Genomic DNA, 53,933 nt, shown 5'->3' on the forward strand with positions numbered 1-53,933 from the left:
TACTATCGCCCATGTCCACGGACGTGTAAAGACTCCGTCTTTCATCTGTCATAGCCCAGGGAAACGCTGCCACCCACCCCCTGGCCACAGGCTGTGGCCTGGCCGTATTTAGATCCTCAAGTCCTTAGCAAGGGCCTAGTCTTGGAACCTCTTTCTCATGCTGTGGTATTATATACGGTGTATTACGGTAGTGTCCAGAAGCCCCACCATGCAGGGCGCTGCACACACAGCCCCCAGCCCAGTGAAAATGGACTGGTCACTTTCACTTTCTGGCTCTCCAGGCCTAGCAAACCCCTGCAGTGGCATTGCAAAGCCCCGGCAAAAGCAGCATCATTCTGCAAACCCCACAGACAGAGCAATCAATCTGGACGCGCTGCCACCGCCCTCACGATTCTCGTTTAAAACAAAATCAGGAAAATGAGGGGTTTTTTGTTTTAAAGTAAGATTAGGACCCAAACTCTGCCCAGTCCCTTTAAATTCTGAGTTGCTCTTGGAGTCAAAAGCAGTGCTGGGGGGTGGGGGTAGGTTAGCTTTGGGGGCGCAGGGAAACACTAACAAGCTTTGAACTGGTGAATGGAAAATGAAGAAGCAAGTATAAGAAACTGTTTCTTTCAGTGCTGCCCCAGTTCCTGTTTCATCTCTTTGCTAAACTCACAGGGCCAGATCCTCACACAGTGTAAAGCAGCATAGACCACAGATGTGACTGGAGCTATGTTGATTTACCCCAGCTGGGATCTGGCTCACTGACTCCCACCGAGTGACAGCCCATTGGCCCCAGCTAGGATCTGGCCCGCTGACTCCCATGTGCTCATTTACATCTGCTGGCGACCTGGCCCTTAGAGCTGAATAAAGAAACGAAAATAGGATAAACAACACAGGGTAGAGCCTCATTTGGTGTAAATCAGCAGAACTCCACTGACTTCAAGGGAGCTACAACAACTTGCATCAGCTGAGGATATGGCTGAAATGTCAGCGTTTGAGACATTATGTAATTTGCTTCCCACCAAACACATGAACAGAGAAATGATTAAACAGAAACAGGCACTCCACTGCCCATGAAATTAGGCATACGCAGATTCAGCCTCCTGGCCTCCAACTGCATGGCTGGGAATGAACCTTCAGGGGTCACAAAGAACAGAAGAAAGGGAATATAGAGAGATATTTTATTACCCAATCAAAAAAATAAATTCCATATTTTGTTTAGCAAATATCATAATTTCTTAGTGACAAGAGATGCAGACTCAAAAATGAAACAAAACAAAATCCCCTCCCAAAAGGGTGTAACTCAGAACAATGAAAAAAAAATATACAAGAAATGACAATCCCCAAATAATCACAAACATATACAAATTAAATCTGGTGCAAAATAAATATTAGTCATTTGCTACCTGGCGTGGCCCATCTACAGTATTTGGATCTCCCCCATTGGCCCCATCAGCGATGCAAAGCCAGCGACGCTGGGGAGTCCAGTGTGGGGGTTATTGCTGATTGGCTAGGGAGAAGGAAAGCCAAAGGAATCAGGAGAGCTCAGGGGAGAGACAACCAGCACTGAGGTACTAAAATTCTCTGCAGAGGATGTGTGTGAGATTCTCTCCCACCCTACCCCTTGTGCAGCCACTCACACTGGTGCACAAGAGAGTATAAAACGTGCCCAAATCCGAACGCAATGCCTTTGTGCCTGTACGCAGGGCAGGGCAGAATCAGGCCCCCGGACTATGGAACGGCCACAACATTCAAGGGCCGTTGGAGACAAGTGGGGACAAGATCTGATCTGGATCGGCACATGCCCTCACTCTGTTCTGCACTCTGGTGCCAGCAGCGCAGTTTGTGAACCCAGTCCCCTGGGCTAGATGGAGGCATTGTTTCATGGAGACTGTAGTATCCTGGATAAAAGCTGAACAGGAGTCATGAAAGCTACTGAGAGAACATCAATTGGGCCTTTAAATGGAATCAATTTGCTCCTTGAAACAGGTCTAGTCTCTGATAACCAAGGACACGAGGGGCTCGATTCTACTCTCACAACAGCACAGATTAGGAGTCAGTCCTCTGAAGTCAGTGGAGAGAACAGTTACCAAACGAATCAACCCACTGAAGTTACAGACACGCATGCAGCTCCGATTCAGGAAAACATGGACAGATGTGCTTAACGTTAACCGTGTGCTTTACTTCCGGTGACTCCGAAGGGGCTTAAGCACATGCTTAGGTGCTGTCCTGAATATAGGGGATGCTTTCCTGGATTGGAGCCAAGCTGATGAGAAACATGACCATGGCTGAAGTATCATCCCTTCTGAGGTCACTTCCTGGTCTCCAACAGAACAGGAAATGACATGTACCAGAAGAGAAGCCGCCTGTTTTCATTCATTTAATCAGCACATAACTCCCTAGTCAAAGAACTGCTGCCCAGAGGCCTCAGAAGAGACAGGTGAAATTAACATGGGTGTTTCCATACACAAATTCACAAGTGATCGGAGAAAGAGGCTTCAGAAGACAAAACCTTTTTTCCAACCAGACTTTGTAGAGAAATATTTCTTCTTAAAAAAAAAAATAGACTTTTAAAATCTCTCGAATCTCTCCTCATAGGAAAGGATATTAAAAAAAATTCAAAAAATAAAGCCCCCCACAAATAAATTACATAAAGTCAGCCCCAGTGGGCAGCATTTGGAAACCACTGTGCTTTTGTCTGGAATAAAAAACCTCCCACACAATCAGAACATTAAAAACCAGACAAAAGCGCCGGCAAGTGAAAGATTTGTACCCAGTCAAGGAAGAAATTCCAAGGGACAACGATGCACTCAAAAAATCCCTGTGCAAGCTCTGGTATTTCTATGGCAATAGATGGCTCAGACTCCTACAAGGAGGGAGCCAGACTTCTCCGGAAGGGTGACTGGAGATGCATAATGTGTATCTGCCCCTGAATTTCAATGGGAAGGACACTGTTAGAATTAAATGCAAGGTAAGGAAGTAAAAGCCGACACTGCAGATGGGAGAATTGGGAAATCCTGGCAAAAAGTCCAATCACTGGAGTTTTCCTTTCAAAATGCTGAGCAGCGTGCTAGGTCGGCCCCAATCCTGTAACCCAGTCCAGGTAGGTGGCTCATTCTGCCCATGCAGCACCTCTGTTACTTTACGAGGGTCTGCCCTGACTGGATCCAATTGCACAAGGATGCCTTAATATCCGTTCCCTTCCCAGCTTCTCTAACCTGGCCAGATTCATTTCCCCTGGGATCCCCCCTCCCCACTCCAATCCCATTTATCTGCAATAGAGTCCGCCCCACAGGGCTCAGGCCTGTTATTCTGTATGAGTCAATGGGACCGGACTCTCAGTGAAATCTGAGGAGCAGCTTGGGGGCTCTGGTCACTAGCTCTGGTCACAGACTGTGAGCACATCCATGGACCCATTTGGGAGGGTGCAATCAAAACACTGGCACCTGCTTCCAGACCAGCTGAGAAATGGCATGCAGCGGCCAGCATTTGAGAAAGCCCTGTTTTAAAATCCAACAGCTCTTGCAGCGCTGTGTAGTGCTGGAGCAAGAAGAAACGCTACATGTTCTGGTGCCGCTTTGCTCTACGTCCCCATATAATTTAGGAGAGTTTCATCAGTTCCAAAGATGGGGAAACTCAGGCACAGGAAGGGGAAGGGACTTGCCCAAGGTTACACAGCTGGGCAGTCGCAGAGCTGGAATTAACATCTACGGCTCCTGAGGCCCAGTCCTGTGCCCCAGACATGACGCCACTCTGACGGCCGCAGGACCTTTTTCTACACAAGGGGTCCCATCCCTGGAATATTGTGCTGAGAAGAGCCACAGCAAATCGGTCAGCGGCAGAATTCAGCGACTCTATCGACGGAGCACGCCTGGGAAGGACTCAGCTTCCCACTGCTGCCTGGCACCTTGGTTGCAGGGAGTCAAACGAAAACTGCATCGAGATGGTACAGTAGGTAAAGGGAGCCATGCTCCACTGCCTGTGGATCTCCCCAGCCAATGGGCCCAAGCGAGATGCACATTACAACAGCTGTTGCCAACAGCCTGGGCTAGAGTGATGGCAAATTCCCCTGGATAGCCAGTGACAGAGCAGCTCAGCATGAGCAGAGCCAGAGTGCAGTTAAACCCACACACAGCACAGTGCCTGGGCCTGATCCTTCACCTCTCTGCACCTCATGATGTCACCTGCTCAAAGGGCAGAAGGTGACCAATCCTGAATTCTCCGCTCAAGCTGTAGGGAACTTCCTGCACCCCTCGATCCTAGGCGTATATGGGCACACAAGGAGCACAGCAAGGGAAGGCCAGACTCTCCCGGTCTAGCCATACCGTAGCAAAGCAGATTTTAATAGCAGCCTAGACGACCCCAATGAGACAGTGTCTCTTTTGTGGCTGTCGTCGTAGTGACACAGGAGGCGATCTCCCAGCTGCAGGCAGAGCATCACGACTGAGAAAATTCAGGCTGCCTTGGAAACCAGTGGAAACCAAGACCAATTGAACCGTTGTTTTACAGAGTGCTTGTACCCTGAGGAGTGACTATGTCAAAATGGCTTGTTTTCCCGCGAAAAACCAGCTCCCTGTACCAATCCATTATCAGAGCTGCTCATCTTATTGTCCCAAACACCCTTCATCCTGGAGCACGCAAAGGGGGGATTTTGGGGGAACTCTGGAGCTGTGTCTATGTACTGAATGGCTTTCCTTCACATTTAGATGGTCGTTATCATGAATAGGGATGAAAGACATTTGGAGGACCAAAGGTCTCTCTGTAATTAGCCTGGAAAACTGGAAAAGGTGGACCAGGAAGCTGAGCAGGCTCCGTTACAATTCAAAGGAAGATTTTTCCACCTGCCAGAGCTGCACACTCTGCCTGGGATTGGAGAGTCAAACTGGAGTTCATCTGCCCCCAGCTGGAAGATTCGACATGAACAGAACGGGGACTAGACACTTCCCGGGGCTGAAGGGGGAGTTTTTTCCAGGTCAGGATGACTGCAACTTTAAAGGTTAGAAGCAGGAAAGCCATGTTTTCCATGCAAAAACAACTTCAGAAACTTTGCAGAAAATTTCAGATGTCTCTCTAGAGACTTCTCTGAGGATCTGCAAATGGGATTTTTCTGACATCCCTCCATCTCCCAGGATGATTCCTGTGGAACAGACTCTCTAGTTCTGCTTAGACCCTGAAGAGCTTCCATCATGAACAAAACATACCCAACACTATTCCCAGATCCCAAACAAGGGCTCCAGATCTGAACTCGACTGTGGAAGCCAGCCAGCCAGCATATGCTTTGCAATACCCTTTTAAAACATCAGCATGCAATATATCAGTGTACAAGATTTGTTCTCTGTGCACCATTAACTCCGAACAGAATAAATCCAACAGTATGAAGAGCTGCTTCCTGAACACAAGTAGGCTCCCAACAGCACATTTTGGGGTAAGGTACATTTGCCCTGTGAAGAGCTCAGAAGCAGGAATACTGTATCACTGATGGTGGGGACAACCAATCCTGATTCTTCTAACCCTGAGCAGGTGGTGTCAGAACATTATCACCACCAATGTCATTAAGGACACCAGCAGAAAAGTTCTCTGGTGCCTATCAGCAGCGGTCCTTGTGGGCACTAACTTCTAAAGTACATGTAAAGCCTCGGTATGAGAAAGACAAATGGGTCAGGTGAGTTCCTCCTGCGAGGTGAACAATTCCATAAACATCTCAGCAGCTGGAGTGCTTATTTTATCAAACACCGCAGCACTGACAACCAGGGCACCAGCTCTAGTGTACTAGGTGTTCATTCTGCTGTCCGCCCTGGAGTGGCCTAAACGCAGATCTGATCTGGAGACTGAGCCAAAGCAGGAATCATTAAATACCGCTCAGACGAAGTCACTTTGAGGAGCGGAAGAGCAGATTTAGTTACTTCCTATAACTCATTAAATAGCCGAATATTTATGGTTAATTTAAGCAACTGGAAATAAATGAACCCAACCGTTTCTTTAAAATTTGCCTTAAAACCACACAGATCTGTCCAGCTTCCCCCCCTCCCAGCTCCATAAGGCTGCTGAGAATCGTTACAAATTAACAATTACATTTAATTTCTGCTGATGCCCAGATGTAGTGATTGCCCCCACGAGCACCCTGCTCTTCCCCTTTCAGTGTAAGCCAGCCAGAGCCAGGGGCTGAGCGTCTCTGCACAGCTCTGCTCACTGCACTGCTGATGGGGGCTGCCTGGACTCCAGGGCGGATTGCCTGGATCTTTGGTTGAAAATAGAGAGCGGACGTGGCCCAACAGCCAGTTCAAACAGGAGGCCCTGAGCCCGAAAGGCTGTCCTGGCACCAGGCTGTGGGCAGGGACAGAGGGACCTAGGACTCTGGCATCCCGTCCCATCCCTCCAGCGGAGCGGTTATGCCTTAGTGGGAAGACCTGGATCCACTGAGTCTGTGCACCCTGCCCCTTGGTGTGTCAATGGGGAGTGCGAACCAGGCAGCTACAGCAGCTCCCTCATAGCGAGCCTCCCACACAACCCCTGCACCCCGGAGAGGCCAGAGGCCACAAGGGCTAGGTCAGGCCTCCCCCTCCCCCACACCATGGTCCCCCTCAAGCAGCTGCCCCCCCACGCCACAGCCCCCCATCAACTGCCCCTCCCCTCCACAAAACAGCCCTTCCCCATCAACTGTCCCTCCCCCCTGCCACGGTCCCCCTCAGCCAACTCCCCTACAACCACCTCACTCCGCCGAGGAGCATCCCTGGAGCTGGTTTGCTCCCTGACAGGTTCCCTGCCCAGCCCTCTCTCCCCAGCGGTGCCCTCAAGCCAGGGCTCCCAGCTAGCCCAGGCAGCAGCCACGGGGACACAGACAGGTGTGGGGGCCAGTTACCTGAGCCTGTGGGAACGGACAAGCTAAACTGCTCTCACAAGGACACAGGCTGCCCCGCTGCTCTGTTACTCCCGTGTCAATCGGGCTCAGCTAGTGAGTCGACAGAGTCAATCTGGATTTACACTGGCGCAAATGAGAGCTGAGTCTCTCTTGGCCAGGCAGGTGGAGAAGCCCAGGTGTCTGCCCCAACGGCGTGCAGCCGGCCACTCTAGGAGCCCGAACTGACCTCAGGTGTGTGCGCAGAGTACCCCACTGATGCAGCAAACCCCACGCAGGCGAGAGCAGAATCCAGCCAGGCATGGACAAAACCAGCAGGCCCCTCACAAGCCATATCGGCTGGAAGGGGCTTTTCACTGACCCCCCCATTGGCCTGGCTGCTCCACTCCCACCCAGCCCCATTCACAGCAGCGCTCAAAACCCTACCCGCACCATGGCCGCTGAAGTGATGCGGAATCCCAGCCACCACCACCGCTCCGCTCAGCAGTGCCCGCATCCAGCGCTTGGCATGAGAAGTGCGCCTGGACCCTCGACCCCCAGCTGAATCCTGAGTACGTGCTGGGCTCCATCTTGGAGACACACCAAATGACATGGATACACGAAGAGCTCTGCAAGGCCAGTGCCCAGGCTGGATGGGTTCCAACCACCCTGATTGTAACTGGCTTCAGTGCTGGCTGCTCCGAACTTCCAACCACCCGGCAACAAAAAAAAGAAACCGATGAGACACCAAGGCTTCCTGAGCTGGGCCAGTGACTCCCACATCCGGCAGCTGCTGCCCAGGCTGATCGCTGTCCTGTCCCCAGGCTGCATGGCCAGGACTGCTTTGCTGCTGGACTGAGGGTGGGAACAGGGCCATGCTGGGAGGGAGTGCGAGGGGCCATGCTGAGGCGCCAAGCGGGTGAGCGTAGCTGTTCTTGGCAGGGGCACTCCCAGCACGGCCTGGGGTTTGAGACCTTGTCCCTTTGTTTCCATCTTTATTCATTTAAATAAAAGCCAGTTTAGAAACAGCAGGCAATGGGCTCCCTTCATAAATCCTCTGTGAAGTGAGCCTCCCTGCCCCTAGCCCACGCCTGGCCCAGGCCGAGGTAAAGTCGGTCCCTGGGATCCAACAACTCCAGGGCCCATTTTCAGGGAAGGGGTGGGGGATTCCCTTTTGCATCCTGGTGTGGCCATGGTGCCACGAACCCACATCCTCACCAACGCTGGCAGCACGCGATGCCCTGAGTGATCAAAGCATCTCATAGAGGGGGGGATCTCTAGACAGAGCTATTTGGACGGGGAGGAAGGCTCCCCACCCCAAAGGGTGCGAAGTGTCCTGGCGGGGACGCTGGCGGGTGCCCTGGTGCCAGGCTCAGATGGAGTTCTCCTGGGGACTGTGGCTGCTCCTGAGGTTCAGGCAGTTCCTCTCGTTCAGGAGGCTGGTGGTCTCGTCAGCCACCGAGGACTCCGCCTTTTCCGTCAAGCTGGTGTCCATTTTGGGGGCACCGCTGTCTGGAGACTGAGGGCAGCTGTCCAGGCGCGAGGCCATCAGGCCATTCTGGTACTGCTGGCGCGTTATCTGCAGCAGGGGGAGAGGAGCAAATGTGGTCAGCCAGCGAGACGAACTTGGCTGGCCCAGCTGAGCTCCAGAGCGTGGCCTGTGGTTATCGGCATCTTAAATATAGAAGATCGTCACCAACTACAGATCCCAGCATGCCATGCTCCAGCCTGACCAGCCCACCTTGACCTGAGACTACAGATCCCAGCATGCAATGCTCCATCCTGACTCTCCCATCCTGACCTGAGACTACAGACCCCAACATGCAATGCTCCACTGCACCCTCTCACACCTGAGACTACAGATCCCAGCATGCCCTGGCCATCTCTCTTCCCCCGCCCCGGGCATGATAACACAGTGCACTCCCTTCATAAGAATCACATCCATGCTGGACAATTTGATTCTTATAAGCACTTGACTCTTACAAGCAGAATTGCAAAGAATGGATGAAATCGGCCATTATGTTTTAAACAACTGGCTTTTTTTTCCCCCCAGTTGAGAAAGGTCTCATTTCCCATCACTGAATTCTTTAGACTTTCAACATATTCACCGTGGAACAAAACCACACCAACTTTCTAACTGAGTGAGACGCTGTTATTACCCAATCATTTAGCTGGTGCTTTTGTTCAAGGCAATCACTGTATTACGACTGTGCAGCATGTTACAACTGCAGCTGGTGTAAACTAGAGGAGCTATACACTTGTTACAGAGCCAAAGATACACATCTTAAAAATCTCTCAAACTGCAACAACCCTAACATATGGAAGCGCAGTGTGACCGCACAACTATTCATGTAAAACACTCGAACGGACTGGTTAACAGTACTGGCTCACATTCAGATTCATTTCGGGGTGTCACCGTCCGTCACCGGATTGGAGTGTCTGGCCCTGGGAATGTACAATTTAGTGGCACAATCACTGTTTGATTACAAACTTGTCTTGTGTTCCCTGATCATGGCATCATCCATCCCCTTGTTAACCTCCTTTTCAGGCAATGCAGGAGGTTAAAATCACTGCAGCCCCTAGACCGCAGGCCATTTGTCTACGTTTTTGTTGCATCCAGAGTCCACCTCAGCATCATTTTCGGGTTTCACTTCCAATCGGTCTCTGATCTCCGTGGCAACATCCTTATCAGAAGTCGGCTGCGTTACACTCACCAATGGCTAGCCACTCTTCAAATTCGGGGAGTTAACCAACTACTTCTGCCATGGGTGCTGTGACCAGACCTCCTTTTTCTCAGAAATTCTGGATTGCTGAAGCATCGACGTCAGACCAGGCCTTTGTGAGCACTAGAGTGGAACCTAAAAGACTGAGCTTCCTGGCCATTTCCACAGCAGCAGCTTTCTTGTTCTCATCATCAATGTGGTGCAACACCGTGCAAACCATTTGCTTGCGATACACCTTGGCAGTTCTGATACTTCCCAGGCCACATGGCTGAAGGATAGAAGTTGTGTTCCTTGGGAGGAATTCACAGCGGATATGCCTCAGTGCTATATCTTTCCTCACCTGGATTGGGCAGACGTCCACAAGTAGCAAAATCTCTCTCCTTTCCTGGCCCAACTTTTGATCCCACTCACCCATCATCCAGGCAGGTGTACTGGCAGCGGAGCGGACTGGAATACGTCTCACACCTGGGTTTTGACTTTTCCCAAGGATGAAAAGATCCTTTTCCCTACCAGCCACGGAACAGGCGAACCAAGCAGTAATCGTGTCTTTAGATGACTTTTCTCCTTTTTTATTGTCTGATTTAAAGGTAAAAGTGCCACCAGGCAGGACTCCAAAGTCAATCCCACTTTCATTTGCTTTCCAAATGTTTTCTTCCATGAGGTCACATCTCATTTTGATCCACTTGTTTTCTAACCATTCTTTGCACGACCTAACGTTTGTGGCTTTGACTTCTCCACGCACTGTCTAAAACCAACCCCCTCTCATTTCTTAAAGCGCTCACACCCGCCACACTTCGAAGTGGTAACGCCCAGGGTCACCGCCTGTTCTTCTGCCTTCCACTTCACCAATAGCCCACCTAGGGGGCATTTTTCTCTCTGGCATCTTTGATCCACTTTATAAGCGCCACCTTGACCACAGGTGCCTTGCCTGACCACAGTCTTTTTTTGTTTCCTTCGTTTTGTATGATGCTCTCCCTGTGTCTGAGAAGCTTAGACAATGTAGGTTGTAGAATGCCCAATTTCTGAGGTGCGTCTTTCTGGCCGGCCTTGGGAAGACTAGGGTAGGACTCGGGAAGGTGGCATTTTTCATCTGCAGAAAGCATTTTTCTTTTTCCTGCCATGTTGACTCTCACATAAACGACACGACTTGTTTATTCTACCCAGGGATTTTCCTTTACACAGGCTATGTGCCCAGCAATGCGAGATGTGATCAAATTCAAAACAGCTATGCTGGCTTATTACATGTCGTAGCACTTGACTATGGGATTACATGCAGTCAGTCTGACCCGGAATGAGTCTTATCAGTGGATTGCTTGAGTCTTACAAGTGGAGTACTTCAGCATGATTAGAGAAAGGAGCTTGTTCCATTTTTTTTTAATCACTATATGCAGTTGGTTCTTGTACTGGTAATTCTCATAAAGGGAGTGCACTGTAACTGGCCTGTACAAAACATGTTTCATCGGGGGGGACCCAAGCGCTTTCCAGAACACCTCATGTGTGGCCACACGCCAGCCCTGGGCTGCAGCCACCTCTGGGGTGGGCTGGGAAGCTGCTAACCGGCACACAGCAATGCTACATCCAGCATCCAGCAAATGCTAGAGGGAGGTTCAAAGAGGCCCAGTGTAGAAAAGCCGAACAGGAATTGGGCAATGCCCTGAAATCTGCACGACTGCAAACACTCAGGGCCTTGAGTTTATGTCTGATCTGACAGCAGCACAGCGCCCCCTAGTGCTGCACTGAGGACAGCGCTCCCTACCGAGCCCCCACCTCCCCTGCAACTCAGCACAGCCGGCCTCACCTTGACGAACTGCAGGTCCATGAGGGCACGGACACTGAAGTCAGAGACGTACTGGGGGCTGGTGCACACGTTGAGCTGGTTGCTGCTGCCGCTGATGGGGGAGGAGATGGAGTCCGAGCGCTCAGGGTTGCTGAGCGACGCCGAGCGGTTCAGGCTGCTCATGTGGGACGGGGAGCGCAGCTCTGCAGAGACATGGGCAGGGTTAGCTGAAGACCCCTCTCCTGCCTCGCCCTGACCACTCCCACTAGGCTCACCTCCCTCACTTGCCCTGGGCCCAACTCTAAGCCCCTTTGCTCCAGGGCCATGTGCTGATTCCTGGCCAGCACCTGCCATCCAGTGAGGTAAGCCAGCCCCGGGCAGTCCCAAAGGTCCCCCCACCACTCAGTCCCTGGCCCACGGATGCCCTGCAGAGTGAGGTCAGCTCCACCCTGCTCTCACTCAGACCTCTGCTGGGAGCGGGACTGAGACCCCCCAGCTCGCTGCACATGGACCACTGGAAGCCAGGATTGGGGCCAGCCAAGCCCCAGGCATGTGACCGAGGCGCCGATCGAAACATCCCCCACTGTCCCAGACACTGGAACCCCCTGGAACTCAAGCACAAATCTGACCCGGGGTCCGGCCACCTTGGACAGACACCCACCTGGCCCCTGCACTAGCTCCCCCAGCGAAGCGAGGAGTCAGGGCCCCAAGAGGGTGAAAGCTTCAGAGCTCTCCCCTTCTCCAGCTCCGCCCTAATCCCACTCTTTGGGAACCAGCCTCTGCTGGAGCCCCAGCCTCCCCCTCCCCATTGCCCGAGGCAGGGGGCCCTGGCTGCAGGTGCTGTGGGATCACGGGGAGGGAATCCCCGGTGTGGGAAGGCTGTAGGTTATCTGCTTCTCTCAGGGACCCCAAAGGAGGGGACGGGAGCATGGTGACGTGCCAGCCTCCAACCCACATTCTCTTTTGGGTGGCCCCAGACAGGGCTGGGTACTAGAGACCCACCAAGCCCATACTGCGCTTGGCAGCAGCACTCAGCTGTGTGCCGGGGGAGGGTTCGAGGGCATCGCGCTTACCAGCGCCCAGGCAAAACCAGCTTCCTCACCCTGCAGCCCTGAGGGGAACAGGGTGTGGGCACCATCCACAGACTGGGGTGGAACGTGTGTCCCCAAGCCAGGCCCAGGCAGGACTTTGGGTGGCCTGGGAGTCAGTCACTGCTTGGGCCCAATCTGGCAGATGCTCCAGCACCTCCCCACTTGCCCCCTTTCAGCCCCTAGAGAGCCTGGCAGAGTCGAAGTGGGGTTAGAGCAGCGGTTGTGGAGGATGTGCCTGGGCCTGGCAGGTCTCTCATTTAGTGGGCTGTCTGGAGAATGGCCCAGGAGCCGGTCCAGGGGTGGAAGCACTGCAGGGGAGGCAGTGCCAGCCAACTGCGGAGGAGAGCTCCAGCCCCTCCAGCCCACGGCCGGCGGGCAGGGGCTGTGAACAGCTCAGAGGGCTCTGCCTGGGGAGTGTCTCATATGGAGGGATCAGAAGCCGCCCTGGCCACAGACTGGCCAGCAGGGGGAGCCTGCGACACTCCACAGTGCCCTCTGCTGGCTGACGTGGAAAAGGCTCCTGATCCAACAGTTTAACCCCTTCCCTCCCCGAGCCAGCAGTTCACAGTATGGCTGTTCTTAATTGCTTATATTTATTGCCAGCCAAGAGGCAATTAAGTCCAACCTGCTCAGCAAGGCATGGGCACCCCAAGGGAGAGCCCAGTGGAGGAGCCCAGCAGCATATTTGAACCCTGTCCAGCCCAGAGAACATACATGGTCACAGCCAGGACATCGGTGCCATCATCTGAGCATGGAGCTCCATTCTGGCATCTGACGGGAGTGGAGATTGGTTGGAGGTGGAGCTTGCAGAGTACCACCCTCTTTCTCTTGCCCATTCAAGCCCGGCACACATTCACGCTGTGCTCCAAGAGCGCTCTATGGAAAGGAGGATCTGTACTGCTATACAAAATGTGCAGTGCCGGGTACAAAATAATAGGCTCTCAAAAATGGTTTGTTCTTGTTACAATGCACAATGTTTTCTCGCTGAGCCACCCTTCCCAGGCTGCAGTTCTACCGGGGGCTCTGACGTGCACGGCATGTCGCTCTGCTGGCGCGTGGGTAGAATCACAGCCTTACAGAGCTGGGGTTGGGAGAAGCACCTATCCCTTTCCACCCATGACACCGCGTCTCCGAGTGAGCATTGTGCAGGCAGCCAACAATGAAAGCTTCCAGGCAGAGAGTCAAAGCCCTGAAGTGCAGAGTTGAGACCTTGGGGGCCACAGCGGGAGGCATAGGAAGCTTTTCTCGCCAGCAGTTTGGAAACACTGGAGGCCCTGAGCTGTTACAGGCCTATGAGACAGTTCCAAGCACCTGGGCAAACCCAGTTCTCTGCAGGGAGCTCGAGACGGGGCTGGGGGCTACGAGCAACAGAACCACACGGCATTCCTGCAGCACGAGGCAGAGATGTTAGGGAGGTCTCCCTGGCACCAGTTAGAGGAACGGGGGAGGGTGGGCATGGTCTCCTTCTGCAGGGCAAGGCTTTCACCTGCTGGTGGAATAGGTGCAATTGACTGACTCCCGCTTGATGCTCTAACACTACCCCTGCACTCTCCCCCAGAGCACGTGCAAGGACAGAGGGAACACAGGCCATCGGCAGAGGCTATGGGGGGCACAGACCGGGCCAAGATGCTGGCTGCAATGTGTGGGCTGGACGTCAGAGGTGCTCACCTATGTCCCACGTCCCCTCTAGCAGCTGCAGCCGGCAGCGCAGGTATCACGAGGCCAGCGCAGCAGCTGCATTGTGTCCCTGCTGTTCACTTCCACGCCCACGTGACCTGTGAGAGCCGGGGGATTGCGCCAGCCCCAGACCTGCGCATGACCATGTGTCTACACTAGGGGGCAGTGCAGAGCGGATCCCTGGAGATGCTCACAAACTCGACTGGAGAGGGAGGGATGGGACAGGCTTCTCCCAAATGGCCCCTGGTGCCAAAGAGGGAGAGCCAGGTGCTCGCGGCACGGCACGGCACGGCCTCTGCTCCCCATGGACGTGCTGCTAGGCGGGATGAGGTCCCTTTCAGGACCAGTGTTCAAATCTGCTGGTGGCTCATCACACAGAGTCAAAGCAGCAAAGCCAGTACTGCCCTGCCTGCCCCTGTGCCTCCCGCAGGGCAGTGAGCCCAGTGCTGGATTAATGCGGGAAGGCCAGGCCCAGGTTAATCCCGTCACAGGGGGGTCTAGCACTCCATGCACTGGCTTCGGTTACCTGTCAGCCTGGAAACCAACAGCCTCTCCCTAGGACCGGGCGGCTGCGCTAGGCAGGAACACACAGAGGACAGAACAGAGACATGCAGGAGGAGAACGTCATAAGAAACCCTCAGGAGAGAGACCAAAGCTTGGCTCTGCCAGCTCCAGGGGGACGGGATTCGCCACAGACACCCCAAAATAGCCCCTGCCTGGCCCCTCCTACGTTTGGCTGCTGGACCGACTGCCTGGGAGCTGGTGCCATGCGGGGAGGGGGGAACTCGGGAGAGGAACCTGGAGAAGGTGGGGCCTTGCTCCAGGCGGGGCTTGGGACAGGGCCGCGCTGGGCAGCGGGGGCTCAGAGCTCAGGTCCGGCTGTGGGTGGCGAGGGATTGCGCCTGGCTGCAGGAGGGAAGCACGAGGCCCCTGGCAGGGCTGAGGCGAGTCCCTGCCACGTCTCGTCTCAAGTCCTGGGTGCGGACGGTGGGGCAGAACTTCCAGCCGACATGGAGGGAACTGAGTTTCTCTCTGCAATTGCTGCTTCCACGCCGACAAGCCTGGTGCGCAGCTTCTGCAATCATAACGTAGCCCCTGTTCCATGTCCCCCGGCACATACGGGTTAGGCCTACGGGGCCCTGAGTGCCGGAGGCAGCGGGAATAGGGGGCAGGTAGGCACCGCGGTGCAGGGCAGAAATCACCTGGTTCTCCAACCCCCCAGCAGGGCCCACATGTGGCCAGACGACCAAGCAACGGGGGAAATGAACGGCCGCAGGAGGAAACCGATGGCTGGACCCAAGCCGGAGGCATGCTCCCCCCACAGGCCTAGGCTGCCCCCTCCCTGCAGCTCTCAGCACAGCCCGTGTGGCTCACAGCTCTCCGGGGAGGGGCCGTGATGCTGCTGTGGAGGGCAGAACCCTGCAGCCAGGAACTCCAGCCACACAGACTGGGTGCGGCTCCCACGCCTGCCTTACCCTCAGGACGGAGGCCTGGGCCGGGGCCCTTCAGGGCTCTCTGATCAGCTGCCCGAGCCCTAGACTCAAGCGGAGCTCCAGCCCAGTCCCCTTCCCCTGGCTGTGGGGGCCAGTGACAAGGGCTCTGCAGCCGGCGGCGGAGGCACCTCACCAGCCCCCTGAAGTTCTGCGGCCGGCCGCAAAGCCCTTGTCGCTGGCCCCCACGGCAGGGGGAGGGGGACTGGGCTGGAGCTGGCAGCATCACGGGGTGATGCTGGCCCCGTAAGAGGGAACAAGACCTGCATACCTCAGCCGGTCACTCCTACTGTGGGCCCTCAGGGGCGAGAGCCCAGGAGCCAGGGCTGCCTGGGAGCAGAGGGGAGTTGACTGGTGGCCCCAGGCCAGAGGGCTGAAGCCAGGAGAGCAGTCGGGGTGGGAGGGGCTGTGCCCCAGGAGCCAGGGCTGTAGGCTGGAGGCAGGGGGTAGCGGGGGAGCCGTGGCTGGGAGCCAGGGCTGGAGGAGGTGGGCAGTGGGGGCTGTGGCCAGGAGCCAGGGCTAGAGGCCAGGGGGCAGTGGGGGGGTGTGTGTGCCCAGGAGCCAGGGCTTGAGGCGAGGGGAAGCAGGGGGGCATGGCGGGAGCCAGGGCTAGAGGCGGGAGGGGCTGTGCCCATTGACAGCTCAGGCCAGCGAGCTGGGCCCAGGAAGCAGGGTGAGAGAGTTGGGCAGTGAGAACGCGCTCCCAGCATACAGGCGCCAGGGATCCCCGCTGAGGAGGGCGGGTTTCCTGCTGACTGGGAGGGCTAAGTGGACTGGCCTGACCCAGGGACCGAGGAGATGGACAGCCGCGGGCATGGTGGATTGGGTGAGATGATGCAGGACTGTAAACGGGAGATACATGGATGACACTTCGGACTATTTGCCCAGTGCTTTTGTAACACATGAACCTCTAAGAGTGGCTGGCTCCGGAGCAGGACCCGGTACAATAGGTCCGTTCTCTGTTCTTGGCAGCATGGATATCCCCAAGATATCACTCAAAGGGGCGGAACCCGCCCCCAGCACGGCGAGAAGCATGCGGAGAGCGCACAGGGAGTCGCTTGAGCCTGGTGGCCGAGCCTGACCTCACAGCATCAGGATTCACAGGGAGTAACCGACAAGGTAGGTCAGGAAAGCAGAAAACTGGGCATGAAAGCCAGTGCCGAAAAGACACAGATTATGGCAAGTGGAGGAGACATGGGTGTTCCAGGGAGGCCCATCGACGAGGGGGAATTGTAAAGATGAAAATAAAGCAGTAAGAAAATGGCTAAGCCAGGAATTCACGCGGTTACAGCAGGGGCTTGGTCCCGGATTGCTCCCGGAGCACGATCCACAGGACTAGGAAGGCCGAGGATGTGCTGATACAGAGGGGCTGGAACTAGGGGGCTGCCACACCCCCTGACTGCAAGTGGTTTCCATTGTACCCAGGGTTTAGTTTGGTTCAATGGCTCCCAACCCCGCCTACTGCACACACTGTTCCAGCCCCGCTGCAGCATGGCACAGAAGAAGGTGGTTTAAAGATGAACAAAGCCAATCCAAGGCAGAGAGCGGTGGGAAGACTTCGTCTGGCCCCACTGGGGCTGCTGCGCGGATGGATAGGAATCAAAGACAAAGAAGCCACAAGGGGAAGAGAGCCTGGCCTGCTGTCTCTGAGGGTATCTGAATGGGGAAACTAAGGCGGCCATGCCTGCCACGTCATGACCTTCCACAAGAGGGCACTCAAGGTGGAGATGCCTTATTACAAGGGCTAATCCCAGCTTTCGGCTTGTGAGCAAGTGCTCTGCTGGTGCGTCTGTAACAGGGAGAAGAAACGGACACGAAGGTGAGATCAGACCAACACAGAGCAGCAGATAAAGATGCCCATGTAACCACCTCGGAACCAGGACTCCTGGGTTCTCGTCCCAGCTCTGCTACGGACTCCGCGCAAGTCTCTTCCCCGTTCGGGCCCCCGTTCCCCCAGCTGTAAAATGAGGAAAATGACACCAACCCACCAGCATGAGGTGCGTTGAGACCCTCGGAGGAGAGGCACGTGGAGAGGTTACTTGCCCTGGACAGCGAGGGTGGTGAGCCATGTTCCCTGTGCCTTTGACTGGAGATGGCTCATAGCAGCAGCCGGCCCGCCCACATGCTAGTCAGCCTCCTGCCTGTTACATAGCACCGTGTGGACCGCCCTCCGGCCCTTCCTTCCCGCCAAGATCCACCGCAAACAGCTCCGAAACAGGAGGAGGAGCCATCTCCAAAACCCGCAGTTACTGCACACGGTGCATAACCGGTCCTGCTCCCTCCAGCCGCGTCCTGCCGGGTGCTGCACTCTAGGGCACCGCCGAGCAGTTCCCTCTGTGCCGGGAGAGCTTTGGAGTTGGGGTCTGCAAGACAAACGCAGAGCCAGCAGCAGAGCGCAGTGTTTGGTGAATGGACACAGAGCGGCTTTGTGCATCTCGATAATGGCCAGGGAGGCCGTAGGGTGGAACGGGACCCAGGAGAACGAGCCTGTATGTGCACAGGCATTGGAATACTGCACGACTGGCAGCGAGAACGAATGCAGCCTGGTAGCTCCTGGGGAGGTCTGATTCCAGACCGCAGACCCCTAGCGAGACAAAACTCTGGGGTCTTTCTGAAGGGCTTCATCCTGGCTGGGCTCCCCTGCTGGTGAGGGTGGGCAGCAGTGCCCCTGGTGATCTAGCTGGCGGGGTGAGACAGGCAGGTGAATGGTTGGTTAATTTCAAACTCAGAAGAAACTTTGGGTAAAAGTTTGTGTGTGGTGGGAGGTGGTGGCAGCATCACTTTGTCCTTAACAAGTACTGTGAAAGGGGGGTGGCCACCAGGGCCCCGAGTTCCCCAACCTGGCGCATGGCTGCCATGGCTGAGGGATGCTGTCATCGTGGATACATGGAGCAGAAAGTTCCAACGGTGGCCTTGTGCAGCAGAAAAAGACCAAGCCGAGGTCCCAAACAGGGTGGGAGCAGGGTGGGTGACCGGCAGACAGAGGTTTCCAAGTCCCCGGGGGAATCGTGCTGGCACTGGTTGGGCAGAGACCGGGAAGTACTTAGACTAAAACCCCTTCGCTCTGTGCTGCAGGGGGCTGGTTCTAGCGCTCCCGAGTGTGAGAGCGTCTGCTTCTCCACAAAGCACACTTGGGCAAGGGGCCCTTCAGAGAGACGGGGAAGGGGCTTTGCCGGAGGAAGTGGAGGGTGTATCCTGGGGAAATGATCTCCAAAACCCACCTGTCTTCAGTGATTGAATCCCCAGCCCACCTGTGGTGGTAAAGGCAGTCACCAAAGGGAGCAAGGCAGGATGGGAATTCAGGCCCTCAACCAGGCCCTTCAAATTGTTGTGTGGGGAAGGACGGGCGCAAGATGGGAGGCTGAGCACTGGCTGGTTTCCTTCTCTGGAAGCTTGGTCTCTTTTGCTGCAGTTCATATGACTCCTGAAAGGGGCCGAATCGGGCAGGGTGGGATCTCTGAGCCGTCTGGGACTTGCTGGGCTGTCACTTGTGGGTGGGTGTATGAATACAAAGAGAACAGCAGGTGGCTCTCTGTTAACTTCAAAGATCTCTAGATTTGTCTGCGCTGGCTGCGAACAACGGAGACCCATGGAAAGGAAGGTCCTCCACCGTCTGCTGGAGTCTTCTGGAGATCTGGCGCGCTGGAGCCACAAGGCCCATCTCATAACATCCCTGTAGCAACCAACCGGGCGGCAGCATCCGTGATGTTGAGGGAGGATTGCAGAGATGTTCTGGTGAGTAGCTGGCCCTCTGCAACGACCGCCTGGAACTGCTCTGAGCTCTGCTGGTAAGTGGGCAGCACAAGAGTTCAGGCTGGCACAGTTTATGGGATTGTATTTTGCCATCGGAGCCTGGGAACTGGTGAATCTAAATTGTAAGGAGGCTGAGGATTAAGATCCCCTCCCCAGCTTGTGTCTTCCGCATTTGGTAACTGCACTGATGGCCGATGAGTTAGGGGAGGGATGAGGAAAGAAAAACTCAGAGTCCTTTGCTAGGACACAACAGGTCTTATCCGCCCTCCTGCACACAACAGAAGCAGGAGCATGCCGGGCGCTATACCGAGTGGAGGAGTAGCTGAGGGACGCTGGACGCTCTGCGCATAGGCGGAGGGATATCCGGGGGGGGGGGGGGCGTCGAATGCTCTCCTGTGCGGAGACGGAGCGGTGACCATACCATGCCAGGCGCTCTCCTGCTCAGAGGCAGAGGGGTAACCTAGCCATGCCGTGCTGGGTGATCTCTCATGAGGAGGAGTAGCCCGAGGGAGTGCCAGATGCTCTTCTGCGCGGAAGCAGAGCGGTAGCTGGGGGCATGCCAGGCACTCTCCCGCGCGGAGGCGAGGCTGGGGGGGCCATGCCGGATGCTCTCCCGCGTGGAGGCAGAGCTGGTGGCTGGGCCGTGCCGGACGCTCTCCAGCGTGGAGGTGGAGCGGTGGTGGGCGTGTGCAGACGCTTATCACCGGGCCCAGAAGGGGCTCGCTGACAGGCAGGGTGCCACTGGTGAGGGAGAGTGTAGAGTAGCAAGTGGCTCCTCAGGAGGCTCGTCCACCTCCTTGCCAGGAATCTGCAATGCTCGTGATCAGATCCGGGGAGAGCTTAAAATCATCTGCCAGGGCTGGGGCGTGACAGTGTCACTCAGAGATGGGGAGGAGATACCTCTTCACCAGGTCTAGTGTCCCACTCGGCGAATGGTTCCTCGAGGGGCAGGTCCCTGGGCAAGCAGGTGATGCAGATTGTCTCTCTGCAATGGGTGGTGCTTGAAGCCCTGGAGAACTGCTGCCAATATGCTGTGCAAGTGGCCCAGCATGACCAGGGAGGAGTTGCATAAGGCACAGGATGGGGAGGCACCCATAGGTGCTCATACCAGCCAGACATTGGTTGCAATCTTCGCCTCACCAGAGGCTTTTGGGAACGGGCGAGGGGAAAACCCTGAATTGATATTTGTGAAGTTGAGGCAAGGTTTTCAGGCACTGTCCCATGAAACTCACTCTGGAATGGTGCCAGGCCTGGAGAGCTCTGCGGTGAAACCGTCTGTACCAGGCAAACTTCAGGCCATCCTGACATTCTCAGTTCTGAAAGTAGGTGGGAGAACTGGGCACTTCAGATAAAGCCAGGTCCCGGGGAAACGTCCCAGCAGCGAGCACGTGACCAGTGCCAAGTCCATGCTCCACATCAAGGTGATGGTGGGACAGGTGCTGACAGTGCCATGCAGTTCGGGTGCTCCAAGGGAAACGCGGTTGGAGCCCATGGGGGCTTCAGTACCAAGGAAACAGAGGAACAATCTCTTCTTGCCGCCTCTGTCTGCTGACGGTACCGATGAGCTCTCCAGGACCGAGGCTTTGCCGTCGTTCTGTCAGGCCATGCCATGGGGACCTGAGGAACCAGCCGGCTCATGGCCACCCAACTGGAGGGCACAAGACACCCACAACCTCGGCTTTTCAGAGATAGATTCGGGACAGGTCTTTGGAGGACTTACGAGAGGAGCCTTGTGTCTTCTCTGAGGCCTGGGAAGGGAGGGGCTGCAGTAATGTGGAGATAGCGGATTTGCTCGCTCGGTGCCTGGGAAGGGCCATGGCCTGGCTCAGACACTCTCCATCAGGAGCCGCAGCTTCACCTCCTTGGTTCTAGTGCCAGACAGAAGTTGATCTTGTGGGTAACGGGCAATTCCCCGAGGCAGTGGATGCAGTGGGAGCGCCCAGCATGACCGGGAGCATCTCCTGGCACAACAGACAAGGTTTGGAACCGGGCGCAGCCTCCCAGTGAAAAATATCTAACTTCTTCTATTCTGATAGTCACTAAAGACGGCTTTTTTAAAAATTTTGTTTTAAAACAAAATTAAAAACTAGGAAGCTCAAACTGCTGCTCCAGATGCTGAGAGCTCCCACAGCCGGCGATCATAGTCCGAAACAAGGACAGAGCTGGGGAAATCTCCATGGGGACAACTCAGCTGAGGCGGCTGAGAAGGAACGGACGGCGTTTGCCCTCACAGCGCTAGCACACAGGGGTGGGCAGAACAGGCACTGCCAGGAGAAATATCTGATCAAAGCTGCAGGCGGTGCTAAAGCACCTCGAGTGCAGCACCCACAGGCACTACTCCCAGAACGTCGCTATTAATAGAGGTTCGTCGTATGAAATGATATTGAACCATTTGTGAAAGGCTGCGATACCCAAATGTAACCACTAGATGGAGCCAGTTGCACGACAGTCAGATGTCCTGCCCCATACTGGGCCCGGTGTGGCCCAGCATGCTGAGAAAAGGCCCTGGGCTGGGACAGCAGGGAGAGGAGGAGGGTGCATGCCAGGACTGAGGGGTGTCAGCAGAACTGGGGGGGAGCAGGGCTGGGCTTGCAGGGGCTGCAGGTCGGGAGTGAGGGGCGCCGGCCGAGCAGGGTGGGGAGCTGGCATGTCTACCTATCCCTAGCTGATGCCACGAGTCGTATCACCTCTGCAAGCCCCTGGCCATGCCCAGGGTGGGCGGGGGGTCCTGTGGGGTCACTCCCTGTGGCAGGAACTCCAGCTCCCTGGAGACACAGATTTCCAACCTTCCCAACCGGGCTCTGGGCCCAGCGACAGGTGACGGCACCCAGACCCTGGCCCAGTCCATTCTGCCAGTGACCTGGCTGGGCCCGCCCGCGAGTGTGGGAGTGGGTGGGGAGAGAAACTTACCCTGCGCGGGGGGCAGGCTCAGCGCCATCACACCGTAATAGGAGAAGGCTCCCGTCTCAAACTTCATGTTCTCCTTGCCAGCCTCTACCTCCACCTTCCCCTGCAGGGCACAGACACTGTCAGGCCCCAGGCTGGCCCGCGGGTTGCTCCCAGTGCCCCCGTCACCCCGTGCAGTCCTGCCCGCCCCCCAGGTGCCCAGCGCCCCCCACCAGCTGCACCCAGTACCCCCACGCAGTCCCACCTAGCCCCCCCAGTACCCTCCACAGCCGCCCCCACCACAGGCTGCACCCCTCCCCTCCCAGCCTGCACCCAGACCCTCCCCGCTCCCCACTCCCGCATAGCTGCCCAGCTCCCCTCCTCTCCCATGGGCTGCATCCAGCCGCCCCCCCGGAGACGCTGGGCTCCCCCAAATGCCTTGCCCCTCCCGCGGCAGGTGACAGGCCGGCCCCGCCCCGCCCAGCACACCTGCAGGATGAGGATGAAGTAGTCGGCCGGCTTGTTCCTGTGGTACAGGAAATGCCGGGGTGATTTCTTGTTCTCCTCGTCGAACTTGAGCTCGTGGATGACGTCAGGGTGTCTGAGAAGCCGCAGCAGGATCTTCTCCGAGATGAGGGTCGGCATGAACAGCGTCACCTCTGTGGGGGGAGGGCAGATGGGTCAGACGCCCCTCGGGGGCCATGTCCTTGCCCCTGGTCCTGGCACAAACCCCCTGCCCCAGGAGTTTCCACAGAACCAGGTGCCCCCAGAGGACTGAGCCAAGCCCCTTGCATCCGATCCCAAGCTAGCTCCACGCAGCCACCTCTGGTGTGGAGCGCCTGGCCGGGGAAGAGGGAGGGGAACGCTGGCAGCTTTGGCACGCATGAGCCATGCCCCATGGGATGAGCGCGAGGGCAGGGGGAAAGGAGCTGCGGGCTTGCCTGGAAGAGGCGCTGCAGCGTGGAACTAACGGACAGGCCTGGTGGGTTTCGCTGGCTGCCCAGGACGGAAAGGCCCTGCGCCAGCTAACCATCACCCATGGACAACCTTCCTGCCACGCCCGAGCATGGGGCTCCCACCCCTTTGCCGGCGGGATGCCTGGCCAGGGAGCCCACTCGCCTGGCACAGCGACAGACGCTGACAGCGTGAAGTGGGTCTGTACTGTGGCCCATTGGTCCAGAGGTGACTTGCCCAAAGTCAGTGACAGAGCCGGGTACAGAGCCCAGGAGTCGTGACTCCCAACCACAGCCTAGAACAACAACGCAGTGATGAGACGGGCAAGTTGGCAGCCGGGACCCCCAACCGCACAAGGGAAGCGGGGCCTCATGGTTAGGGCCAGGGCTAGGCGTTGGAGACCTGGCTCTGACACTAGCTTGCCGGATCCCCTTGGACAGGGCATCGTGCCTTGGTTTCCCCCTCCATAAACTGCTCTGTCTCTCGGTGGGGGGTAAGGAGAGTTAATCCCTGGGCTGCAGTGGATGTGTTTTCAAACCCGGCTGCCGTTTGCCTATGGGGACTGCATCTCCCCCCGTGGCAGGGTGGGCACCATGCCCCACACTGCCAGAGCATGTCACCTCCTGGGACTGTGGGCATGAGTCCAGATTCCCCCCGGTTCCTTTCCCTGAGCTCAGCCACCACCGTCAGGCTGCTCCTTGGTTCGATCGCAAGAAACTGACCCAGGGCCCAGTCCCCCGCTGGGGAGCCCTACGCCACAGAGACGGGATAACAAGGGGCAGCTAACGAGACACAAACCCCGGGATTTTGGAATGAGAGAGTCGACCGAACCCTTCCTTATGGCCAGCATTGCTTCTACAACCCCATCGGGCAGGGATCAGAGCCGCAGGTTTTACACGCCGGGAGACGGTGCACCGAGCCCCACGGTACCTGCTGTTAGGTAGGTAGGGGTGGGTGTGTGTGCACGTGTGTCCCCGTCCCTGCTCAGCTGGGCTGCGTGCAGGTGGTGGTCTCCATCCACCTGGGGAGCTGTACCAATGTCTGCTGCTAGCTGGCGCAGGGCACATATGTGCCAAAGACATGAACACAAGGGGTGTGCTAGGGGCTGACCCGTCCTAACCCCGTTAAGGGCCTGGCCCAGTCGCGCTGGGTGCACCCACCAACAGCCCCAAAGGGGCACGCCCTGGAGACCCAGCAGGTGCCCTGTGCTTCCCCCACAACCCCACCCGTAGCCCTCACTGTACTGCACTGCGACACAGCCGAGGGCCTGGCACCGCCAACTCCCGGAGCGTCTCAGGGCAGTGCCAGGAGGCCAAGTCCCTCACCTCTGGCACTGGATGGGCCCTGGGAGCTGCCAGACATGCAGAGCCCCAGCAGCAAGCCCAGGACCGCGCCACCATCTGCGGCCCAGATCTGCCCCAGCCACCCGCTCTCAACTCCTGCTCCCCCGGCACCCCCCTTTTGCCAGCCAGGGCTCAGACAGCGACCAGCCAGGATCACCCCGTCAACCTGACCCCCAGGTCCTCCCACAGCCCCTTGTCCTTCCTAACCACCATCCCACGACCCCCTTTGCCTTCCCATGACCAGTGCACCCCCCCCTCCCCCCTGGTGACCCCCATCGCCCTCCCCATGACCCCTCCCCCGGGGCTGGCCGGTCCCGGTCCAGAGGCTCACCCGTGGCGAGGAAGCGGTGGGCAGCCAGGAGCAGCTGGGGTGATACCTTCACCTTGAGCTCGCTGTCGGAGTCTTTGAAGGCAGAGAAATCCCTCTTGTTCTTCTGGTTGGCCACACGCTTCCGGGTGCGGTTGTCAGCTGCGGGGAGAGGGGGTGTCAAGGGGGACAAGTCCCAGCACCGCCCCCATGGGCACACGCCCCTGGGCTCCCCCGTACCCAACCAGCGCCCGCTGCCTCAGCCAAGGCCGGGGGCCGCCAGGGCCGTGCCCCCCCGGGAGGCAGGGGAGGGGATAACGGGGGCTGGGAGGTGAGAGCCCAGTGCTCAGTGGGTCCCCTCTCTGCCCCCCCGCAGCACGACACCTGCTGCTGCCCTGCCTGCCAGCGGCACCTGCTGCTCGGGCGCCCATTTTCCTCAGGCCGGCCCTGCAGCGGAATGAGAGGGGGGCCAGGGCCAGGCCAGCGGCGCTGTGCCCGGTGGTGGGGGCACCTAACTGTACATGTCCGACTCATCCAGGATCTCCGACTTGATGATCTCCTCGATGACGTCCTCCAGCGTCACCAGCCCCAGCACCTCGTAGAAGGGGTCGCCCTCTCCCTCGCTGTTCACCTTCTGCACAATGGCCAGGTGCGATTTGCCTGGGGACACAGACACTGTCACCCTGGGCTGCGGGCCGAGTGCAGGGGACTGACAAGCCCTGGCCAGCCTGCTCCCAGTCACATGGCACACGCTGGGCGTAGCTGCTGCCTGGCCCCCATGCTGCCATTCCAACCCCCAGAGCACCATGGGAGCAATGAAAACCCCAGATCCAGACCCCGCTGGGCCAGGCCAGGAGCCAGAGCCTGCGAACAGCACGCCACAGCAGCCAGCCGCACTGCGGGAACCCCAGGGAAGCCTGCGGCTTGCAGCAGATGGATCAGATGCACAAATCCCAGCAGCACCTGACGCTAGTGGAGCCCCCTGAGCTCCAGTGGGCACCGGCCGTGCCAGCCTCAAGGCCGTAGCTTGCTGTGTCAGTGCTCCCAGAGCAGCTGCAGATTGGCTCCCGGCAGGCCCAGGCCTGCCCACGGCTGTGACCCCACCCCGTGCTCTCAGCCCTGCCTAAGGGCCGGATCCGTGCAGGGCCATGCCCCGGCTGCCCGCTAGCCCATGCAGGACCTCTGACCCGCCTTGAGCGAGTACATCTGGATCCGAGAACCCCGCATTTCCTGAGCCAGCGTCAGACCCTGACTCACCATGCCCGCGCCCTTCTCCCTCAATCCCTCTCACCCCCCCACTCAACCTCGTGCCCCATCTCCCCTCACGCCTTCTCAATCCCTCTCATCCCCGTACCCTATCTCCCCCCAGCCTTTCACAATCCCATGCACTGCTACAGACTAGGGACCGAGTGGCTAGGCAGCAGTTCTGCAGAAAAGGACCTAGGGGTTACAGTGGACGAGAAGCTGGAGATGAGTCAACTGTGTGCCTGTGTTGCCAAGAGGCTAACGGCATTTTGGGCTGTTTAAATAGGGGCATTGCCAGCAGATCAAGGGACGCGATCGTTCCCCTCTATTCGACATTGGTGAGGCCTCATTTGGAGTACTGTGTCGTTTTGGGCCCCACACTACAAGAAGGATGTGGAGAAATTGGAAAGAGTCCAGAGAAGGGCAACAAAAATGATTAGGGGGCTGGAGCACATGACTTATGAGGAGAGGCTGAGGGAACTGGGATTATTTAGTTTGCAGAAGAGAAGAATGAGGGGGGATTTGATAGCTGCTTTCAACTACCTCAAGGGGGGTTCCAAAGAGGATGGATCTAGACTGTTCTTGCTGGTACCTGATGACAGAACAAGGAGTAATGGTCTCAAGTTGCAGTGTGGGAGGTTTAGGTTGGATATCCGGAAACGCTATTTCACTAGGAGGGTGGTGAAGCACTGGAATGGGTTACCTAAGGAGGTGGTGGAATCTCCTTCCTTAGAGGTTTTTAAGGTCAGGCTTGACAAAGCCCTGGCTGGGATGATTTAGTTGGGGATTGGTCCTGCTTTGAGCAGGGGGTTGGACTAGATACCTCTTGAGGTCTCTTCCAACCCTGATAGTCTATGACTGATGTTCTGTGATTCTATGATTCTAACCCAGGAGTCTTGGCTCTCACCCCCCGCCCCCATCTAACCACTAGACCCCACTCCCCTCCCAGAGCCAGGGCTGGAACTGGGGGATAGCACCCAGGAGTCCTGCCCCCCAAGATAACATTTTCTCCCTGCATAAAGCTGACATAAAGCGCTGCCGTTCCTGCAGCGTCACACCCCCTCCTCCAGCTGGGACATTTGGGGGGGCAGCTCCCTAGGGGTCTTGGGGTTGGACCACCCACGTGGATACTTGCTCGGCCAGCTCAGCATTCTCGAGTGGCACATGGGCCACCTATGCCCATTCCCTGACTAGCTGATATCCCAGCGCCCTGGACGGGACAAGGGTGCCCACACCTGCCCCCAGACAGGGGACGCGAGACTAGCTGCAGCTGGTGCTGTCGGAGGAGGGGGAGATACGCCAGCCACAGGGAACGTGAACGCTGGGCAGCCCCTGCTCACCCTGCTCTCAGGCCAGTGGGCACCACTCAGCGGGCATATGGTCATGTGCTAGCCAGGCGCTGGGAAACATGCCTTATGGACCCCCCACGCTGCCTGTTCCCAGCTGCCTCTCCTGCAGGATCCTCCGCCCTCACCCGCGACCATGTGCCCAGGGCTGTCTGCTCAAAGGCCACATGGCACTGGACGGGCAGGCCCTTTAAGCCATGGTCTGGCCATTCCACAAGCTGCATCCTTGAGGGGCACATGGGACTGGGGTGAGGAACGAGAGACCCTCTCACCTCCTGGAGCCGGGCACAGTGTGAGCACTAATGCACTGTCCATCCATGCCCTCCCCACTGCCCACAGCCTCGCTGCCCTGCCTGAAACACGAGGCCAGAGACTGGCGTCAACGCCTTTCACAGTGGGGAGAACCGGCTTTTCCCCTCAGCCTGCAGACCCTGTGCGGAGCAGCTGGGGTGGACTCAGTCACAGGCCAAGGCAAAGTGACCTGCAGGTTCATCCCACCTGCGGAGCTTGGGGAGGGTCTTATCCAGCACTTGAGGGTGGCTCCTGGGACATGCGGGCCCAGGGAGTGTGTGTGTGTGGGGGGGGTCCCTTCACTGCCAGCCTCCTCCTGGCTCCCTGCACCAGACAAGGGGACTTGGAGCCTGTGTCTGGGCATGTAGGGTAGCACCTGAGCCTCCTCCCCGACCCCGCCCTTGCTCCCGCCCAGCTCCCCTCCCCCCCAAGCGGGCCTCAGGGACAGAAACCAAAGTCAAAATCTGAGCAGCACCTCCTGAGCTGTAACTGAAGAAGATGATGGCATTACGCCCTCCACCACAGAAATGACATTAGCCCAGGCTACACGTAGGCTGACTGCTCCCCCTCCCTCACACACACACGGTTAGCACTTGCTACGGGCCCCGTCAGGCCGCTGGGGACACGCTGCTCTGGACCTAGCCTGGCTTCCAGCCCTGAATCCCTGGAAAATCTGAGCTGCCCCCACTATCCACCACTGCCATGCAGCCACCTCTGGGAAGAGCCGAGGCAGCTGGGCCACAGGAGAACTGAGGGAGGTGGACCGGCAGGGCCCGGCCTGGGAGCTGAGCAGGATGCTCGTGCTAGCAGCCCAAGAACAGCAAGGAGCAGGCAGGCCAGAAAGGAAGGAGCCTGTTCACCTTTCCCTTCCCTGTTACCAACAGGAAGGGGCAGGGTGGGGCGGAGGGGCTCCTTCTGCTCAAGGGCCAGCCACAGCACCTGCTGGGAAAGGGAGGTGCAGGGCTGGGAGGGGAAGAAAAGAACGGGGGAGGGGGCGGGGAGGAAGCTGCTTGGCACAACCTGGGGCCACCCAGCATGGAAGCGTCAGGGGAGCGCAGAGAGGCACTGAGTAGCATTTGCACAGCCCATGCCAGGAACCAGCCCGGGCCCCCCCCCCCAACCCCTCCAAGGGCAGAGTGCAGGAGCTGCTGCCATTAGCACCCCAGCAAGGGCGCTGCACCCTTCCCTGCCACCCCTTGTCTGTGCCTCGTAAAGCCAGGATTATGGCTCTGGGAGAGAAGGAAATCCATGAGTAAACAGTCTGTGGGCGTAACGCCGAGGGCTTGGGCCAGAGCCAAGAACTGTTTGGGAAGAGAGGGGTCCTGCTGCTATTACAATAATGCAAAAAAGGCAGAAGTGTACAATAAATATTTCTTTTCTGTATTTTGAAAAAACAGATGATGCAGTTATAGTGTATGAGCAAACTCTTTCCATTTCACTAGTATCTTCGGATGATGTTAAACAGAAGCTACTAAAGTTCGACATTTTTAAATCGGCAGGTCCAAATAACTTGCATTCAAGAGTTTTAAAAGAGCTGGCTGAGGAGCTCATTAGAACATTGATGTTGCTTTTCAGTAAGTATTGGAACAACAGGGAAGTTCCAGAAGAAAGCTCATGTCGTGCCATTATTCAGAAAGTGTAACTGAGATGCCCTGAGTAATTACAGGCCTGTCAATCTGATATTGATCCCGGGCAAGATAGAGCAGCTGATGTGGGATTCGCTTAATAAAGAACTAAAGGAGGGTAGTATGAATAATAACCAAATACCAATCAACACGGGTTTGTGGAAAACAGATCCTGCCAAACCGACCTGATATCCCTGGGGATGAGATTACAGGTCTGGTTGATAAAGGTAACAGTGCTGATGTCATGTACTTACACTTCTGTAAGGTGTCTGACCTGGAACTTTATGACATTTTGATTAAAAAAACCAGAAGGATATAAAATGAACACGGCACACAGGAAATGGATTAAAACCTGGCTAACTGAGAGGTCTTAGAATGTAAATGGGGACTCCTCACTGAGCAGATCCGTGTCCAGTGAGGCCCTGCAGGGATCGGTTCTTGGCCTTACGCTATTTAGCATTTTTATCAATAACCTGGAAGAAAACAAAGTCATGCCTGAGGCAACACGGACCCTGCGGGAGAGGTAAATACTGAGGAGGATGGACACTGACCCAGAGTGATCGCTTACGTGGGGAGCTGGGGGCTGGCAAACAAGACGTGTTTTACTCTGGCTAAAGGTAACTGTAAATCAAGATGTTTGTCTAGCAGATCTGTGCCAGGGGTTATTGTGGGCAGGTCTCTGGCCTGTGCTCTACGGGGGGTCAGACTAGATGATCACAATGGTCCCTTCTGGACTTGACTAAACAGCCTTGCCCCACCTCCGCGTCCCCATCAGCTGGGTGGCTCCCCTACCAGGCAACACTGCCCCAACTCTCCTCCGCTCAGTCTCCCCCCTGCACCTGCCAAGCTCTCTGCACCTGCAGGATGTGCACTGGCCCCTCCCTGGGGGTGTGAGCCTCCCCTCCTCACTGGGTTCCAGCCTCGCTCCCCCCGCAGGGCACATCCCTGGGGGCAGGGGGCAGAGCCAGCGACTCGGCCAAGCACACATAGGGAGCCAGTGGGAGAGTCAAGACTCGAACCTGGATCTCCTGAGTCTCAGCCCAGTGCCCTGTCCACTGGAACCTCCGTCCTGCCACTCCCTTGGGTTCCCCTAGATACCCCCATAATGCGCAGCGTTCACACTCAGCCAGCCCACAGACGCATTCAGATCTAGAGTCCTTAGCCCCCGACTGCCCCCACCCCAGACACGGCTCTGCACTCCGCAGGCAGGCCATGGGCCAAATCCGTCCCTGGTAGAGTTCCACCCCCCATTCCCCAGAGTACCCATAACCCAGCCTCCCACTCCCCCACCCTTAATGCCCCTCTGAGACGGACAGGCACTGAGCCCGCAGCAGGGTAGAGCCGCCCGTGGCCAGAAAGGATGCAAGGAGCTGGGGGCTTGGGGTGAGATGCAGACATGCCTCTTCAGAGAGGAGCACCCCAGGGCCTGGGCCGAGGTGCAGAGAGCAGCCAGCTTCCAAGAGGGGGCAGATGGGAGAGCAGCAAAGGGCTGTAGCTGTCCAGCTGGAATGGTACGATGGGGCGCGGGGTCTGAGGGGTCCCTTTGTATTTCAGCACTGGAGGAACCACAGCTCTCCGGGGCCCCCTGGGTCAGTAGCTCCCCTCTACATCCAGGGGCAATGCCCATCCTCAGAGCACCAAACCGCCCTGTTCTAACAGCCTTGCCCCCCTGAGCCACCAGCCCCATCACCGCCAAGGCCGACAGAGCATGGCTTGCTCCCAGCCTGCCATTCCCTGAGACATTAACCCCTTTGCTGGAGGGCTAGGCCAGGCCAGACAGCAGCCCAAGCAGTACAGAGCATGCAGGGAGGGGGAGCTTATTAACAACAACGGGGTCACAGACACCTTGGCCCAGCCAGACTCCTCCCAAACTCAGGCCTGCGTCAAACAGCAGCCCAGGAAAGGACGGGGGCTGGGTCCCGACAGCAGCCAGTCAAACGCAAACTCTCACTCCAATGGGGAGGAATTTCCTCCTTTGCCTTTTCCTTCTACTTTCTAAGCTCTCTGCCTAGAGCCAAGAGCAACAGTAGCTCAAGCTACACCATTCGATACAGACACCTACGGCCCCGTGGGGTTCTCGAACTTCACTGCACCACGACCCTCTTCTGACAACTACTGCTGCCCGGCTCCAGGGCAGGGGCCTGGAACCTGAGTCCCAACACCCTCAGGCTTCAGCCCTGGGCCCCCGGAAGTCTAACGCCAGCCCTGGTGACCCCATTCAAATGGGATCGCAACCCACTTTGGGGTCCCGAACCCTGAGGCCTCGTTTATCACGAGAGAAAAGTGATCTTCCTTGGCTTCTCATAGACACCTAGGGCTGTTCATGGCCTGGTCCAGTGGGGTGCAGAGCTGGTTTGTATGGATGGAGGAGTTGTTCGCTCCAAGAGATGAGTCAGTGACCATAGAAGGCTGCTGGGTGACGCTACCCAGCAAGGTCCCTGAGTGCGAGGAGACTTGCTATAAAGCCCCTGTTCTAATGTCTCTGGCCACATCTGCACCAGAGAAGCGCTGATGGAAGGAACACTCCCTCCTGCTGCAGCAAATACTTCAACCTGAGCTATGTGGAAAAAAATCACTACCCAGGAGCAGGCCGACTAGGAGGTGTTCCATCACCCCCACAGTCAGAACACTTTCCAAACCTTCCCACACCACATGGATTTCAGCTAGTGGTACAAGGAATCTGCTTTCGCCCACTCCCCCCCCCCCAACCTCTACCATTTGGCCAGGTAACATACTGGCCTTTGGAACCCCACTCTGCTTAACCAGAGACATCTGGGCCCCTGTATCCCTCTGCCCCAAGTACTCCCTGCCATCAGTTTGGACAGCCGAAACATGCTCCATGTCTGGTTCTGCAGAGGCTAATCTCACAGAACCAACATGAGCATTTCTATTGCCTGGGGGGTTCTGTGATGAGGACAGCAGAACTAACAAGAGCTATTGGTTGCCTGCTGCCTCCTAGCACAGGGCATTTATTCCTCAGGTGATCCGTGGAATTACACTGATAGCACCTGGACTCTTCTGCTTTAACAGGAGATTTGGGATGAGAGTTAGAGGAATGGTTTTGGGGAGGTGAGTACCCAGACTCCCACCCTCTTCCTAGGAATCTCCTCTTCCCACCAGCTTTAAACACCTCTTTGGTGGTTTGTTTTCATTAGATGCCTGGGTCTGTTGAAAGGCATCAGCAAGAGACGCCATCTCATCCACAGACCTTACATCTCTGTCCCATAGACACTGCTTCACATCCACCTTACACATGCCTAGGAAATGCTCTTGAGCAACAAGATCCAAACGTTCCTCAAAACTTGTAACACCTTTGCCCCTTACCCATTTTCCCATCAAATCTTTCATTTTGTTCACATTTTCCCCATTACTCATCCCAATAGCTCTCTTCAGATTCCCAAATTTAACTCTATACATTTCAGGGATAATCTGAAACCTTTGCAAAAGAGTGTTTTTAAAATTTACAGTAGTCTAAAGCATCCTCAATGGATATTTCACTGAATATATTCAGAGCTTTACCAGTTCATTTTGCAGTCAGGTTAGGAACTCCCTTGGCCTCAGGGATCTCATGCACTGCACACAGCCTTTGAAAGGTGGTCAGATATTCAGCAGGTTACAGAGTAACAGCCGTGTTAGTCTGTATCCGCAAAAAGAACAGGAGTACTTGTGGTACCTTAGAGACTAACAAATTTATTTCAGCATGAGCAATCCATTGTCTATAGCCAAGCTCTAAGTACAACCATATTTGCTCCAATCCCTCAGAGACAAACACCTACAAGATTTCTATTAAGCATTCTTAAAACTACAATACGCACCTGCTGAAGTGAAAAAACAGATTGACAGAGCCAGAAGAGTACCCAGAAGCCACCTACTACAGGACAGGCCCAACAAAGAAAATAACAAACGCCACTAGCCGTCGCCTACAGCCCCCAACTAAAACCTCTCCAGCGCATCATCAAAGATCTACAACCTATCCTGAAAGATGATCCCTCACTCTCACAGATCTTGGGAGACAGGTCAGCCCTCGCTTACAGACAGCCTCCCAACCTGAAGCAAATACTCACCAGCAACCACACACCATACAACATAAACACTAACCCAGGAACCTATCCTTGCAACAAAGCCCGATGGCAGCTCTGTCCACATATCTATTCAAGTGACACCATCATAGGACCTAATCACATCAGCCACACCATCAGGGGCTCATTCACCTGCACATCTACCAACATGATATATGCCATCATGTGCCAGCAATGCCCCTCTGCCATGTACATTGGCCAAACCAGACAGACAGTCTCCATGCAAAAGAATAAATGGACACAAATCTGACATCAGGAATCATAACATTGAAAAACCAGTGGGAGAACACTTCAACCTCTCTAACCACTCAGTGACAGACTTGAAGGTGGCAATTTTGCAATAAAAAAAACTTCAAAAACAGACTCCAAAGAGAGACTGCTGAACTCGAATTAATATGCAAAATTAGATATAATTAACTTAGGTTTAAACAGAGACTGGGAATGGTTGGGTCATTACACTAATTGATTCTATCTCCCTATGTTAAGTTCTCCTCACACCTTCTATGGGTCACCTCAATTATCGCTTCAAAGGTTTTTTTTCTCCTGCTGTCGATAGCTCATCTCAGTTGATTGGACTCTTCCAGTTGGTATGGCTACTTCCACCTTTTCATGTTCTCTGTATGTATACATATCTCCTGTCTGTGTGTTTCATTCTATGCATCTGAAGAAGTGAGCTGTAGCCCACGAAAGCTTATGCTGAAATAAATGTGTTAGTCTCTAAGGTGCCATAAGTACTCCTGTTCTTTCTTCTAATTGCCTTCTATGATGAGATAACTGGGTCTGTGGATGAGGGGAAAGCAGTGGACGTGTTATTCCTTGACTTTAGCAAAGCTTTTGATACTGTATCCCACAGTATTCTTGCCAGCAAGTTAGAGAAGTATGGGCGGGATGAATGGACTATAAGGTGGATAGAAAGCTGGCTAGATCGTCGGGCTCAGTGGGCAGTGCTCAATGGCTCCACGTCTAATTGGCAGCTGGTATTAAGCAGAGTGCCCCAAGGGTCAGTCCTGGGCCGGTTTTGTTCTATATCTTCACTAACCATCTGGAGGATGGCCTGGACTGCAACCTCAGCAAGTTTGCAGATGACACTAAACTGGGAGGAGTGGTAGATACGCTGGAGGGTAGGGATAGGATACAGAGGGAACTAGACAATTTAGAACAGGGGTGGCCAAACTTTTTGGTCCGAGGGCCACATCTGGGTGGGGAAATTGTATGCAGGGCCAGGACAGGGAGTGCAGGGTGTGGGAGGGGGCTCAGGGCAAGGGATTAGGGCAGAGGAGGGGTGCGCAGTGTATGAGGGGGCTCAGGGAAGGGGGGTTGGTGTGCACGAAGGGTGTGGGGTGTGGCAGGGGGCTCAGGGCAGGGAGTTGGGGGGCGAGGTGCAGGAGGAGCTCAAGCTCCGGTACCGCTTACCTAAAGCAGCTCCGGTGTGGCAGCGGTGCGCACCAGTGCCAAGACAGGCTCCCTGCCTGCTGCCCTGTCCCCAGCATCACATCGCTCCAGGAAGCGTTGCCCCTCGTGGAGGGAGGGAAGAGGGCTCCGTGTGCTCTGCCCTTGCCGCACCTCCAGGTACCTCCCCCGAAGCTCTCACTGGCCAAGGTTCCCCGCTCCTGGCCAAAGGCAGTTGCAGGGGGTGGTGCCTGGAGGCACGGGCAACGCACAGAGGCCTCTGCTCCCCCTTGCCCAGGGGCAGAAGGGACGTGGTGCTGTATGCTTCTGAGAGCGGCGCGGGGCCCACGGCACCAATGGGGGGCAATCCCGCGGGCCAGATCCAAAGCCCTGAGGGGCTGGATCCAGCCCACAGGCCGTAGTTTGCCCACCCCTGAATTAGAGGATTGGGCCAAAAGAAATCTGATGAGGTTCAACAAGGACAAGTGCAGAGTCCTGCACTTAGTGTGGAAGACTCCCACTGCTACAGGCTGGGGAACGAATGGCTAAGCAATAGTTCTGCAGAAAAGGGCCTAGGGGTTACAGTGGACGAGAAGCTGGATATGAGTCGACCGTGTGCCCTTGTTGCCAAGAAGGCTAACAGCATTTTGGGCTGTATAAGTAGGGGCATTGCCAGAAGATCGAGGGACCTGATCATTCCCCTCTATTCGGCATTGGTGAGGCCTCATCTGGAGTACTGTGTCCAGTTTTGGGCCCCACACTACAAGAAAGATGTGGAGAAATTGGAAAGAGTCCAGCGGAGGCAACAAAAATGATTAGGGGGCTGGAGCACATGACTTATGAGGAGAGGCTGAGGGAGCTGGGATTGTTTAGTCTGCAGAAGAGAAGAATGAGGGGGGATTTGATAGCTGCTTTCAACTACCTGAAGGGGGGTTCCAGACAGGATGGATATAGACCAGTGGTCCCCAATGCAGTGCCTGCGGGCGCCATGGTGCCCGCTGGGGCATCTTAATGCACCCGCGTCCTGGCCCCCGGGAGAGCACCCGCCAAAATGCCGTGGCAGGGATGCCTCTCGATGACACCACTTGTCGCCAACAAGCGACATCATCGAGAGGCGTCACTGCCGCTGCATTTCGGCTGGTACTCCGCCGCCGCTGTGGTCCTTCGGCTGGCACCTGCCAGCCAAAAAGGTTGGGGACCACTGATCTAGACTGTTCTCAGTGGTACCAGATGACAGAACAAGGAGCAATGGTCTCAAGTTGTAGTAGGGGAGGTTTAGGTTGGATATTAGGAAACACTATTTCACTAGGAGGATGGTGGTGAAGCACTGGAATGGGTTCCCTAGGGAGGTGGTGGAATCTCCTTCTTTAGAGGTTTTTAAGGTCAGGCTTGACAAAGCCCTGGCTGGGATGATTTAGTTGGTGTTGGTCCTGCTTTGAGCAGGGGGTTGGATTAGATACATCCTGAGGGCCCTTCCAACCTTAATATTCTATGATTAGACTGGGCAGCAACTAGACTAAGCAGTTTTTCTCATCCCACTGGATATTGCAGTCCTTAGCATATAGGTTTGTTCCTTAAACCTGGGCCAGTCTCCTCTGTTGGAGTCTTGTCTTCTTCTCAGTGTCTTGGTTGCTTGCAGTGAAGATTGGGGCAGGAGAAAGTCCAGTATGTGTCCACTCTGCCTGTTTTATACCCGCAGTCCATGTGCTTGGAGAACAGAAATCCAGGCATGTCTGGGGGGCATTGCTGAGTCCCCAGGCAAGGTTGAGCAATTCCCCGGGTGTGGCCGCATGCAGGGGAGTCATTGCATTGTAGCTCCCTTGATCGACAATGGCTGGTGATGGGTTGTTTGACACCCCACCCAGGTGTTGGTTCTTTCCTTGCTGTTGCCTCTGGGGAGCTAGTATCTGGCTGATTCCCCCACTTACAGCATGCTTTAGTGACAACCATACTACACAATTCTCATAACTTCAGATGCATTCATGATACACACGTATGGATAGAGAAATGACTTTCAGCAGATTATAACCTTCCCCTGATACCTTACAAGGCCTGCTTTCTACGTGAGATTACAATTATATGAAAATGAGGACTATGGGGATTCCAGTACCCTCCCCCAAGGTATAGAATGTCACAGCTACATTTCTCAATTCGACTTTACACTTGCTCGGTTGGACTGACACAAGCAGTCCTCGAATTGCAACGGCCAGTAAACGGTATTGGAGATCACGAAGAGTCTATGTTTAAGGATCCATAGTTCCACCTTGAAACCAACCCCACCCAGCCAAGCCTAGCACAGAACTAGGGACAGCTGCCTTTTAGCAGGACTGCAGTAAGACCTTGAATGAACTGAACTGATTTAGTCTCTCTGGATAACTGGGAGTGTGCGCTGAGCACATTTTGTGACACTGTAACCCATTAACCAGCTGTATTGTGTTTTCTGTAATTTTTTATGTGCTTTAAAAGCTATTTTGGCTCATAAAACTCACAGACTCACAGAGAGGCAAGGTGGGTGAGGTAATATCTTTTATTGGACCCACTTCTGTTGGTGAGAGACACAAGCTTTGGAGCTGCACAGAACTCTGCTGCAGATCTAAAGATGTACGTTTGCTAACCTCTCTCTGCCAGGGCGGCCTTTGGACCTGAGGAGAAACTCTGGGTGGCTTGAAAGCTCGTCTCTGTCACCAACCGAAGCTGCTCCAATAACAGATGTGATCTCACCCATCTTGCTTCTCCAACATCCTGGGACCAAATCGTGTACAACAACCCTGCATCATCCACTTACAGCGATTCTTCAGTCTGCACTTTCCAAGGAGCCCAGATCTAAAGAACAGTGAGGAACCTGTCCAAAGGGTAGGAATAAACGGCCAGTTTTCAGAATGGAGAGAAATAAATAATGTTGTCCCCCAAGGGTCTATACAGGGACCAGTGCTATTCAACATACTCATAAATGTTCTGGAAAAAGGGGTAAACAGTGAGGTGGCAAAATTGGCAGATGATACAAAACTACTCAAGATTGTTAAGTCCAAACCAGGATGCAAAGAGCTACAAAAGAATCTCTCAAAACTGGGTGACTGGGCAACAAAATGGCAGATGAAATTCAACATTTATAAATGCAAAGTAATGCACATTGGAAAACTTAATCCCAATTATACATCTAAAATGATGGGGTTTAAAGTAGCTGTTACCACTCAGGAAAAATCTTGGAGTCATTGTGGAGAGTTCTCTGAAAACATCCACTCCATGTGCAGCGGCAGTCAAAAAAGTGAACAGGTTAGGAACCATTAAGAAAGGGATAGATAATAAGACAGAAAATATCATGTTGCCTTTACATAAATCCATGGTACGCCCACATCTTGAATACACTGTGCAGTTCTGGTCACCCCATCTGCAAAAAGATGTATTGGAATGGGAAAAGTTACAAATGGCAACAAAAATGATTAAGGTATGGAACAGCTTCTGTATGAGGAGAGATTAAAAAGACTGGAACTTTTAAGAGACAACTATGTGGGGATATGATAGAGGTCTATAAAATCATGACGGGTGTGGTGAAAGTAAATCAGGAAGTGTTATTTACTCCTCCTCATAACACAAGAACTAGAGGTCACCAAATGAAATTAATAGACAGCAGATTTAAAAACAAAAGGAAGTATTTCTTCATACAACACACAGTCAACCTGTGGAACTCCCTGTCAGAGGATGTTGTGAAGGCCAAAACTATAACAGGGCTCAAAAAAGAGCTAGATAAGTTCATGGAGGATGGGTCCATCAATAGCTATAAGACAGGATGGGCAGGGATGGTTTCCCCAGCCTCTGTTTACCAGAAGCTGGGAATAGGCGACAAAGGATGGATCAGTTGATGATTCCCTGTTCTGTTTATTCTCTCTGGGGCACCTGGCACTGGCCACTGTCGGCAGAAAGGGCACTGGGCTAGATGGACCATTGGTCTGATTCAGTCTGGCCAATCTCGTGTTCTAGATTTGGCATATTCATTCTGAAAGGCAGCGAGGTTGAGTTAATGAGACCCAGATGGTCAGCTCTGGGTGCTCTTTCTGGGTCTGGCTAGCATGACCATGCGCACCCTCATGCGGATGACTGTTGTTTGTCTCTATGTTAGAAATGGGTTAACAACCAGGGTTGTGAGGGGCACAAAACATGAACAGCAGTTAGCAGAACACACACGGACTCTTGGTCTCCAGCCAAGTGCATGCTCCCCTAGAAAACAGGCTATGTTGGGAAGAGGCCTCTCTCTGCACTGTGCTGGCATTCAATGCGTGGTCCAGCATACGAGAAACAAAAGGAGAATGACTTGATAACGACAAGCCTTTGTAGCTTGTTCTTGGTACCAGGTGCTGGATCTCCGCAGCACCAGCCCCGCGGGGTGAGATTTATGGGCGTTTTGCGTTTGTGCACAAAAGGACAGTCAGAAAGCTGACATTTTAGAAAACACAGTGGTGTGACCATGTTGGTCCCAGGATATTAGAGACAAGGTGTGGGAGGTGAGATCTTTTATTGGAGCAACTTCTGTGGAGAGAGATGAGCGCTCGAGCTACACAGAGTCTTCCTCAGGTCTGGGAAACAGGGCATTGGAGGAAGAGGGGGGAGGGGGCTGTATCTCAGCAGCCTCTTTGCCAAGTGATCTCAGCTTGCAGCACCCACGCTCGCGTGGCCCCGTGGCGCTGGTGGATTTGGGAGGGGTTCGAAAATTCACCTTTAAAACAGAACCTGCTGCCGCATTAGCCCCAGAGCAAGTCGCAATGTTCTCCATAGACACCAGCCACGCTCTGGAGCAAGGAGTCCAAGGAAACGGTGAACGAGCCCGAGGACAAAGGGATGCCTTGGTCTGTGAGGTGCGACCCTGCCTGACATGAACTGGAGGTGACGGGTGCCTTATCTTTACAGGTCACATGGACACAGAGGCATAGCAAGGAAATGTCTCCCCCAGGGTCACTCAGCGAGTTAGGAGTGGGACCGAAACTCCATCTGCCATCAACACATGGCTGACAATCTTCCCAAGCTCCCCTATTCACCCCCAGCCCTGGTGTCCCTCCCTCGGCCCCCTTGCCACGAGGAAGCAGGGAACCTACTCGCTCGCCCTGCCAGCCACACCGGCTGAGCCTGCCATACTGGAAAAGCTGCTGCCGGGCACAGAAGAAAACAATAATAAGCAACCACCCTGGGGCTGGCAGGAAGGTCCATCCCCACGGGACGGGGCAGTCAGCCTGGGCAGGGTGTTTGCACAGACTAGACAACACCCTCTCTCACCTGCCTGGGTCTGCACACCCTTTTCCATCGGCATTAGCTTCTCCCCCTTTCCCTGCCGAACCTCTTGGTTTGCCCGTTGGTCTGCCCCCCATGAGGTGAGGCTCCCCGTCTTAGCACCCTGCTCTCGTATGCACTGACAATGAGTGACGCACGGGGACCAGCTCAGCACTGAGCCAGGGCAGAGAGGGGGAAATGGATCTTCCCAACATGTAGCCTCGACGCAGGCCCCATGCCGATGTCATTCAGAGAGGGTTGAATTCCCAGGGACAATCCTCAGCTTTTCTCTAGCACTGGGCAGCCGAGATCCCAACACACATCAGCATCAGTCTCCCCGCTGCCCAGATGGGAAACTGAGGCACGAGGAGTCTTTCAGCCAGCCAGTGGCAGCATCTTAGTGAGGACCTCTCCTGCTCCATCAAGAAGGAGAGAAAAAGCAACTTCTCCCTTCCAGCAGCCAGAGGAGGCCTGGGGTGGGGTGAAGGGCTTCCAGTTACTCAGAACCGTACTTGCCAAAAGCTCAGTCTGAGAAGCGGTGCCCCCAGCCAGGGGGCAGGGAGAGCACCAGCTTCATCTTCCTTCCCACCAGGTGCTTGGTACATTTCCCACCTGCTGTGTTTCCTCTACGTTGCCCACCTTACTCTGGCGCGACCTGTCAGAGCAACCACAGTGCCCGCCCCGGCAGCCCTGCAGCACACAACCCTGCAGGACAGAAAACAGCGCTGGCAGACTGGTGTGGTAGGTGGCTGATGGCATGAAGAACAAAGCTGCCCCACCTGGCAGGCGCCGGCACAGAGACACAATGCCCAAGCCCAGCTGTTCGTGGGGTCCAAGGGATAGATGGTGCTGCTGTGCTGAGCCCCACGCAGTAACGTGCTTCTATTTCTGCAGGGAACATTCAACACAACTGCAACTGGGGAGGGGGCTGGGAGTCCATGTGGCGCCTGATCCCGATGGACACCAGGAGCAGCGCAAGAGGCGCTCACATTAGCACTGGGTGCCTCAGCCCAGAGAGAAACCCAGGAGCTCCCAATTACAGCCTACACAGCTCTTCTCCTGGCTGGGAGCACAGCTGCAGGCTCTTTGGGATCACTGCTCCTGCTGCCAAAGCGGGGCCCCAGACTCCGTGCATGAGGTCAGGGGGGAAGCACTGGGCCTCGGCAGCAACACCTGGATCTGTCTGTAACAAGGCTACTGGATGCCACAATTTCAGGCTATGTCCTAGGGACTGATGGGGGGAAATCAGCAAGTCAAAAGCGGGTGATGGGGGGCACATACAAGGGGATTGTAACACACACGACAAACTAGGGATTTGGGGCCCAGGCTGCCTTTACCGCCAGGCCCCACTCGGCCACAGGCTCGTGGGCACTTTCCCTGGCTCAGCCAATCAGTGCCAGGACGAAGGGGCCCCGCCCATTCCTGCTTTGGGAAGGGAGGAGTTACAGTCACAGGTGGATCCGAGCCCTGTCCTGGCGCCTGGGCACGCGCAGCATGTGTGCATGGGGAGGTGAGGAGAGGACTCAGGGCTGCCCGCAGGCCACACCCAGCTCCTGAGAGCTGCGGCTGAGCCTCAGCTGCTGTCTGTTGGCACAGACCAAGTGACTGCGGAGGCTACAACAGGTCCCGCCAGCTGGGTGCTGCCCTCCTTGCCCCCGGCCTCGGGATGCGGAACAGCTCTGAGGGCTGAGAACGAACTCTCCTCTTGCAAGGGTCGCAAACGGAAACAGCCCCACTGGGTCCCATCCAGCCAGGCCCCAGGACACACTGCAAGATCCATTCTCCAGCGCTTTAAACACTCCAAGGAATGGGGAGAGGATCTGAAAGTTTAACAGACCTTGCTGGCAGGAAGCTGTTCTTAATTCCATCTTTCCGTCCTCGCCGTAACCTCAGGACCCCAAGTCATGCGCCTTTCTCCATGCAGCTCCCTAGGGTCACAGACTACAGATTCCAAAGCCAAAAGAGACCATCTCGTCTGACCCCCTGCAGACCACAGACCAGAGACCTGCCCCACAATAACCCCTAGTGCAGATCTGTTAGAAAAACAGCCAGTCTTGATTTGAAAACAGCCAACGGTGCAATCCACCATGATCTTTGCTAAGTTGTTCCAGTGATTAGTGACTCTCACTGTTAAAAATGTGTGCCTTATTTCCAGTCTGACTTTTCCTAGATTCAACTTTCAGCCACTGGATCACGTTAGGCCTTCCACTGCTAGACTGAAGAGCCCAGTATCAAATCTTTGTTCCCTGTGTAGATAATTACAAGCTGTGATCCAGTCACCCCTGAACCTTCTCTTTGGTAAGCGAAATACACTGTGCTTCTGGAGTCTCTCACTCTCAGGCAGGTTTTCTAATCCTTTAATCATTCTCATGGCTCTTCTCTACCCCTCCTCCAATTTATCAACACCCCTCCTCAATCGTGGGCACCAGAACTGGGCACCGGATCCCAGCAGCACTCGCATCAGGGCCAAAGTCAGGGGGGAAAAGTCACCTCTCTGCTCCTTCTCGAGATTCCTGATTACGCATCCCACAATTGCATTAGCTCATTTGGCCATAGCATCGCACTGGGAGCTCAAGTCAAGCTGATTCCAGAGTCCCTGCTTCCCAGGAGAGAGTCCCCAGCCTGTCAGTTCGGCTGACGTTCCTTGTTCCCAGACGTGCACATTTACACTTAGCCGTATTAAAGCACACACTGCTTGCGCCCAGCTCACCCAACGATCCAGATCGCTCTGTAGCGGCGCCCTGGCCCCGTTGTTATTTATCACTCCTGCCACGTGTGTGTCACTTGCAAGCTTTCACAAGGATGATTCTGTTTTCTTCCAGATCACTGATCATCATCAGAAGCACTATTAGCTGTTTAGTATCGGAGGGGTAGCCGTGTTAGTCTGGATCTGTAAAAGCAGCAAAGAATCCTGTGGCACCTTATAGACTAACAGACGTTTTGGAGCATGAGCTTTCGTGGGTGAATACATGCATCTGACGAAGTGGCTTTCACCCACAAAAGCTCATGCTCCAAAACGTCTGTTAGTCTATAAGGTGCCACAGGATTCTTTGCTGCTTTTATTAGCTGTTTGTAACCCTGTGCCAGTGCCCCTGGGAGACCCTCAGCCCAGCGCATCCTGGCCAAAGGAACGCACAGTGTATTCATTATGCAGATACATCCGGGGCTTCATTCACCCCCTGCTGACGCAAGGCTCTGTGTGCAGAGGAATACTGCACTCTGAGGACCCAGAGACCCTGGAGCTGGGAGGAGGCAGGATCTGCCCACGGCTCAGAGACTGATCTCATTCTCGGCCACGCACACCACGTTTGGCTGAGGTGGACTGGAGCAAACTCTGCAGGTCGGGGGCAGGTCAGGAGCAATCCTGGGTAGCGAGTGTTATCAGGGGGCTGTGACAGAAGAAGCTGCCCCTCCATCTCCTCCTCCCGGAACAGGGCAGCTGGGGGAGCATAACAAGGTGCACTCAGGCAAGGCTGGAGCTCAGTGAGGGCGGAAAGTGGGAAAGGGTTAAAGCACCGTCCCGGACACAGTGCAGCCTGCCTGGATTTCCAGCTGTAGCGAGTCTCTGAGCTGAGTGCCGACTTCAGGTGAGATGCAGGCGGGGAGGAAGGAGAGCAGAACCCACCATGGTGCCGGCTGCCCTGGCTGGGACGGGACGTGCCAGGGAAGCCGGGCGCCCCTCTGGGTGCTGCGTGCTTTGACCTGTCTCACTTGCACTCTGCCCACCTCGGCCAGGCCTCCTCTCACCTTCTCACCGTATGCGGCGCATTCTGAGACAGATCGTCAGGTGGGCACCTCCCACCTCCCCTCCTTGCACAACAAGCCCTGGGGCCACCTCCCCTCCTCGCACGCCCAAAAGCCACCTCCCCTCCTTGCACAACAAGCCCTGGGACCACCTCCCCTTCTCGCACAACGAGCCCTGGGGCAGCAGCAGCAACTGCTCACGTGGAAGCAGCACCCAGGAAGCGGCCAGCATGTGACTGTGTCTCCATGCAACCGGAAAGGGTGTCCTGATCCAAAGCCCCCTGAGGCCCATGGAAAGGTTCCCAGGGACCCAACAGGCTTTGCATCAGGCCCCAGGAGCAGAGCCGGGCCTGTGGCTATTACTATCGCTATGTGATCGGCCAGTTCTCTGCAGATCGTCGGTCCTCCACAGCACCAGACCCTGCCCAGCCGACGGCTCTGGCCACCGCCCACCCAGCAACTCGCAGACCAAATACTGCCGCAGAAATGGCCCCTTCTGCCCAGGCTGCCGTGAAGGCAGGATTTCACACAGCCGGAAGGACAGCAGGGTTCAGATAGCCAGGGCCCCCACTGTCCCTGCCCCATCCCTGCATCCAGCCCACACTCCTGCCTGAGCGCACTCAAATGTCTGTCCGTGGGAATCTGCCCACCCAAAAGGATGCTGAGCAGGGCAATCCCTCATCCCAGACCACAGCAGATTCATTATCTTCTGACCTTGCAAGCTCACAGATGGGTGTTTGGTAAAGGACCTGGGGATTACAGTGGACAAGAAGCTGGATATGAGTCAGCAGGGTGTCCTTGTTGTCAAGAAGACCAACGGCACATTGGGCTGCATTAGTAGGAGCGTTGCCAGCAGATTGAGGGGCGTGACCATTCCCCTCTATTCAGCACTGGTGAGGGCACATCTAGAGTATTGCGTCCAGGTTTGGGCCCCCACTACAGAAGGGATGTGGACAAATTGGAGGGAGTCAACAAAAGCGGATGGCAACAAAAATTATTAGGAGGCTGGAGAACATGACTTATGAGGAGAGGCTGAGGGAACTGGGCTTGTTTAGTCTGCAGAAGAGATGAGTGAGGGGGGATTTGACAGTAACCTTGCAGGCTTGGGACTATGGAGACAGGATGGAAGATGCCACCGTGCTGTTAGCCCAGGAGGGGAGAGCAGGGGGACAGCTGATGAACTGGGAAGTCAAGAAGTTTACCAGTGATCTGTTGTGCCCTTCCCCACGCCAGTGCAGAGTCAGCCTGTGGAACTCACTGCAACATGAGGGAAAAGAAATGCTCCTGCATGACTTTAGGATGGCGTTAGAAGAGTAAATAGTATTTACAGATACTCTGTGAGCTTCCCCTTTCTGCCCGACCCAGGACCAGGAACTGGACAGGTGAGGAGTGATTTGCAATGTTAATACAAATATTCACCAGTGCCCGCTGGTTTTTACCCCTGGGATGCAGCTGATTTTGCAAGGCTGATTCACAGCGATCTGAGGTACATCTGAAGGTGCAAGAGACAAGAAGTCTCCTTCCTCGGGGCAGGGCTGAAAGTGGCCGAGGACGAGCCGGAAAAGGACACCAGCACCCACCCTTGGCTTTCCTGCTCTGCTCCAGGAGCCAGCAGCAAAGCGAAATTCACCAGATCTCTTTTCTGAAGCACACAGAGCAGTGTGGGAAGAGGAGGACAGGCCGGACTGGGAAATGGCACAGAACAGAGAAGAGACTGGAGAGGAGAGAACTGAATGTGCAAAGAACCAAGACTTCGGCTAGACAGGCCAGAGGTCAAAGAGCCTGGCTGGAGTTTGGGAGACCCGGATCAATCCCCTGCTCTGCCACAGACTCCCTGGGCAACCTTAGCAAGTCACTTAGTCTCTCTGGGCCCCTGCTGCTTGTCTGTAAAGCAGGAGAACAGCACTGCCCAGCCTCATGGCGCTGCAAAGATCAGTTTAGAGAGGATTGTGAGAAACTCGGATGCTACCACCATGGAGGCCAGATAAGCATTGTGGTGAGGAGTGGCAGATGGGGAGGATGTTCCCAGACCAATGGCAAGGGATGTAATCAATACGGGGATGGAGCGGGGCAAGGAGATCCAATGGGGGGCGCGGATCAGTGCCCAGAGAAGAATGCGGGGGTGACAAAGAGGGCAGGCAGTGGTGGGGTGACATAAAAAGGTGCCGGATGTGATGGTGGAGCAGGATCTTAATGTGAACTAAGAAGCTTTCGCCCACTGAGATCCGTTCCTTCAGCAGTGCCGAGGCACAGAGGAGGAGGAGGAGGAACCAGGTTTCACATATGGTGGCTTGAAGGCTGCGTGCTCTCTGTGCCCAAGGGGAAACCCAAAGGCAAGAGGCTATTTATTGTTAAAGGCCTTTCATCTCCCCTTGAGGATCAAGCTCAGAGAATGCCAGCCAGCCCAGCAGTCGATTGCAGCCTGTCGCTCTGCCATAGAGGGAGAGCAGAGCCAGGCTCCTGAGACCCTCAGCCCACCAGGGGCTGGTTGCACGCTGGAGCAGCTCCGGGGGGCGGCGGGGGAAGTGCTTTGTGCTGCTCTCGAGGTGCAGGGCGTGGGCGCAGGAGAGCTTCAGCCACAGCTGGAGTGAGGAACCCCTGCCCCACAAGGCCTCAGGGGTAAAGGGAGAAAAAACCGGCAAGAGCCTCCACAGCCCTCTACAAAGTGAGTATGTTCTCCTAGTGGGCGCGTGCCTCACATCGCACAGCAGGGACCTCACACGGCAATTCCACCCCCGCGGCTAGCCCGGGCTGTGGGGCTGTTAGACGCCCAGGCTCAGACCCGAGCTCTGGGATCCTCCTGCCTCGCAGGGTCCTAGCACAGGACATCTACACTGCACTTTAACAGCCCCTTGGCCCAAATGCCGCACGAGCCCGGCCAGTCATGGGTGTGGACAGACCTTCAATCATGGACATTAACCCATGGCCATTCCCTAGCCCTGCCCAGCCGAGGATCTCAGAGCACATGCTCCCTGAGAGAGGGCTCTGGGTCGCTAGGCACAGAGAGGGTGGGAACTTGTCCAGGGACCCCAGCAAGTTGGCAGAAAAGCCCTGACCTTGCCAGGGGCCTCAGCCCACCCTCGTGGGACCAATTTCCAGGGGAAGGAGAAAAGATCTTAACATGGGCTCAACCCTGGGCCAGTCACGTCCCCCAAATAATTAAAAAAAAGCAGCAAGAGGCTCCAGTGGGAGGCTGGGTCTGTGGTTTAACGAGCCACCGTCCTGTCCAGCTGGCGGGGCTGAGTAAATCTGCAGCTTAGCCATTAATTCCTTGACTTAGGTTTTTTAAGTGGGGGGGGGCGAGAGATTGGGGGTATTGACATTCGGGGGCTCATAACCCCTCTCCTCCCCCGCCAGGGAAGTCTGTGGCCAGAGCTGCAGTTCAGTGAGGTTTTCAGCTGGCTGGACTGAGGTCTTGCCTGGCATCATGGGGGTAGCGTGGCCGGGGTGTGATCTGCCCCATGCCCTCGGCCCCAGAACACACACAATAGTGCCTCAGGGGTGCACACCTGCACAGGCTCTTGTTGGGGCGTGGGGACTCCAGAGACCCATGTGACCGTTCCCCCAAGTGCTCTCACTGCGCAAACTCCTGCCAGCCTTTCGCCACTGCCAGGCAGGGCGGGTGGGAACCAGGTTCACTGGGTCTGACGTGCAGCGCGAACCACGCCTGGACCAGCTGAGCAGAAAAGCCCAGACGGGAAGGTGCGTCTGGATTTCAGGCGATGGAGCCAGAACCAAACCCAGAGGGGACAAGGGATCAGATGAAAGTGACCTGAGCTCCCTGTCCCAACCTCAGACCAGACCCACGTCACGTGTCCATGGTGCCCATCGCGGGGGTGAACGGGGCAGGCACCGGGGCCCTGGCACAGTGGCAGCTTCCAGATTTTCAGGTGCTAACTGGGAGTGCCCCAGCGACGCTTCCAGCAAACAAGTCTCTCCCCACCCCCATCGCTGCCTGGCCTGCCTGGGCTGGGGAAGAAGGGGACTGGCAAGGGTCCCAATCCTGCTCCCTTCGAAGCCAAGGGGAAAAGTCCCTTTCACTGCAATGTGAGCGAGCTGGGCCTGTGGTTGGGGAGGGAGGTGGGGAAACAGGGAGAGTGGATTCCTGTTCAGCTGGGAGGGGGAACGAGGGCAATATGTTCCCGCCAGGTTCCCCAGCAGGCTCAGGTGATCCCTGCAGACTCGCAGCCCCATGGTGCTGAACCAGAAGCAGTAAACATGGTCCCAGTGTTTCATCCTGCGCTGCCTGGGGTAGGACTCTCGGAGTGCAGTGCCCGCAGGGCTGCAGGCTTGGCAGCATCGCCTGCCCCAGCCCTGCCAGCCTGGCTGTGGGGTCAGCGCAAGGATAAAACCTCCACAATGCAGAACAAACACAGATCAAGCCCCAAACAGACCGGGATGCCCCTCCTGGAGCTACTCCCAGGAGACACAGACAAAGCGCTAAGGCCTGGAGTGAGAGGGGACTTCTGTCTCCATGGCCTGCTCAGATGTTGGGCTCGCTGCTCTGACTGTCCCTGGGTGCTGGAGGGGTGGGCTGGACCCCGTCCATCAGGAACTGGAGTGCGACACCTCCCCACCCTGCGCACAGGCCCCAAACCAGGCATCACATTGCCAGGACTCTGGGCCAGAGCTGACTCGGTTCCAAAGCGTCTCTGCAGCGCACTGCCAGGGCCCTGAGTTTGCTGAACGGAACCACTGGGTCCAGCGGGTAACGCCGAAGGCAGTGGAGTGACCCTGGTGCCCAGGGGCACCCTGCAAGTGCTGTTAGACTGGGAAGTGATCAGATGACAACATGCAGCGCTTCCTGGCTTGTTTGCGTCTCCTCCTGCTAAGCTGGAGAGCAAAGCTAGTTAACTGTCCCAGTCCCCGCACCGCTGGTGGGCTCAAGTCCTGCCCCACACATACCAGGGCTAGAGAGTGACCTACATTTAGAAGCTATGAGCACTGCCATTGCTGGGGGGTGGGGGGACTGGTAGGGGGCGTACAAGCAATTTGTTGCTTTGACTTTCTGGTTTACACAGTAACACAAGCTGCAGATTGGACACAGGGACCCCCCCCCCCAGCACATTACACAGCAGTGCCATTTAAGGGACAGCATGAGGGGGGAGCACTTCTGTCTTGGACCCCCCATTTCAGCCTGGCTGAACCCCGAGTCTCTGACATGCACTTGGCTCACCCGGCACCAGGAATGCTCAAAACACAAATAATAAAATCACCCCCAGTCTGAATCAAAGAGACATCTCCAAGTTAAGAAACCCATATTTGAGTAAAGACATTTCCTTCCCTGGGCTAACAACATCCAAAATGATAAAAAAAAAAAACCTAAACTGACCCCCCGGAGCCACAACTGCCCCCCCCACACACTTTGTTTTCTTTCTGCATTTCATTCCACTGGGACAACAGATTCCTCAATTTCATCGGCACTCCTACATCAGTTTCACTTTCAGGTTCTCTGCTTTAGCGGGTCCTGCAATGTTTGGGCTGCAAACACGTGGGGAAGTGGTTAGCTCCAGATACCAATAAAACCCCAAACAAAGGCTGTGTGCATATATAATATTTTATGTAAATATTAGTTTTCGGAAACTTTTTAGACCAAAACATCCATCTGGGGCCTAAGGAATCCATCAGTGCCCATGAATGGGTCTCTGGGGATGCTGATCAGAGAATAAACCAGCCTTTTTAGCAGACAAAGTATTTCTACATTTTTGCGTTGAACAGAATTTGCCTCATCTCAATATAAATAGAAGTCTCTCCCTCCCCCGCAGAGCTCGGTTTTAAATATCCTTGCTGCTAAACAGTCAGGAAGGAGTGCATCCCTTCCCCTGGGAGCTGCAGCAGGTACATGTCACAGAAGCTGGAGATGGACATGTTGATCCTACTAGGGGCCATCTAGTTCATCATCACTGGGCCCAGCTCAGAATTGGTCCTCGCAGCATATTTGCAAATGGTTGGTCTAGTCTAGTTTTAAACACTCCCAAGTGCCTGGGACTCTAGCACTTCCCACTGGGAGAAGCCACCTCTGGCAGATGTCACTAGATGTCAGCTCCCCGATCTAACTCCACTCAGGTTAGCAGAGATGCCTCTGAATTTGCACTGGTATAACTGAACCCAGTGGTGGAAAGTCTCCAGTGATGGTCAGCCTAGAGTCTCTTTTCTCATTGTCCCTCTAGTCACAGCCCCCTGGCATTCCTCCCTCTGCCCACTAATGCCTCACACCTACTGCCCTAGTGCTCCAGCCCTGCCTCAAGACAATAGCAGAACAAGAAGAATCCAGCCTGGGCTGGCTTACCCTTTTTGAACTCCTCCAGCATAGCATCTAGCTTGGTGTCGTGGAAGACAAAATGAACCGGGTGGTTGTAGAACTTGGTGATGGTCTTGAGGGGGGTGCAATCGTCTGGGTCCACAAAGGCCAGGTCCTTGACGTAGAGGATGTCCACGATGTTGGAGCGCTCCTCCTCATAGACGGGGATGCGGGTGTAGCCGCTCTCCATGATCTCTGACATTGTGTTGAAGTCCAGGATGGCGTCGCTGTTGATCATGAAGCAATCGTGGAGTGGGGTCATGACATCCTCCACTGTCTTAGTCCGGAGCTCCAGCGCTCCCTGGATCATGTTGAGCTCCTCCTTGACCAGGTCATTGTAGGGCTCTGTCACCTTCAGCATCTCGACCAACTTCTCACGGTTGTAGACGGTGCCGATCTCCTGGCCCAAGATGCAATCCAGGAGCTTGCTGATGGGGAAGGAGAGGGGGAACGTCACCAGCATGAAGAACTTGGTGATGCCGATGGTGTTGGCACCCACGGCCAGGCCGTGCCGGGAGCAGAGCGCCTGCGGTACGATCTCGCCGAAGATGACGATGCCAATGGTGGAGGCGATGACGGCACCTAAGCCGGAGCCAATCAGGTCATCCAGCAGGATGGTGAGGGTGGTGTTCACCAGCACGTTGCCCAGCAGCAGGGAGCAGAGCAGGTAGTTGCCCTTCCTGCGGATGGGCTCGATCTTGCGGGCATAGCGCTTCTCCTTGTCGGTGCCGCAGTTCTGCACGATGCGCAGCTCCATGGGGTCCAGCGCCATGAGGCCCAGGTTGAGGCCGCTGAACATGCCAGAGAGCACCAGGAGGCAGAGGATGAGGATGACCTGGAACCAGGGGGGCAGCAGCGACTTCTTCTCCTCCAGCACCATGAGGCGGCTGTCCCTGCCCTCGTGCCGCAGCCAGGGCTCGCCAGGGCCGTGCTTGGTGCACAGCACATAGATCTTGGCCCGGTCGTTCTTGCGCAGGGGCCGCACCTGCACGTGCAGCACGCCCGAGGTGTTGCGCGTGTCGTTCATGTGGGACTGCACCACCAGGTCCTGGGTGTGCACGGGGCAGCTGGTGTTGGCGTCGGCGCGGGCGCTGGCATTGGCACCGGCCCTGGCATCCAGCTCGGCGAAGGCCACCAGGGCCCCGGTGTGCGGCCCGATGTCCAGCCCGAAGAGCCGCAGCTGCACCTGGCTGTCCTCGGTCACCTGGATGACGCCCCCGTGGGGCGCCGCGGCCGCTGGCTTGCTGGTGCCCTCCAGCCGCATGCCCAGGATCACGCTGCTGCTGCTGCTGCTGCTGCTGCTGTCGGGCGGGCCCGGCCCCGCCGCCAGGGGGAGCGCGAGCGCCAGCCCCAGCAGCGCCCGCAACGCCGCCACCGCCGCGCCCCCGCCGCAGCCCGGCGCCATGTTCCGCTCGCCCCGCGCCTCGCCCGCTCGCAACTCACAACCGCCCGCTGCTGGGCTGGCGGCGCGCACGTCACCCGCCGCGCGGCCACGCCCCTGGGCCCGGCCACGCCCATAGCCACGCCCCCTGCGCGCCTTAAGGAGGCGCCGGCCTGGGGAGTGTTAAGGGGGTGTCGCCGCCCGGTCCTGGGACTGGAGGCGGGAGTGGGCGGACATGTGTGGGAGGATTCTCGGGGCGGTGGGGTGTTATGGGGCGGCGTGACGTGCGGGGGAAGGGGCAGTTCTCAGGTGTTGGGGGAGGGTGTTATGGGGAGGGGGATGATTTTGGGGTGGGGAGGGCGTGTATGGGGCAGGGGTGATTCTTAGGGGGTAGGGAAGGGGGTGTAGGGATATATGGTGGTGGGTCCTTTGGGGCAGCCCTGCCATGCCTAGGCCTCTCTGCCCTAGGTGTAAAATGCTACCCCATAGTTAACATGGGGGCTAGGTGCCTACAGAGGGACATCATGATGCTGTCTAGGGCGCGGCAGGGGAGTCAGGCTGCTTCACCACCACCATCCCCTGCTCACATCATGACCCACTCACTACATGGAATTTTCTTCTCTTTGCCCCTTGTTTCCCTTTGTTGATTCATGACTTTTACAATTTGCCATAAAACACAGGAGTCAGTAAACACAGGAAGGGGACGACACTGTGGCAGCTTGCCCAGCATCATGCTGCAGCCTTCAATCTCTCTTGTGTTATGAGAAGGAGTAAATAACACTTCCTGATTTACTTTCTCCACACCAGTCATGATTGTATAGACCTCTGTCATATCCCCACTTAGTCGTCTCTTTTCCAAGTTGAAAAGTCCCAGTCTTATTAATCTCTCCTCATATGGAAGCCGTTCCAGAGCCCTAATCATTTTTGTTGTCCTTTTCTGAACCTTTTCCAATTCCAATATATCTTTTTTTGAGATGGGGCGACCTCATCTGCACACACTAGTCAAGATGTGGGCGTACCATGGATTTATATAGAGGCAATACGGTATTTTCTGTCTTACTATCTTAATGATGCCCAACATTCTGTTCACTTTTTTGACTGCCGCTGTTTTCAGAGAACTATCCACAATGATTCTAAGAGCTCTTTCTTGAGTGGTAACAGCTAATTTAGACCCCACTATTTGATATGTATAGTTGGGATTTTATTTTCCAAGGTGCATTTCTTTGCATTCCTTGTGGTGGGTTTTGTAACAGACACATTATAGCAGAGGCAATTGTCCTCCAAACAGCATGCAGAAAGAGCTCCCTATTGTAGCATCAGAGAAAACCTGCATTGTGCACCTGGCACCCTGCCGCTGGGTAATGCTGGCATGTGAAGGGTTCTATAAATAACTTGCAATTCTAGATTGTACTCCATCCCTGGAGGATCCCAGACTGCTTTGCAAACTGTTATAACAAAGCACACAGTGGTCACTCCTACCGGGCCTGAAATGCAACTACCCCTGGGGTGGAACATCTGAGCTGTTTAACAGCTCATAGTAACACTAGGAATAATTTAGGGGCCCAAGTCTGTGCAGTACTGACCATCCTCAACTCCCTTTAAAGGGGATTTGAAGACACTCAGCCTGGTTTGAATCAGGCTGTAGGAAGGAAGTTGAAGGAAATTCTGTACCCAAATAAACTGCAGGAGGGATGTAAAGAGGTGGAATGTAATTACTGACTTTGGAATGGGGCTAAGACACGCTGACTTCTGCCAGGAGGCTGCATCTCCACCCCGGAGAACAAACAGCCCTGGCTAGTTAACATGCCTCATACCTCCACCTCAGGAGGCAGAGAGGGGGGTGGCGGTAGGTCAGGAGTCAGTGAACAGGACAGATGTATAAGTCACTAATAAAAGCATCTCGGCAGATGGCCCAAAGGCACTCAGACAGACCCAGCCAAACCTACTGGATCATTTGCCCAAGTACCGGCAGTTCCCATCTCGGACTGAATATTGAGCGATGGAAGCTTGTTCTGCTCAGAGCACTTTAATACATAAAGAGTTTAGCCAGCTCAGCACAGAGCGCACTTCTCCTTTAGCAGCTTTGATGCTGCCTTGTTGAGCAAAGTCCCTCTTCAGTGCTGGCCCCAGGTAGCTGATAGAGAAGGGCAACAGCCCTACCAGGCACATCAGATCAGCTCAACCCGACCCTGAATGATTAGAGAGGAAACAACCTGGTTGGTCCCTTGACATAAGTTCCTCAGTATTTTTAAACAGCCCATGGCCCTTAATGGCTTTGCCCAGTCACTGGAACCTGTCAGCTGAATAAAGTTGAGTTGCACAAAGCAGGCCTGTGTGGGGACGCAATGGGAATGGGATGTTTGGATGAAGACAGTTCTGTGTGGCTAGTGATTATTTGGCTGGTTCACCGAACCCCAGAGTGACAGTGCTCAGTTACCAGGTGAGCTTGGGGTTA

General features: G+C 55.5%; 1 protein-coding gene across 1 annotated transcript; it reads right to left on the reverse strand.

Annotated features, from left to right (window-relative positions):
* Window positions 1–6,641: 6,641 nt before the first annotated feature.
* CNNM4 (cyclin and CBS domain divalent metal cation transport mediator 4) lies at window positions 6,642–53,457 on the reverse strand. Its single transcript, XM_050939743.1, has 8 exons — window positions 53,445–53,457; window positions 50,086–51,651; window positions 25,335–25,478; window positions 24,843–24,980; window positions 22,704–22,873; window positions 22,239–22,338; window positions 11,339–11,520; window positions 6,642–8,396 (listed from the first exon to the last, which is right to left on the reverse strand). The coding sequence occupies exons 1-8, from the start codon at window positions 53,455–53,457 to the stop codon at window positions 8,190–8,192; spliced, it is 2,520 nt and encodes an 839-aa protein (XP_050795700.1). The 3' UTR covers window positions 6,642–8,189.
* Between the last annotated feature and the right edge of the window lie 476 nt (window positions 53,458–53,933).

The sequence above is a fragment of the Gopherus flavomarginatus genome, chromosome 2 (genome assembly GCF_025201925.1).
Source record: "Gopherus flavomarginatus isolate rGopFla2 chromosome 2, rGopFla2.mat.asm, whole genome shotgun sequence".
Classification (NCBI taxonomy): domain Eukaryota; kingdom Metazoa; phylum Chordata; order Testudines; family Testudinidae; genus Gopherus; species Gopherus flavomarginatus.

Bases quoted from the DNA above. Each gene is read 5' to 3' on its own strand.
- CNNM4 (XM_050939743.1), bottom strand. The intron at 24,981-25,334 runs GTTAGGTGCCCC...CTCTCCCCGCAG, and splicing joins GGATGAGTCGGACATGTACA to CTGACAACCGCACCCGGAAG. The intron at 22,874-24,842 runs GTGAGCCTCTGG...CTCCCCCCACAG, and splicing joins CCACCGCTTCCTCGCCACGG to AGGTGACGCTGTTCATGCCG.